General features: G+C 35.4%; 1 long non-coding RNA gene across 1 annotated transcript; it reads left to right on the top strand.

Annotated features, from left to right (window-relative positions):
• Positions 1-37,025: 37,025 nt before the first annotated feature.
• LOC103102362 (uncharacterized) lies at positions 37,026-45,498 on the top strand. The gene is made up of 3 exons (XR_465473.2): positions 37,026-37,116; positions 44,811-44,907; positions 45,437-45,498. It is a non-coding gene; the product is annotated as an uncharacterized LOC103102362 (long non-coding RNA).
• The last annotated feature ends 26,591 nt before the right edge of the window (positions 45,499-72,089 follow it).

The raw sequence follows: 72,089 nt of genomic DNA, 5'->3' as shown, positions 1-72,089 counted from the left end.
GGACAATTCTGAGGGACTTATGAGAAAGAACGCTGTCCACATCTAGAGAAAGAAATGTGGGAGTAGAAATCCAGAAGAACACATCACTTTTTATGCAGGCATATGATTTGGGGTTTTGGCTTTTTGTTACAAAAATGAATAATGTAGAAATGTGATTTGTGATAATACATGTATAACTCAGGGAAATTGCTTGTCAACTCTAGGAGAGGGGAGGGAAGAAGGGAGAGAGACAACAAGAATTATGTAAGCATGGGGGAAAAACAGCTAAAATTATATAATATATACATATACATATATATATATATATATATATAATAGAATTTTGTAGCTAGAGAATAGGTTAATATGTGCTTAGGTTAATATAGGCATAATATGTGCCATGTACTAGAGTTAATAATGAGGGTACTCAAGAAGCAAGCAAAACTATCACTACCCTCAAGGAGCTTACTTTCTAATAGGAGTAAGCAAAACAAGGCAAGCTAGAAAAGGATGTGGTGGTATACATCTGTAGAATGTGAAGAAGATGAATAAGAGGTTTAATGATTTGGTCCTAGGCAAGAGGAGGACAAAGCTCATCTCTGATAGTTTTGGTGCAGTGGTGGAGTCCATAGTTCTGGTGACAGGTAAATGAGGATGATAGTCAAAGTGTAGACAGCATGGTATGGATGGAGAGGATCAGGAAGTTTCCAGAATCTTCTTTGGTATGATTCAGGAGATTCTAACAAGCTTTCTCGTTGACTTTTCTAATTTTTATATCAATTATTATCTGATTATTGTTTAGTATTATTACTTAGGGTACCTACTACACATAGATATTAGGAAAGGCTGTCAAATAAACTGTCATTAAATTGATCATCAAAGCTTCATTAAATCAAGCCACTTTTAAAACATCAATTTATTACAATTTTTAAGTTAGCATGCAAATGTGACTAGAATCATTTCATTAGTATTAAAAAGATAATCCATCCTTGAAGAGCTAATTCACATTTCTCATTTTCCATGAAGGCTTCTTTGAATTCTGCAGATAACATCTCTAACTTCTATTTTGATAATTTGTTAAATAGTATTTTGTCAGTTTTTTCTAGTCTCAGGCTTCAAAAATGTTCTCTCCCCACCAAAAATAAATATATAAAAAGCCAGATCTTCTTTTGCATTACACAAAGGACTCAGAAAGACTTCTTTGGTGGAAACAGCTCTAAACTTTGATTTAAGAAACCAAATCTTGAGCCATCTCTCTTTAACTTTTGGCAAATTACTTCAAATCTGATACTTAATATTCTGATATCTAAATTGATTATAATAACCCTTATTACACTTCAATCACAGAGCAACTATGAAGTTGAAAATAATGAAGGCAAATGAAAATGTTTTCTAACTATACAAATTATGTTTCAAGGTATACAAGTACAATTTATTACAGTCAATCTGTGTGTTGTTGTGGAAATATTTTGCACAATGTCATATATATATAATGGGCTCATATTTCTTGTTTTTCATTGGGCATGGGGAGATCAAGAGAAGAAAAAGGAATTCAGAACAGAAAATTAAAATTAAAAAAATTAATAAACTTTAGTGTTTGTGCATGCACACACGTATGTGGAAGTGAGGCTCAGGAGAGTTCCCTGATCAGTTTTATGAGCTGACAGAGCATAATACTTTGAAGAATAATATAGGTCTCTTCTCATATTGAGTATATTTCCTAAGAGGACAATGAATGACCTCTGATTGGTTTCAGGTGTTAGAGTGTAAAAAGTTAAATTAGTCTCTACTGATAAAAATATTATATTTCATGAGATTTATTAAAGATTATTAGAAATCAAGGATACAAAATAATAAACCATGTGTCTAGGCTCATTAGCCCATTCACAGCCTACTTACTACATGTTGTAATCTCCAAGTAGAGCTGTGTGTAAGCATAAAAGAGAAAGCAGAGGCTCTTGGGAGGCAGAGAGCCCTTTAAATACTAAATTGTGATCTCACCCAGGTGGAGACTCAGGTGAGATTATAGGGAATTCTGGGAAGTACCAAGGACTTCTGGGGATTGAAGTCCAGGATTCAAATCTCCATTTTACAAGAGTTGATCTCTCTGATATCTGGAAAGCTATATTCTCGTGGGAGGAGCCATTCCTTTTCATTAGCCTCCAAAAGTGACTTGGCAGATCTCCTTGTTCCCTTTTTGGTCCCACACTTTCCCTCTGTAAAGGACAGACCCAAGCATAGCACAGCATATCTGTATCCTATTGGAGAAGTCAATACATATGTGATTTCCATCACCTCCCTGCAAGAAATCACTAATGGATTACTTGGGGCCAAAGCTCATGGGATCTGTAAACCTTAAAATTTCTTAGACTTATAAACGTTGGAAATTTCACCATTAGGAAATTTCATACTTGAAAAATTTCCTATTGAGAGTGGGAACTCTATTGGAATGTGAACCCCATTGGCATGGGAGGTTCCTCCTCCTCCCTTCTTAAGATTACTTTAGGACAGAAACCTTTTGCTGAACAATGGAAAGGGCTTTGACCTATGCTTAAGCATAGAACAGGAATTTCTTTGAGTCATGATTGATTTTAGAATTGATACAATGGAGATACTTGGAATGACAGAACCAGGCCTTGGAAATTGCAATCTCCACCCTACTCAGTCCTAACAGGATTTAGGAAGGGCTGCAGCCTAGATTAAAATTTAATTATTCCAATCTCTACCCTACTCAGGGTAACAGGATTTAGGAAGGGCTGTAGCAAAAGATCAAGATTTAATTATTTGAGAATATGACCTTCAACATACATGTGCAAAGCCACAGACCTCTGGGCGGTCCTGGGTTAAGCTAGAGCCACCATTGGCACAGGGAAAATGATGGACAGTGATTGGTAGATGTGAGAACTGAGGGAAGGGAACTTGGATGGTTTCCTTAAAGATAGAGGGGTCTGAGGACTGAGGGTGGTGGTTGGAGAGTTTTGGCTCTGAGTGGTTGGAGAGGTGCTCTGAGAAGCTTGCTCTGAAGGAAGCTGGAGGTGGAGGCCCTGGAGACTGTTTCTTCATTTTGGTCATGTGAGTAATAGGGACTGATCTCCTTTCTTTGCCCCAGCTATCTAAGGGCTTGGGCCTTTTGGCCCAGCCTAAACAGAAGGGGTATTTAAGCCCTATTCCCTTCTCTCCCCTTTCTCTCTCCCTCTCTCTCTCTCTAATTCCTTTCTTCCTCCTGTTTGTAATTAAACTCTATAAAAGGTTGACAGCTGACTTGAGCTTTCATTTAGGAATTACATAGCTGAATTCCTTGGTGACCTTAAATTAATATATATCAGTCTTTTAAAGTGATTTCCTTGTCACAGATCTAATGTGTGTTCTCTTAAGAATTTCTAAATGCACTGTGGTATCATCGAACGTAATGGACTTCTCCATTAGTGGCGGTGTAATGTCCCTGAACAACTTTCAGGGATCCAGGAGAAAAAAAAACACCATTCATAAGCAAAGGATAAACTATGGGAGTGGAAATACCGAGAAAAAGCAACTGCCTGAATACAGAGGTTGAGGGGACATGACAGAGGATAGACTTTAAATGAACACTCTAATGCAAATACTATCAACAAAGCAATGGGTTCAAATCAAGAAAACATCTAATGCCCAGTGGACTTACGCGTCGGCTATGGGGGGTGGGGGGGAGGAAAAGAAAATGATCTATGTCTTTAACGAATAATGCTTGGAAATGATCAAATAAAATATATTTAAAAAAAAAAAAGAATTTCTAAATGCAGGTCAGAAACTTGAAACTTGAGGGTCAGATTTCCCAAACAAAGTAAGAAAAATAGCTAAAACAAAAATAGCACTTCAGAGAATAACAAGCAAACATGTAGGTGTTTCATATGATTTCAGGGAGGAGTTTATGGACAGTCTTATAGAAACTCCAAATTCCTATGTAGAAGAAATCTAGAAAACACTTTAAATTCCCTATGTGGCCTGATTCTAGAACTAAGCTACTGAAAGATCAAGAAAGAGAAAGACTGAAGAGAGCCCAATGGATGTGAAAATTACTATCACTGATAACTTTTGCGAACCATGATGCCAGCAGAATAAACAAAATCAAAATTCAGAGGTGAAATCATAGAGAGGAAATCAAATAGAAATTATAAAAAATAAACAGTAGTTTCTCTTGAAGAATGGTAGAAAGAAATGGGATGATTATTTCAAGAGTTATTAGGCTACAGTGTGTATGTGTGTGTGTGTGTGTGTGTGTGTGTGTGTGTGTGTGTGTGTTTAAGAGTCTAGAGAGGCAAGATCTGCTTTAAGGAAGCATGTAAAGATATTGGATAGATATTGAAGTTGAAAGAAAGGAAAGGAATTATTGTACAATTAATCTGTCAGAGAAGATAAAATGAAATAGGATTAAGGCAGGAATAGGGAATTGAGCCCCAAGGTAAGACTGAACCCATATGAACTCAGCTCTTCCAGGGTCAGTGGATCATGAAGTTACAAATTATTTTTCAATAAACTACCATTATCTCATACAATATGTCTCTTCTCACTCCAAAAACACTCTCCCAGAAAAAACATAATATTCATTGTAGAGGTTTAAGGATAAAAATATTTTATCTATGCTATATCATTTAATTTTGGAATTTTAGAGATGGGAGGGGACTTTACAACATCATCTAGTCAAACCCATGCTCTATGTTTCCATTGGGGGAATTTAGTTTTGGAGAGAAGTGACTTCATCTAGTGTTATCAACAACAAAATCACTAGAATCTAGTGCTCCTTCCTTCCAGTTTAAAGCTCATAGACTGAACATAGATTTCTAGATAAAAGGGATCTTAGAGACCATATAATACACCTCTCTAATTTTATAGGTAGAAAAACTTAGCCCTGGATATATGAAGGTCATATAAGTGTAAATGGAAGAACTAGGACTTGACCATACATGCTCTGATTTTGAGCTTGGCAGTCTTTCTACTTCATAGTATTGTTTCTCAGACTTGTTTTTGATGTTATTGCTATTGTGGTGATGGTGGTAGTGTATCAATAACATTTAGCCAGTTATTGCTGGAGAATCATGAGATTTAGATAGTTAGGACTTTAGAGATTATCTAGTCTCAAACTTTTATGTCAAAACTGGGTAAAATAAAACCCATATGAGTTCATTGATTGATTCACTCAAGTTAGAAGCATAACCAAGTTTTGTTTGAATTAAATATCTAAGAGACCATCAAATCCTGGAAGTTTTCCATAGTAGGAGTCAAAGAGTCATGTGTCTTAATTTTCCATGTAGGCAAGGGAAATTCCTGACCAGCAGAAATAAAAAGCTGTAACCTGTAGGGACTGAAGTGAAACCCTGATCAACTAGAAAATCTTAGGGGAGGGTTGAGACTGGGCTTAAAAAGACAGGTCGTGAACCAGGTGTGCATTTTCTCTGCCATTTTTGGGGGGGCTCGTGAAAGGAGTTCTCTTGCAGCATCTTGGCACTTATCCATGTAAGCCATCTTTGGCCAGAAGCACAGCAGGCAGCTGGCCTGGCAGGGACTTGGCAGGAACTACAGGGAATCTGAGAATTTAGTCTTTTGGACTCTGGTCCCTTCCTGAACTCAAACCCCATCCTTGTCTGGACTTAATTTGACTGGTTCTACCATGTGATTAGCTGGGCCCATGGGAAACCTAGGACCAGATATTTGAAATAGAAATAACTTCTTTTGGGACTTTGAGTTAGATAGCCTGGAAACTTTATTCCTGTTTTTCTTTAGCTTTACTTATAAATACTTAAAATTTAGTATAATGTCTCCAAGATTAATTTTTATTTTTGGCACTTTTGCTCTTTCTTCCTCCAACCACCAATCTAATGATCCTTCCATTATAACTCATCAGTGAATTATGGGATATATTATTCAATATTTGTTCTTATTGTTAGGTATAACTTACAAAGTAGTTTATCAAAAGTTGATCTTAAATACTATGGTTGAGATCCCAGAACCTCAGAAATAGAAGTTGGCTTAGGCATCATCCAAGCCTGTCTCTAAAATAATTATCATGAAATTATCTTCTAGTATCTTTATCAGGGCCTACCTATCATCAAAGGGATTATATTGTCTCTCAAAATACCCTTTTTCACGTTGATATTTTTTCCTATGTGGAAATAAGACTTGTTCTAGAGTCAGAGGACATAGGTTCAAATTCCCCTTCTGTTTCATACTACCCTTTTGACCTTGTATAAGTTGCAATCTTCCTAGGACTTTTCCCCAACTGCCAAAATGAGAAAATTGAATGAAATAGTTTTTTTTTTTCACCTCTACTCCAAAGCTATACTTCTACTGTTTCCAAATTTCACTTTCTGGGGAAAGGTTGAAAAAACTTAATTTGTTTTGCAAGTGACAATCTCTCAGACACTGGATGAGAACAGTCATGCCCCCATCTTGTCTTCTTTTATTGAGCGCATATATCAAACCATTATTTTTATATTTTCTAATCTCCACAGCATCTCAGTTTCCTTCTGAATATCACTGTTATTTCTAAAATGTGTTGCCCAGAACTGAACCCAATATTTTAGATGTGCTTTTGTTTTTATGTATTCTAATATGGGGAAGAGGAGAAACTAATTTTGTTTTCAGTATTAGTGTACCTTCATCCATAGTCTTTCTACTCTCTATTCAAACTTCTTCTCCTATGTGGTGAATATCCATCCTCTTCCCTTTCTCCAGGCCTTTGCTTGAATCTTCCACATCTGGGAATTTCTAGACTAGAAGCATAAATTCCTAGTTAACTGATATCTCTCTACTTGTGCTGTTAGAATTGAGAAAAAAACTAATCAGGTACTATTTTCCTTTTTATATGTTCTATTCTTTGAAATAATGAATTTGTTTTGAAAGTCATAGTCAACTGTGAGTCACATCCCAGGTGGTCACAACCATTCTTTTGAGGTTGAATTAACCTCTTTATATTATATTATATTATATTATATTATATTTTATTATATTATAGTTTCTTATTTTCCTCATTTATTAGTGGTATATTTGTATATTTGAGTATGGGAAGGATCTGGAAGAGTAGATTCTTAATTAATTGCATGTTGATTGAAAAGAAATACGATATAATAAAACAAAACACAATATAGAGACAGAGAACCCAAGTTCAAATTTTCTTTATGCTTAACCTTAGGCAAGTAATGTAAACCTCCCCAAACCTCAATTCATCATCTTGCAGATGATGAAATCGTAATAGTTTCTGAGGTCCTTTCTACAACGAAAGGGAGAATCCTTTAAATGATTAATTTCCAAGATCCTGGATTTTATTGCTCATAATGGGCAACATGACTTTTAAACACAAAGGTCAATTCTGAAGTTGAACCATTGACTATCACTGTCAACTATACTATCTAGACTGTACTGTTCCATGTAGTCCATAGCCTTGAGGAATATGATTTGGAGAACCATTAGCTACAATAGAATCTCTCTAAAAGACACCACATAATGTACATTGATTTATCACATCTAATAAATGTGAAGCCCTATTGTTGAGCTCAAGAAAATATTTGCTTTATGCTGAGCATTGTATGAGGCACTGGGAAAGATGTGAAAATTAGATAAAATAAGGTCCCTAATCTGAAGGAATTTATAGGCTAGTCATTGTACACATTCTTAACAGTGAAGAAAGAAACAATAAGCTAAGCTTTTTTTTTTAAATATATTTTATTTGATCATTTCCAAGCATTATTCGTTAAAGACATAGATCATTTTCTTTTCCTCCCCCCCCAAACCCCATTCCGACGCGTAAATCCACTGGGCATTAGATGTTTTCTTGATTTGAACCCATTGCTTTGTTGATAACATTTGCATTAGAGTGTTCATTTAGAGTCTCTCCTCTGTCATGTCCCCTCAACCGCTGTATTCAGGCAGTTGCTTTTCCTCGGTGCTTCCACTCCCATAGTTTATCCTTTGCTTATGAATGGTGTTTTTTTCTCCTGGATCCCTGCAAGTTGTTCAGGGACATTACACCGCCACTAATGGAGAAGTCCATTACGTTCGATTATACCACAGTGTATTAGTCTCTGTGTACAATGTTCTCCTGGTTCTGCTCCTCTCGCTCTGCATCACTTCCTGGAGGTCGTTCCAGTCTCCATGGAATTCCTCCACTTTATTATTCCTTTTTGCACAATAGTACTCCATCACCAACATATACCACAGTTTGTTCAGCCATTCCCCAATTGATGGGCATCCCCTCGTTTTCCAGTTTTTGGCCACCACAAAGAGCGCAGCTATGAATATTTTTGTACAAGTCTTTTTGTCCATTATCTCTTTGGGGTACAGACCCAGTAGTAATAAGCTAAGCTTTTAACCTTGAGGGAAAAAAGAATCCTTCTACAATTCTTTTGCTATTCTGAACTTTCAATCATATGGATTTTTCAGTAGCAATATCCTTCTGCCTAGACCAGTCCTTAACATCCCTTGAATTGGTACAAACTAAGTGATTTCCAGAAGACATTGTTACTCCAGAACCTCAGTTTCCTTACCTGAAAATGAAAATGATAATATTGTCTGTATCTCCATCAGCATTGTTGAGAGGGTAATAGAATGTAGTAAGCAGAAGTGCTTTACAAATTTAAGTTTTCATCACATTTATTTTTAACAGGATTTATTTCTGCAGAAATAAATTTTTGTTCTTTTGGTGTTGATTTTTTTTTCATTTTGTTTGTTTTGCTCCTGAACCTAATCCACAAGAAAGGCATAGATTGGTGTTCCAGGATTGGGGCTGGTGACTGCCTAGGGTACAGTTACTAAGGACACAGAAGTTGCTATAGGTAGAAAATCAAGCATCATAAGCATAAGCTCATTAGCTTTAATTGTTCTTTTTCAATCTCTTTTCAAAACTTTTTGGAAAAGCTTTTTAATATTCCACTTTTGAATTTCTTTTTTTCTCCTTTCTCTTTTTTAGTTCATTAATTTGAACTGTGATCTTATCCATTTTGGCACTGAGCTACTATCACGTACTGCCTAGGTTAAATATTATTAAGCTAATAAATCCAGTAGAGCCATTTCACTTAGTCCAGATCTTTATTCAAGTGAAAACACGAAGAAGTCAACTTGGCTTCCAGTGAGCAAAACTATTCCTTATGATGACAGAGAGAAGGGCTAACAGAAACATGAAATTCATCTTATTTTTATATTACTTTTAATATAACCCAGAATGATCATTTTGGATGCACAAAGGCCTTACAGTATTGAAGAAAAGATAAGACATTTTCATAGAAACTAGGATCTCTACCTAGTAGGATAAAGATTTTTGTGAAGTTAGAAATTTAAAAAAAATATATTAAAAATTGAATATGAGAGATAAGAATAAAAAAGTCAAGGATGACCTAGATGCAAGGAGTCATCTCAATAGTAATATAGGAGTTCAAAGAAGGGAAAGATTTTTTGGGAAAAAAATGAGTTCTGTTTGGGACATGCTGAAATTGAGATGACAACGGCATATTTAGTTTAGGATATCAAAGAAACAGTATGTCATGCAAAACCAAAAGTCATGAAGAAGGTAATGGATGAATATATAAATCAGGAAATATCTACATAGAGATGATAACTGAGCCCATATGTGCTGATGAGATCACTAAGCCATAAAGTATGGAGGGAGAAGGGAAAGTTGAGAACTGAGCCTTGGGAAATGTTCACAATTAGTAGTCATGACTTGAAGGAATATCAACCAAATAAGACTGCAAAGGAATATTCAGAGGAAGTGAATAGAAAAACCTAAAAGAAAGAGTATCTGGAAAACTAATCAATGTCAAAGTCTACAGAGAGGTCAAAAGAGCTTCTGAAAAAAAAAATCATTACATTTGTTAATCAAGAAATTGTTGGTAACTTCAGAGAGAATTTCAATTGAATGATGACAGTGGAAGCCAAATTATAGAAAAGCAGGAGGAGGAGAAATGGAAACAATGTATGTAGTTTGCATTCTTATTTTTAAATTTTATTTATTTAATTAATTAATTTAGAATATTTTTCCATGGTAACATGATTCATGTTATTTCCCTCCCCTTTTCCCTCCCCCCTCCTGGAGCCAACAAGCAATTCCACTGGGTTTTACATGTATCATTTTTAAAAACTCATTTGCATATTATTAATATTTGTACTAGAGTGATCATTTAAAATCAGCATCCCCAATCATATCCCGATCAAACTACGTGATCAATCATGTTGTTGTTTTTTTTCTGCATTTCTACTTTCCCAGTTATTTCTCTGGATGTGGATAGTGTTTTCTTTTTTATTTTTACTCATAAATCCTTCAGAATTGTGTAGACTGTATTCTTTAAAAATTTTGGCATGAAGTTCGGAGAAATATAGAGAGGTCATAAGTGAAACTAGTTTGATAAAGGGAATTCTTTCATTTGTTTTTAATGATGAGGACAGTTGGACTTCTTTGTAGGCAGCAAGGAATTAATCAACTGTTAGGGAGACATTGAGAATTAAAGAGTAAGGATGATAAATAGGTCAGTTTGCTGAAAGAAAGGATGGGATGGGATCATTAGTATATGTGTAGAGAAGTCTGCCTTAAAAAAGGAGAAGAATCACTTCATCATATTAGATAAAGGTGAAGGGAGAGATAGTGGTGGTCTGTGTTGGAATGATGTGGGATTAGAAAGATGAGAAAAAATGAAGTACTCAGAAAAGGCTTCAGTTTTTGCAGTGACACATGAGGCAAGGTGCTCAGTTTAGGGCAGCATTGGTGAAACTTTTAGAGATCATGTGCCACACCTTCAAGCCTCCTGTAACCGCCCCTCTCCCCCCCCCCCACTACATTACCCCAGAGAGCAGAGGGAGGAAATGTTTGCATTGGTCTTCTGGGCAGAGGTGCAGGGCATGTGAAAATTCTCCCTATGCATTGTGGAGAGGGTAAATGGAGCATGCCATGTCACCCATGCCATCTCTTTGCCAATGCTGTCTTAGGGGGTGGAGAGTGAGAGAACAATGGGGAGATTTAAGAGAGATGAGAAATGAATGAAACACTATGCTGAGTAGGAAAGGGAATTCATTATGGAAATTAAAAAAAATGACTTCCTACATTGAAAACCAATTAAAATAGGTGGAAAAATTAAGAGTACTTGGAGTCAGAAAGACTCATCCCCCAAAGTTTAAATCTGACCTCAGATACATACTAGCTGTATGACCCTGGGCAAGTCACTTAATACTGCTTCCTCATATGTAAAGTGAGAGAAAGAAATGATAAACCACTCCAGTATCTTTGTCAAGAAAGCTCCAAATGGGTTCACAAAGAATCTGACATGACTGACATCACTGAACAACACATTTTTCCATATGCCAGTTTTCTGTACATACTGAGTTTTCAGTCTATTAAACCACAAGTTCAAAATGAAACATTTTTTTTAAACTTCAAACCTATGAACCCCTTCCTCAAACTATACTGAGAAAGTTGATTTTTTGAGCTTTTATTATACCTATTTAATTTTATCTTCTCAGTCTTCTAGCCTGAAAAGATCTTTATCCTTCCCAATCTTTAATGCCCGGTAGAAATTTCCACTCATTACTTCATGAAGACTCCATCAAAATCTATATTACATTTGTTTTTTCCTACATATAAATACTATTTTACTATGACCACCACTAATAGAAGAGTGGAGTGTATGAAGATAAGGAAAAAGAAGGAAGGGATAGAGAGGAAAGAGGGAGGAATCAGGAAGGAAGAAATATTGGGAGAAGCAAAGGAGAAACGAAAGGAGGAAAAAGGCTCTATAGTGGTAAGTGAGGAAAGATTAGAGGAATGGAGGAGGAAAAAAAGGAGGGAAAAAAGGACAGAAGTAAATGAGGAGTGATTAGAGGAAGAGGGAAGAAAGAAGGGAGGATGAAAAGGAAGGAATGGAGGGAGGGAGGAAGAAAGGAAGAAAGGATGAAGAAAAGAATGGAAGAAAGGGGGAGAATCTTTTGCATATATTTACTATATGCAAGTATGCTAACTAGTGGAGATAAATATTAAAAAAAAAAAGCAACATAGGCTTTAGTCTGGGGGGAGCTCACATTCTAATAGATGAGACCATAGATAGAGGAAGTTACAAGTCACATGGAAAGGTCTCACAAAAGAATACTGTAATTTCTTTTTAAAAATTTGATAGTGTCATGCTTTTTAGTAGTGGGAAATTATCTTTTAGTCTTAATTAGTTTGGGAATGATGAGGAAAGAGAGTTGTAGAAGCTACATAAGAAATTGCTGGATCTTGTCTTTAGAAGTATTGATTACCTACATATTTGTGGGGTCTATGTTGTAAGTAAAAGTAGTAGTAGTTTAAGAGAGTTCTATGATAGCTATTCAAGAGACACTGGCTCCAGTGATGTCTGAGAATTGATCTTTTAGAGTGTTGGATATAGAGGGTCAGGAAAACTTGAATCAAATTCTGCTCCTGACAATCACTGGCCATGTGATCCTGGGTAAGTCCTTTAAGTTCTCAGGGGTCTCAAATATCTTTGTAATGATACATGATAAAGAGAATTTTCTGATCCCTCTTGCTAGAGGAGCTAGTATTTTGGAGACTTCCCTGTGTCAGTGAAATCACAGTTAAGGATGATAAAAAATAAATACTAAATAGTTGTGAAAGTAGACTACAGGCTCCTTTGAGGCAAACAACTGTATATCTATATTCCCAAATGCCTATTTCATAAGATTATGCTTGGCAGATGGCAAATCTTTATTGAATGAGAATTGAATTTTGAATTCAATTTAACCAATGAGCTACAGAGAAAGCATTATGGGAGGTCCGAAGGGTGGAACATTAAGGTAAATCTTTTTGGTGAAAGTATGATACTATTCTAAGGAATCTCAAATCTACCTTTCTTTCCTCAAAGCCCAGTCTTATATCTCCAATGGCATTAGATATCTCAAATTAGATATCCAAGAGATTGATTAAACTCAATTCCTCTGAAACAGGATTCATCTTTCTCCCTAAGCCATTTGTACTCCTCTTACTTATTTTGTTCCTGAAAAGGGGAACACCATCTTCCCAGTGCCTCAGACTTCCAACCTAGAAGTCATTTCAGAACCATAACTATCTCCCAAGACCCATGTTCAACCATTGTAAACTTCTATGTTCTATGAATTTCATTTTTGCAATATCTTTTATATATTTCTACCTTCTCTCCTCTGACACTGTCATCACCCTGGTGCAGTTCCTAGTCAACTCATGCTTGGAAATATTTCAAAGTTTGATGATTGGTCTGCTTGGCATAATCCTCTTGCAAATGTAAAACATTCTTTATTCAATCACATAAGTAATTATCCTGAGGTACAGTTCTGATCATGCCAAACTATCCCACACAAATCTAGAATTTCTAGGGGCTTTCTATTGTTTCCAGGCATTCAAACTCTACCCCTCCTATCTTTCCAGTCTTTTTTATACATTACTACTAACAAGGACTCTTCAATCCATTGACATTGGCCAGGATCCTGGTTGTTCCATGAAAAATTACACTCCATTTCCCCAACCTGAGTATTTTCTCAGACTATCTTCCATGACAGGAAGACTCTCCCTTCTCCATTCTACCTGGCTTACTTTAAGGCTCATCTACAATCCTTCAGTGTACTTCAATGAGAAGCCTTCCCCAAACTCACTTAAATCTAGTGCCTTCCTTCCATTAATTATTTTCTCTTTACTTTGTATATAGCTTACTTTGTATATGTTTATGTGCTCTTTCTCCTATTAGATTGTAAACTTCTTGAAGGCAGGGACTGCTGTCTATTTCATTTTTGTATCTCTAGAGTTTAGCACAGTGCCAGAAACATAATAAGCACTTAATAAATGTTTACTTATAAATTAATAAAAGTTGGGATGCATTTGCTGAGTTTTGATGGCTGCACAGGAAACAGAGAAGCAGTGATGTAGAGATGGAGAGCAGGAGACACTTCTGCAATAAGGGAAAGAGCAAAAGCAAAATCTTTTAGATGCTTTCCTCTTCCTGTCTGCCACATCATTAGTGTTGTCTCTGTTTTCAAGGTAGCCTAGCAAAACTGATTTCTCTAGTCAACCAGTGTGTACTTTCTTACCCTTTGATTGCAATTAATGAGATTAATTGTTTATCTCCTTCCCCATTATGCTCCAATGAAGCCCATACTAGTGCATGTCCTCGGAATATACATATTCACTGTTCTTGTTATCCTATTGTTAGAGCCATGTTATTATACTGCTTTATTAATGCCTATACATGTGGTTCAATTAAGATTTACAAATTAGGTTTAATTAAGGTTTAGAAGCAGTGAGGTGAACTCACAGTTGTAATGATGTTGCTGATTCTGTTTTTTTTCTTTTTTACATAGCACTTCTTCTGATTAGGAAAAGCACGTATGTGCTGAAGTTGGAGAAGTATCTTCCACATGCTTGGGTCCTTTTGCTGACCTTATTGGCCTTCAACAAATCAAATGTCATTCTTTGGATTTCTAATATTGAACAGTTCTTGTTAAGGTAGGTACACTCCCTTGGGGGAAAAAAAAAGATATAGCCATGATTCTATATGCAAAGAGAACTAGCCAATGAACAAAATCCTGTTAATCATATAATAAATATTTAGTGTATGACAAAGAGAAAAAACTTAGGATCAGAAGATGCAAGGTCAAAATCAAAGTTTTTGTTTATGTTTTGCTTTAACTTGAGGGGTAAGGGAGGTAAATAGATAATTTCATTTTAACAAAGGCATTAAATTCTACCTTATAATATATTTTAAAAAAAACAAATAGGAAGAAAGGCAGGAAGTTTAAAAATAAATACAAATGAATGCAAAACTTTGCTTTGGAAAAAAAAGTTTTTCAATTCCAAAGTCATCTTCTGATTTCATCAAAGATTTCTGACACAATCCATCCAAAATGTCTCCTTTCTCATACCTCTTACTCATGAGGCTTCTGATTTCTCAAACTCCTGCATATATGCTAATCACTCAGCTTGTGGGTACTTACAAGTAGTATTTACTAAGGAACTATGGGAAAAAAATACCATCCTAAACCCCAGTGAAAGTGAAGGAAAATCCCTATAAATCTGCTTCTCAGGGTTTCAGGAAGGATAAAATCCAAGCATGCATATAAATGTGCTTTTGAATTACAATAACTATACAAAGTAAAAAGTTTGGCATAATAACCCTCTTTAAGTAGCAGAGTTAGACTTATATGTAGGCAGAATAGGGATCAGTAAGTGTTACCTGATTTCTTTTTCAGAAATAGATATTTACTAGACACTATTATCATAGTCTTACAGGGAATCAAGATATGGATTCTGGAAAACTGCAAATTCTGACAAGTCCTTCTCAGGTGAACAGTTTTAAATACAAGTCTATAGTTTGTAAATGAGATGATTTTCTTTTGGAGGAGGGGAAAGAGAAAATAAATCAGTGATTCATAAAACAGTACAAAAGTGTGAGGGGGATGTAAACTGAAAGTATAGGTACCAAAAACACCATTGTAATCAGTCATTTCTTTGTTCAAAAATCAAGTTTAAAATAAGAAAAGACATTATATAAAGTGCTATAATTGTTTTTAAAAATTGTTTCAGGAATTTTTAACATAAATAATTTTCCAGATATTCTTTAAAATTATTTTCCCAATAATCTTCATAGCATTCATTGTATCCATTTTACAAATGAGGAAACTGAGGCCGAGAGAGGTAACATTAGTTGTTCATATTTATAGAAGTAGTAAATGACAGAGATAGAAATGAAACTCATTTCTTCTTTCTTTCTGTCTTCAATACATCAGACCACTTATCATTTCTACCCCCAACATCTAGCATGGAAAGTGGGAAGGCCCACTTGGCAAAAAAGAACAAGAAATATCCTTACCAGCTGTTTTTTTCACAGAATTCATGTTTTAGAAATTTATATCTTTTGCTAAAGGTATGTCAGTTTTTAAAAATATATTCCATCTGAAGGATACCCTTTGAACTAATATAGCATCCATATAGATTCCTAGAACATTTTTGAATGACAACATATCATATTTATGAAGTGCTTTATGTTTTGCAAAATGATTTATATGCAAAATATTATTTGTGTTTCACAACAACCAATGTGAAAAAGATGCTTCTAATATCCCCATTTTATGGAAGGACAAAAAAAATCCCAGATAAGCTATGACTAATTCAGTGTCACATAGCTAGTAAATGTTTAAAAGGGGCAAAAAGAAACAGATTATTCTCATCACAGCACTCTCATCTGAGCTTAAGTGTGATGACAGCTAAAAGCATCTCCTACAATGAAAACATGACAAAATTAAAGAATCTTTGAGTCAGTAGAGAAAAATTAGCACAGTGCCTGGCACATAGTAGATTTTTTATTGCAGTAGTTGACTGACTTTAGAAATCATTAATCTAAAATCCTTATTTAAAAGATGAAGAATTTAAGATCCAGAGAAGTAGAATTTCTTTCCTTCAGTTATAAAGAGAATGAATGACAAAACTCAAGCTAGAATTTGGATCCAATGACTCCTAAAACAGAATTCTTTTAACTAGGAGAGTTTAGCAGGAAGTCTTTCTAACATTAAAGAGATAACACACTAAAATATTTACAAAAAACATTACCACAGATATGGTGGACACATCAATATTGACTAAATAAATTTCCCACCTCTCCCCCCAAAAGCCTGCTTAATTTAACTGAAAGAAAGGATAAGAAGGAAGGAAGGAAGGAAGGAAGGAAGGAAGGAAGGAAGGAAGGAAGGAAGGAAGGGAGGAAGGGAGGAAGGGAGGAAGGGAGGAAGGGAGGAAGGGAGGGAGGGAGGAAGGAAGGGAGGGAGGGAGGAAGGGAGGGAGGGAGAAGGGAGGGAGGGAGGGAGGGAGGCAGGGAGAAAGGGAGGGAGGGAGGGAGGGAGGGAGAAAGGGAGGGAGGGAGGAAGGAAGGAAGGAAGGAAGGAAGGAAGGAAGGAAGGAAGGAAGGAAGGAAGAAAGAAAGAAAGAAAGAAAGAAAGAAAGAAAGAAAGAAAGAAAGAAAGAAAGAAAGAAAGAAAGAAAGAAAGAAAGAAAGAAAGAAAGAAAGAAAGAAAGAAAGAAAGAAAGAAAGAAAGAAAGAAAGAAAGAAAGAAAGAAAGAAAGAAAGAAAGAAAGAAAGAAAGAAAGAAAGAAAGAAAGAAAGAAGAAAGAAAGAAAGGAAGGAAGGAAGGAAGGAAGGAAGGAAGGAAGGAAGGAAGGAAGGAAGGAAGGAAGGAAACATTTATTAAAAGGCTACTTTATGCCTGAAATTGTACCAAATACTTTACAAAAATCTCATTTGATCCTTATAAGAACACTGAGAGGTAGGGGCTATCATTATCTCCAAATTATACTTAGGTATGTTCAGTGACTTGTCTAAAGTCATAGAACTAAGTAAATATTTGTAGACTGATTTGAGCTCCAGTCTTTTTGACTCCAGGCTTTTAAATCTATCCATGGAATGGGCTGATTAATGCCTTGTCCAACTGCATCAACAGCTATGTGAGCTTGAATGGATTGCATCTACTTCCTAAACCTTAGTTTCCTTATCTGTGAATGGAAGGGAAGGGTAATAATAACAATTTAATCCCCATCTTTTCCATAGATTATTGTAAGAATCAAATGATGTAATGGACTGAGAAACTCTGTGAGAGCTGTAAGATGCTATGCACATGGAAGATATCACTATTATTATCTTCATCATCATCTTTGCCATTATCCTTGATGAAGGCAGGAGTAAATTGCTAATTAAATCAATAAAATGCATATGCAAATGCATTGCTTGGATGTCTCAAGGAGAGGCTTTATGTCCTCCCAAAAAGAGCTATTACAACCCTAGTGCATCCTTTTTTATTAGAACAGCTATAACTGTTCTATGTAATATTAATAATAATAATAAAAATGTAAGCCACTATTATATCATTTTCTGGGTGGGGGTGCAGGAAGTAAATGGTAAATGCTAGTAATATTGTATACAGAAGAATTTCACAATTAATCCATTTTCCTGAAAGTACTCTCTGCTTTCTGGACTCCAAGCAGTATATCTTTCTGTTCCCTCCAATTGTAATGCCCTGCCCCAAGACTGTTACATGGATTTTTCCATACAAAAATGTTATTCATCCTTCAAAGCCTAGATTAAATGTCACATAGTCCATGAGACTTTCTTTGATCCTACATAACCCCACCATCTATAAGTGATCTATCTCTCCACTGATAATATTCTGCATTTGTATTCTCTATATTTCTTTTGAAAGTTACGATTTGCATTACATTTATTTGACTTGTCTAAAACAATCCCCATCCATTAGATGGCATGTCCACCCAAGATCATTTTTGTACCCCACTAACCAGAGATCTAATATCACATAGTGAGTCCTTGATAATGTGAATGCATGTGTCAGAGGAGGGCATGGAGAGCTGAATGGGTCCTAGAATCTCTGTGCTTAGAACTTCTCAAATCACAAGCACAGGCTACAATATCCTCCACAAAAGATCATTTAGTTTCTGCTTAAACAAATCCAGTGAAGGAGAGGTGGTTACTTTACTGAAGCACCCCATTCACTTTTGGATAAATTTAATATTAGATTGAAGAAAATTATGCCTTTCTGAAATCTTCATCCATAGGTCTCATTTCTCCTCTTCCACAGGATTTAATTACTTGATTTATCTCAGTAAAACTAGATTTGGAGCTTCTTATTCAGATGCTACTATTAGATTCATGTTATTCCAATATATATGGCATAGTGTGCCATCTTCTTTTCAAGACAGAAGAAATTTAATATGCTTTCTACATGTCAACCACTATTAAGTGTTTGAAACAGTGTTTGAGCCAACTTATGTTATAATGCGTTCTTTTTTTCATTTTTCTCTTATCATAAATATTTCATTTTGGTGTTGTCTTCTGCAGTGCCCCATTCATTGTCTCTGTGTGTGTGTGTGTGTGTGTGTGTGTGTGTGTGTGTGATGCATTAAAAGAATGAATTCAAGATAAGCACTCCAGATGCTCTGAGCTTCTCTCAATCAAATTTATCCTCATTGCTCTCATCCTTGTCCACTAATGTTTGTCACTGAATCTGGTCAATAATGCTAAGATAATTTCATATTACATGTAACATACTTCATTTCAAGGACTCAATCTATTTGGATCACATTCACATTGAACGTAGTAAACTTTTTAAAAGCCATTTTCCATGTATTTGGAATTTTCAACTTAGAGAAAAGCTCAAAGGTCATTTAAACTAAACTATTTGGAAAGAAATTCATCCCATAACATCCAAAGAAAAGTAGCCTCCTTTTCATGATTGTTTTGTCTTGGAAAATTCACAACCTACTGGAACAATACCTTTGATTGTTGTGTTCATCTCTAATTTTCTTTGCATATGTAAATAATGTGTATATGTAGATGAGGTGGGATTTTTTTGGCCCACTAGAGAAGGATTGCTGGATGTTTTGGTATCTCAACAAACACAACACTCTTATTTTATCATTACTGACTTGTTTCCATTATTTATGTGGGTTCAAATGATGCTATGATATCTATATTTCAGATATCAACTTTGGGGACATCATAGCTCTAATTGAGCTTGAACCTCAGCCAGTACTGAGGGAAAAAAAAAAAACTCTCCTTTTTGGGTTAGATTCCTTTCTCCAAATCTCAAACCTCCTACCTATGGATATGAATTAAAATCATCCAAAATGACCATTCACTTTATTGAAAGGTTCAAATAACACTGGAATTCCTGTAGTTAAAGGAAGAGATTTCCTGTTGTAAGCCAAAATAGCTTCAGAATAGGAATGGAAGTTAAAAACTACTGACCCACCTTTAGTCCCTGAGAAAATAGTAAGTTAAGTAGTTAGAGGGAAAAGGGAAACTGAGTAGTGTTCTTAGTAAGCTAGGGGAAGGTGGCTGCTGGGATCTGCATTCTGGTTTCACCAATACCATCTGATTCAATCTCTTTTCACTTTCTTGAACATTTGACAATAATATGATATAATCTGTTCTAAATAATTTCCCTCTTTTCCCTCATGAGGGAAGTAGTCAATATCCTAATTTCCAGCTGGATCCACAGGAAAAACATGGCTCAAAGTCATCACTCTTTTGGATCACTTCCCATTTCTCCAGTTCTTCAGCACATTCAAGAGATTTTCTTCAAAGGTCAAAAGCTCCAGACACTTGGGGCACTTTAGATAGCTCAGTGGATATAATTCAAGCCTGGAGTTGGAAAGAGGGCCAAAATCTGGCCATAGCTACTTCCTAACTGAGTGACCTTGGGCAAGTCACTTAAACTCAACTGCCTAGCCCTTACCACTTTTCTGTCTTGAACCAATACTTGTATAAATTCTAATGCAGAAGTTAAAGGGTTTAAAAATAAACTCCCCAAACTTGAAACATTGAATAATACTCAAGAGGTAGTATTTTCAAGCTTCTGCATGATCATTTAAGAGACTATTTTCTTCTTTATAATATTCCTCCATTTTTCCTGACAAAATGCAAACTCCTTGATGGTAGGAGACTGTTTAATTCAAGACTTTTTATCTCCTGGTTCTAAAACAGTTACTTCCATGTAGGAGAGCCAAAGACAACTGATTATCAACTTGAATAGAACTATTCCAGTTTGGAAAGTGTATTTTTCTGATCATAAAATGGAAATGGAACCAAATACATTTAAATGTTTTAATTTAATTGGACCCATTCCCCACCCCCCATGCAATAGCAAGGAACAGTTTTCCACTAAACTTTAGATCTCAAATGTGGAATGGACTGACCACTCCATTCATGTCAATAATATTATGCATGTGGTTTCACTTTCAAGCAATAACATTAGATTCATATCAACCAAAAATAAATGGTAGAGTATCACATCCTCTCACCATCCTACTTTTCCTTCTATGGATACTCTCCATTTTGCCAAAAGTTGACCCCTGGGGGCAGCTGGGTGGCTCAGTGGATTGAGAGTCAGGCCTAGAGACGGGAGGTCCCATGTTCAAATCTGGCCTCAAACACTTCCCAGCTGTGTGACCCTGGGCAAGTCACTTGACCCCCATTGCCTAGCCCTTACCACTCTTTTGCCTTGGAGCCGATACACAGTATCGACTCCAAGACAGAAGGTAAGGGTTTAAAAAAAAAGTTGACCCCTAATAACAATTCAGTTGTAACTAGGGAAGAGAACAATATATAACCAGTTACTTTGTTCCTCAACAATACGTCTCCCCAAAGGTCATATCCTATGTTTTGTGTGATAATACATGTATAAGCTAGAATGAATTACTTGGCAGCTCTGGAAGGGGGAAGAGAAGAAGGGAGTGAGGCAATTTGGATCATATGACTTTGGAAAACTTATGTGGAAATTTGTTATTAAAAAACTCATATCAGGGGGAAGCTGGGTGGCTCAGTGGATTGAGAGCCAGACCCAGAGATGGGAGGTCCTGAGTTCAAATCTGTCCCCAGACACTTCCTAGCTGTGTGACCCTGGGCAAGTCACTTAACCCCCATTGCCTAGCCCTTACCACTAGTCTGTCTTGGAACCAACACCCAGTACTGATTCCAAGTCAAGGTAAGGGTTTAAAAAATTATAAAAAACCTCTTATCAGATCACTTTATATTTTATGACCACCATATCATACTAGCACATTTTGCCTCCGTTTTTGTCTCTATTCCCAGTTCTGATATTGACTCTCTCCCCCTCTGGTGAATAGTATACATGACAATATGGTATAGAGCTAGCCTCCTTTTCCTAGGCCACAGAGCTTTCCTTGCCTTCAAATTTTAGACCACTTGAATGTAGTGTAGGACAAAAAATCAATAAGCAATTCAGCTCCATAATATCTATATCTTCAATTAATCTGGACCTCTTTGCCCTTATTTGTTAATATAAACCCCCCTCCCTTTGTCTAGTCCAATGGGCTAAAAGACTAATCACTTTTGTTTCAATTCAACATATGTCAAGTACATGTTATGTGCCAGGTCTTATAATAGGTGATATTCTCTCCCCACCTCCACACCAAAAAAGAGTGCCTACCCTCAAGATTTTTCCACTGTCCTCAAGGGACACACTATCCACACAACTGAATTAATACAAAATAGATAAACAAAAATAAACCAAAAGTGGATTTTTCTTCATTTTCTTTTCAACTGGGGAGAGTGAGGGTAGAGACAGCAAAGGATTTCCTGTATGATTACTTACTTACTTAATTAATTTATATATATATATATATATATATATATATATATATATATATATATATATATATATCCTTAGACCCAAATATTTATTTACTCAAGAGTAAGGTCATGGCATGGTTTACCAAAGAGGACAGCAGTCTGGCCCTTTGCTGCACATCATTTCTCATCCCCACTCTCAGTCCAAGCAATTACTTTGCACCATCTCCTGCATTATCACCATTCCAATTCTTCTTTCCAAACAATCTACAAATGTAGTGTTGTACATTCTGTCAGAGAGCGGCATTCGGATATTAAAGATTCTACATTTAATCAATCAATACATTCAGTTCAATACAACAAACACAGAATTTCTTAGATATCTGCTGTGTGCAAAGTACTGTCACAGGCCCAAGGCAAGATAAAAGCTTATATAAAACAGAGTGGCTGCCCTTAAAGAACAAATAATCTCGTAAGTAGCTAACACTCAATCATAGAAGAGTACACATTTTTTTAATCCATGAGGAGAGGGTGAGGGATGTGTAAAACGAGGTACTGCATGGGAGTTAAGAGGTCATCATCAACCAGAGAATGCTGTGGAGGCTGTCTGGGGTATGTATCACTTTATGCTTAGACTCAAAGAGTAATCCAGAATCCAGAAAGTCACAGAGGAAAGGAGGATAAGGATTCAACAAACGCATATTGAATAATTACTTTTAAAAAACAATTTGGGGTAATAATTATGTGAATATGGGGCAGCTAGGTGGTCTGGTGGACAGAGAGCTGTGCAGGAAGAAAGACTCATCTTCCTGAGTTCAAATTGACCCTCAGATACTTATTAGGTATGTGACTTTGGGCAAGTCACTTTATCTTGTTTACCTCAGTTTCACCTTCTGTAAAATGAGCTGGAGAAGGAAATATCTTTGCCAAGAAAACTTATAATGGGATCACAAAGTCAGATGTGACTGAAAAATGACTCAATGAAAAGGGCAAATATAGTATCATCCTAGCTCTCACAGGTTCTTATAGACCCACCGAGGAGATAAAATATAGTCATATATAATTCTGATACAATGAATGAATTAATAACAGCAAAGTATGAATAAAAATATTGAGATGTTTTAGAAGGAGGTATCTTCTGGGAAGGTGAGAGAGAGCAGGCACATTTATTAAGGGAATTAATTAAGGGAATATTAGCATTTATTAAGGGAATACTTTGTGCCAGGGATGAGACAGTTATAACAGGTTGGATAGGGAGCTAAATCTAAGGATAACTACACTTAATTCATGCTTCTGACACACACTGGCTTTGAGACCCAAGGCAATTTAATGCTTCAGGCAACTCAATGTCGCGAAGTTATGGAGAATGTGTCATTTTTAATGATTAGAGGGAGGTTCTTTCTCTAGAAGTTGTGTATATCAGCAGAATCATAGGTCCAGTCCTTGTACTTTCCCCTATGTGCCAGGTACTGTATGAAGGATGAGAAGAGAAGGATTTCAACAAGAGGGGATAGGAAATCATTGGGACAGGTTCATTTGAGCTATATTATCTATAGCTGGAAAAATCTTCAAAGATTGTTTTGTACAATTTATTCATCTGAAAGAAACTACTTGACTTAGACTGAAGAAACAGAGGCAGAGCGAGGGTAAATAAGGGTCTAACTCATTGTGATCATACAGTGGCATAGTCTGAAACTGAACTCAGAAACTGCCTCCAAAACTAGTGCATTCACTATTATAATGTCATAGGAGTGGTATGAGCATGAGCACAGATAGGATAAAATTTAGAAAGATACCAATGTGGCTGGACTTACTGAGTTTCTATTTCCTCTCCACCATGCTCTATATGGAAAATGTCAATAGAGAAAATTTAGTTTCTAACCTCAAAGGTAATGGAATCTATTACAGCATGTGAGAAGGAGTAAGAACCTATCGAGTCGATTCAGCAAGCACTCATTTGTGTCTGATGTATGCTGGGCACTATGGTAGATGGTAATGGTATGATAGATACAAAGACAATAATTTTCCCTCAAAGAACGTAAATTCTACTGGGAGAGAGGAGGATATATTATACGCCCAGATAAGTAAACAAGTAAATATAAAGTAAGAGAAATTGAGAGTGGGGAGAAAGACAGAGACAGAGAGAGGGAAAATGAGGGGAGGACAGAGAAAGAGAAAGGGTGAGAGGAACAGGGACAGAGACAGAGAAGAGAATGAAAGGAATAGGAAGGAGAGGGACAGGGGCAGGGAAAAGGACAGGGACAGGAAGACAGGGAAGAAGAGGGAGAATGAAAAGAGAAGGAGAGAGAGAAAAGGAGAGAAAGACTGAGAGAGAGGAGGGAGAGAGAATTGCATTTTTTCTCTGCACACAAATTACAAGTTCCTTCTCTGATGTCCTTATTTCTATCTTTTAAAAATAATGCCTTATCTCTCCTACTATGAGGAAACAAATCAATGCATCATCAATAATTAAGGAAGAAATATCAGTTTCACAACTGTCTTCTTGGCAAATTGAGAGATTGAGAAACAGCTCCCAAACAGAGTACTTTGAACAATGGTCATGAATAATTAACCACTTACAGGCATACACCACAAAGTATAAATAAAACTCCTGCTAATGGGGTTCTCCTTTGTGTGTTATTTAGATATTGAATCATTGGTGCACTTCAGAGACAAATGAATATTTATACCCAATGATATATACACATCATATTATTTGTATGGCCACCAGGAAAGCACTTAACCTCTAAGTCCTCCAGCTAGATATGGAAGATTATAAGTTATAGAAAAGTTGTTGGTCATTATCTGTGGAAGGAATTACTTACACTGATGAAATCCCAGGACTGAAGTAAGCAGAAGTTGGAGAGAGTCTGAAGGCAGTCAGGTAAATGACATGCATTTATTAATCCCTTACTATATATAAGGCACTGTGCTAAGAGATATGGATAGAAATGCATGCAAAAGAAAAATCTGTCCCTGTTCTCAAAGGGTCTAATAGGAGTCAGCCATATGAAAGAGGGAGATGAAAAGGGGGAGGGCTGAAGAATGAACCCACCTGGGGGCATGGTGGCCAAACTCAGAGTCAGAAACATTTTGAGATGGGAATGAAGCATAGCCAGTTTGAGTTTGTCCCTAAAAGATAAGAAATATCCATTCCTTGATAAGGAATACCCCATTGGAAGAAGTGGGCTGGCATGATGATATAATGTCCCCCAGTGAAAAGAGGTCAGGACCTGAAATAATTTTCCTAGAGATAAACTTAAGGAAGGAGAGAATTGGAGGATTAGGTCTCTTCCTCTTCTAATTATCCTTGTCCTAGAAGGGCGTTCTCATTTTGTGTGCTTGTCTGTCTGCATTATGTCTTACAGAGACTGCACCAGAAAAGGGAGAGAAAATTGATGACGTTTTAGCATCAGGCTCAACCTAGTACTGATTATCTGAATAATGATATAAATTAAGCTGGCTCCACCTTCTGGTCCCTACCCCAAGGAAACATCACCACCATCACTTTGAGGATTAGTGCCATGCTACATTATTGAGAGTTCACAATTTGCCTCAATGTACATACTAACTACGGTTCTATGACAAGTGTGGCAAGAACACTGGCAGAGAGAAACTTGGGTTGGAATTTTGTTGAGTGATATCAATGAGAAAGAATGGTCATACTAACAAATCTTATTCACGGGGATATGAGAAGAGTGTCAAGAATACTAGAATTAGAGTGCAAGGGAGATCATGATTTGAATTCTACCGTAAATGTATAAGACTCTAGGGAAATCATCACCTCTCTGAACTTCAGTCTTCTCTGTAAAATTGGGGATAACAGTACTTGAACTTGCTGCTGCATAGGGTGATGAGGAAGAATTTGGTTTATAAACTTTGGAGTACCATGGAAAGTAACTGGTAAGTGATGAATTTGTCAAAGGCATTTGATATATTTGACTATGATATTTAGAGTAGCACAATCCCTGAAGAATCTAATTTTCAGACTATCCAAAAATGTGTTTGGAATAAGTAGATCTCAATATTCTCAGAACTGTATCATCAAGAAAGGGGGGGGGGTGACTGTTTCTGTAGCAAAATTGAAGGATGATAGCACAATTCTTCATGGATACTCATGAAATACTAAAAGAAAGCTTCTGGAATGTTAGGTTGATACTCTACTATGGAATTTTGAAAAGACATGGGCAAGAAGAAGTCGTGAATGATTTCCCATCTTCTCCATTAAAAACTGAATTAACATTAACAAACAGAAAAATAACTTCATCTTGCTCTTGGTCATTCTTCTACACTATGACAAATGGATGTAGGGAGTAAGCAGTTTGGCTAAACTCAGAGAAGTTGAACTATTAATTGCTGTGCATAAAGTGTCATTACTTTGAAGAAATAATATTGGATAATTAAAAGCATTTCAAAAATAAGAGAAGCCTCTTTGTTTCCCCTTTAGTAGTAGGATATGTTTCTTAGCCTCAAATTTTAAAGAAAATTTTCAGTTCCATTTCGTTTAGCTTGTGGATTTGAAAAAGTGCCATGCTGACAGGACGTCACCATTCTTAGGCTCATCTGTCTTAGAAGAATTGTATACATGTGTTTGCATATATATTTGTACTAAATTTATTTTCCTTTTTACAAATTTCCAATAAATATTTAAAAAGCAAAAATATTGTGAAATTTTTAAAAACATAATAGACTTCTCTGATTTCCCAAAATAAACAAACAAAAACCAAAGTTATAAATGCATAGACATATTGAAGAATTATGCTGATCTTTTCTATCAAACCATAAACTTGGTAAACTCAGGGAATATATCTCATCGCTCCCTGTATATCCACAATGTCCACCACAATGTTCAATGCTAGTAAGTACTTATTAAATGTTTGTTATATTGAAGGTTTCCTCAGTATTTCTTTTCATACTGCCTATGGAGACTAGGTCAACTCCAGTTGGTTTTCAGAAAGCCAATACACTTTAAAATCTAAGATTTCACTGGATTAATGTAATTGCCAATTCCGTGAAAACTTTCTTGGCTTTACATTTAAGAAGATGAAACAATGAACTTTTATTGTAACATATAATCATGAAGATTAATTTAATTAGTTAATATTTCAAAGCATTTCTAATATTTAATTAGTCAGAGAAGGCTCCACAGCTTTCCAACCCTGACTGTAATTAATGAATAAAAAATGAAAATTAATGTATTTCCATTACCTATTATGACATCATAGGCATTAATATTCTGCTTATTGCTTTTTTGCTGAAATAGGTCAATATCAATTAAAAGGAATCCTTTTAAAAGGAAAGTTTAAAGCATCCTTTGTGTTTTGGGAAGTTTAATTTCTGTATTTCTATATTAATAATGAGGTAATCTAGGGTGGCTTAAAAGAAAAAAGATGGAGTTAGAGGCTTGGTACCTAACAAAATAAAAAATAAAGTCAAAAGAACAACAAAACAGAAAGCAAAATGGAATTTCATTGATTAGAGAATAGCTTAATAAATTTTGCTATAAATATTATTGTGTCATAATAGCTATGGATGATTCAGAGAATCCTGGAAAAATATTTATTAAGTGGCTCACCTGTGCTGGGAACTAGGATATAAATTAGTGAAAGAAAGACAGCCCTTGCCTTCAGAAAGTTTATTGTCTATCGGGTGAAAGCAACATGCAAAAAATGGTGAAAAATTGAGGCTAATATCATAGAGGACCAAGCTTAGGGGATGCTAGTAGATCTGAAAACAAGAATGGTTTGTGGATCTAAAGTGTTGTGAGTGGAGTTTTTTGCTCTACTTTTCAGTCTTCCACTCAGAGAAGCAGAAACAGTGGGGGTACTCTGGAAGCACAAGTAGTCAGGATGAATCATTCTCCATGATGGTCAGTTTACTGGTGATGAGATTATCTGGTAATGAGTTTATCCTGAACAGGGTTTGAGGATGGTAAAATATATGGTGGCAAATGAAAACTGAAGCTGAAGCAGAGTTAGGATAGCTGTATACACAATGACAACACCAATGTGAACAAAGCCAGTACTAGAAAGCATTTAAACTGAGATATATTCAATGGCTTATCTTGGTCCTAGAAAGTGGATCATAAAACAATTTCCTTCTAGAGAGAGGTTGGAAATATGGGTTTGGGGTTGTACCATCCAATAGCATATTTAATTGCTGTTTTGCTCTGTTTAACTCTGTCTTTTCATTACAAAGGTTGTCTCTATGACAGAAAGCTCCAAATTGTTTAATAAAAATGTAGAACATACAATTCCTATAAATTATATCAATAAAATATAAGAAAAATAAAAAATCCTATCCAGTATAATTGAATAATTGAAAAAAAGATCCTTAATAATCCTAATTCCCTCAACTCTTCCCCTACATCTGCCTATCTCCATCATAATGGCTAAAATGACATCTTGTGAGGGTCATGGTTTGTTTTGAAGATTTCTCAGACTATTTCAAAGATACAAATATCTCCTATATTACAATCTTAACCTTAGGATTATAGAATATCTGAGCAGTAATTGATTCATAGGTTTATCCTCATCATTTAGATGTTGAATATAGAATCACAATGGAGAATTGAATCCAGCTCTTTTGTGCCCCCAATTCCAATGTTTTTACATGAGATTACTTTTGAGTGGGAATGATCATATTATATAGAGGTAAAATATTCAAAATCTTTCAAGAAGCACCTATTACATTACATCCATTTCTTTTTATAAGCCATTATCTTCCGTCTTTGAATCAATATTATGAATTGGTACTAAGGCAGAAGAATGGTAAGTGCTAGGCAATGAGGGTTAAGTGACTTGCCCAGGGTCACACAGCTAGGAAAGTTCTGAGCCCAGATTTGAACCTAGGACCTTGTACCTCTAGTCCTTGATCTCAATCCACTCAGCTGTTCCCTATTACATTCCAATGAATCTTAATATTCTGGTACTTCCATTTCAGTGACTGGATAATAGACTTCTATATTTCCTACATGTTATCAGATTCAAGAACAAAAGTATTGGCTGAGTGGTACAATGGCTAGGACATGAGACCTTTATCTAGGAAGACCTGAGGTCAAATACAGCCTCAGACATTAGCTATGTGACCTTGAACAAGGTACTTTAATTTCTGCTTGCCTTGCCTTCCTAGTTAGTAAAATTAGGCTGATAATAAGAACACAGGGATATTGTGAGGATCAAATTTTATATTTGTCAAATTACTTAACATGGTGTCTGACACATAGCAAGTATTACATAAATGTTAGATATTATTATTACTATTGTTAAAACCATAGAAGTAAAAGCTTTAAAGGACTGTAAAAATTATTGATCCAATTGCCTCATTATCCAGATGGACAAAAATAAGGGAAGAGGTGGGGAATGACATGGCCAAAGTTACGTAGCAAGGGAGTAGAATAATTATCACTATAAGTCTGTTTCCTAATTCTTTGGGCTAGTTAATTTATAATATTTTAGTGTTGTCAGTTAATATAGGAAGATTAAAAAATAACCTAAAATCCTTTCTAATCTCTCTGAGCTTCAGTTTTTCATCTAAAAGATGTGGATAAATGGAACACCTGTTTTATCCATCTCACAATTTTTTGATGGGCCAGTGAGCTTACATTGGGGATAATTATAGAATAGAATATTAAAAAGCTATGTTGGTTGTATCTAGAAAGAGAAGCTATGATTACAAAGCTATATAGTATTTTTCATCCTAGCATGAACCTGTGATGGCAGAATATAATTTCCTTTTTTGGAAGAATGACTAAACTTGTAAATGAACAGAATGTTGCAAATATAGCTTTATAGAGGATTTTAAAGGCTTTTGAAAGGTGGATTTCCAACTTTTATAGTAATTGTTCAAAATATAATAATAATGTGAATTCATGTGGTTGAAAGGGTAGACATAACAAAACATTCTTAATAAATGATTCAATGGCAATTTGGCCAGAGGTCTATAATGGAATAACTTAGAGATTGGTAGGTGGCATGATGCTATTTAATGTTTTTATCATAAATTCAGATGAAGGCATAGACAGTATAGATAGTACTGTCTTCAAATTTATAGATGATGTAAAGTCAGGAGGGATAGCTAGAATACTAGATAAGAGATACATTCAAAGGGTCTCATCATATTATTCTCTTAAAGTGGATTTAGCAATGCCAGTCAAGCAATCAATAGACAAGAATTTAGCTCTTACTGATACTGTGTGAAACACCAATGATAAAATCAATGAGGATAAAGATGGGAAAATGTAATTATTTTCATAAGTTGAGTATTGGAGAGATATGGACTTATTTTTAGTAATATATGTGAGTTTTTGTAGACTATAATCTCTGTAAGAGTCAACAATATGATCTGACAGTCAAACACTAAAGTGATCCTGAGCAGCCTTATACACAAAGACCCCCACACACACTTTTAAATTCTGTGATTCTCTGGTTCTTGGATGGATAACATAAAATGACTTACATGAAAGTATTTCACAGGAATTAAACACTAAGTAAATACAATGGATTGTAAATATCAGAAAGCTATTAGGGTCATCACCATCATTGTCCAAGTCCTGTAGGAATTATTCTCACAATAAGCGTTTAGAAGAGGGAAAGAGTTAGTGAGGGCAGCTATGTAGTACAGTACTTAGAGTGATGATCCTGGAGTCTGAGTTCAAATCTTGTCTCAGATATTGCTAGCTGTATGTCACTTAGCCTTGTTTGCTGCAGTTCCTTCATTGATAAAATGAGCTCAAGAAGGAAGTGGTAAGCCATTCTAATAAACCTCAGTTGGGGCATGAAGAGTTGGGTATGAGTGAAAAACAACTGGAAAAGAGAGTTAGTGAAGGCCTTTGTCATGAAGCAGAAATAGCATGGGACTTGAAGTTAGAAGACTTTTTCAAATTTCAGCAGCCAGATAATTTCTGAGTGTCTTAGGGCAAGTCAATGCTCTACTCTGAACCACAATTTAATTATTTATTAAGTGGTAGATTGGACTAGATGATTTCTAAGGTCCCTTCTATATCTAATGTTCTATAATTTTAGTTCTGCATTACAGGGGTAAGATAGTATAAGAAGAGAAATGACAACGTTGTCACATAGTCTTTTTGACACAAGTTCATTGGGAGACTGGTAGAAAGTCTTTCCAAATGAATGTTGAATCTCACTTAAATTGTTTTTAGCCTCTGAGCCAAGCAAGCTTGGTTAGAATCTGAGCTATCTACCCCATCCATTTCTAATTTTGTTATATGGTGATTACATGGGCCGTGTAAGGAAAATGAGGCAAAGAATTCCTGCCATGTAATTATATTTTAAAAGCCAAGTAATAGCAGCTACTTTTATTAGCAATAACAATTATCAGACCTCTTAACATTGCCTCGGATAAAGAAATTCTGTGTAATGATTTGATGGTGACAGTTTTACATCCATGTCATATTAACATGAATAATTGATCTTATGTCAAGGGGAAATGATGTATACTTTCTTTATTAAAAAGCAATATACTGAAGGAATAGAAACACAAAACTGGGGGAAAAGTGAAAAATAAATCTTTTCGTGTTGTAGGGAATATTCTTCCACAGTTGCACACTGCTGGGCTAAATAAGTACTTCTTTACTAGTAGATTGTAAACCTTAAGACTAAGAAACATACAGTAACCTTATAATCTTTGATCTGGAAAGGAATTAAATCTTTTTATTTTAATTTGAATTCATTATAGATCTTCTCATTTAATACCTTAGGAAGCCGAGACACAAATTGGGAAAATACATTGGTTGAAACTACATATGAAGGTTCCATCTTCAGATAGCTCTGAACATTAGAAAGTTCTTCCTAATATTAAGCTAAAATTCTGCTCCTTAGTACATCCACTCTTTGTTTTGGTTCTGTGTTATGAACTAAGTGAAAAAAGTCTATTCCTTCTTCCACTTGGCAAGCATTCAAACAAAAGGACACCTATTTTGTATTCCAATTCTTCTCTTTTCTATGTATTTCTCATAGGACCTGGCTTCTAATTCCTTCATCAGCCTTCTCCTTTTCTTCCTTTTCCCACTACTCTTCTGGATTTTTTCTGATTGATCAAAGTCATTTTTAGGTGAAACATTTAAAATGAATGAAACACAAATTCCAGAAATGGTCATGCATGAGAAGCATATATCAAAAGTGCAAGTAAGATGAAGCAGCAATGATTTTGAATATATGGGTATAAATAAAAACATTTAATACATCCTACTATTTTTGTTTCATCTATGTATTAATGCCTTTGTCCATATCTTTTGACATTATCAGACAAACACATCATCCATTGATTCATTTGTGCCTTATCTGCCCTGTTTGTTTGCAGGGTACCTCTCCTGTATGACTCCAGCTATGACTTTCAGGGAGGAAGTGGGTTAGCTTCCTACACTATGTTCATAGCTATTTCTCATGTGGGAAATATTGTCAGGATTGGAGTGCTTTTTAAGGCTAGAGTTTATTTTAAAGATCAAGGAAAAAAGAAGTTCAATTCAACAAAGATATATCAAATATTGCTTATGTTAAAGATATTATGCTAGTTGGGGGATACAAAAAATGAAATAGAAAGACCTAGTCCTTCAACATGGATCTCAGAGTCTAATGTTTTATCATTTTTTATTATTAATACATTATTAGTTATAATAATTAGTCTATAATTTCTTAGAATATTAATATCATTATAAGTTCTTTATTAATGAACAACTCATCATTATGGGTTTATTATATTATTTTCATATTGTTTACTATATGGGGAAGTAAGAAGATAGATATACGGTGTAAAGAACAAAGAAAATGCAATATAAAATGTGATGGTCACTCAGGAGTCACATTTTCCAACTCTTCAGATTCAAATCCATCCCCAGATACTTGCCAGCTGTGGGACTATAGGCACATCACTTAATATCTGTTTATCTCAGTTTCCTCATCTTTAAAAATGTGGTTAATAATAGCACCTACTTCCCAAGATTGTTGTGAGGTAAAAGTGAGAAAATATCTGTAAAGTGCCTTACAAACCATATAGCACTATATAAATTATATATTATTAATAATATCCATTATTGTTATCATTGTTTTCAATATTACTAACTACTCATATCTCTCCTTTTATTATCTAAATATATAAACCCATGCTTCTAGAATCCAACCCAGCATAAAATCTAATAATGCAACTTCATTATTTCCTTAATTATTAGACTGAAAAGTGCCGTAACAATCTTTCTAAAACTATATTCTCAACACTGACCACTCCTTTTTTCTCTCTTGCCAAAATACATATGAATTTAGTTTTTCTTTAATTATTCTATGTTACATTCATCCTTATCTTTGAGTCTTAGTAATTTTAAGGTGGAATATTTGTTCTAAAGATGGATAGAGTTATCTAGTAGATGAGACAACACAGGAAGCTACTCTAGTGTAGAGGAAAATGCTCCAATTCAACTTAATTTAATGCTAAGCTTACAAATCAGACATTTTCATAAACTTGCTTAGGCATGTAATTTCTCCACCTCATTAAGCTTTCAAACAATTCCATACAGAATGGCTCCAGTTCCTGAACTTGGAGGAATAAGCATTTAAGGTATTTTGAAACAGCTGAATTGGCTAGACAATTTACTTTTTTGAAGGAATATTCCTACTAGTGATCTGTTACAATCCTCTTCACTGTTTATACATTCCTCCTTTCTTTACATCCTTTCTTTCTGTCTCCAATGCTTTGTTTTCCCCAATTTGTCCATTTTATTCTGCTTCTCTTTTTGTTGCTCCCTACTCTATTTTTCTTCCCTCTGTCAATTTCCCTTAATACTTTTTCTCCTTTTTTCTCTTGATATCTCAATTTTTTTTATTTTTCTCTCTCCATTTGCCTCTCATTCTTCCCCCTTTCCATATGCCCTTATCTTTTGAACCTTTTTTTTCTTTCACATTTGTTTCTTCTCTCTTGTCTCTATCCTGATCTGTGTTTTTCTTACCTTATCTCTTTCTCTTGTTTTACTCTCAAGTATCTCTTTCATTTTTTCTGTATGTTTTGTCCTGTCTTTTCTTCTGTGGTTCTCTCCTCTCTTTGTCCCCCTTATACACCCACATATATACACATATAAGCTATAAGATAAATTTGTAATTCTTACCTTAGGCAAATCATATAATTTTTTCTTGTTTGCCCTGACCTTGATGTTCCCTTTAAGGAATATAAAAAGGGCTGTTCCACTTTCATTCACTCATATCTCTGCTGAAGAATGTCACTTCTTTCTGTTCTGTCATATTTCAAACTCTATGAATATCATTCTCAGAAGGCTATACTATTTCTTTTTGCCTTAATATGTAACTAAAATTGGGTCCTTTACCAAAAACAGGTCACTATTTGATGAATTAATAAAAATTCAAAAATTGTGTAGAATAGGAGGCAGTTAAATGGTTCAGTGAATAAAACACAGGATTGGTGTTAGAAAGAAGTGAGTTCAAACTTTGCCTTGGATACTACCTGGGTGACCCTGGGCAAATCACATAAATTCTTTGTGCCTTGGTTTCCTCATCTTTAAAAGGAAAGTATGAATGGTATAATGAGTTAACATAGGGAACACTTGGCAAACCTTAAAATTATTTACATATTCTAGCTATAATATACTTAAGAAAAAGTTTACAAAATTTCTATGTAATGTATTATTTGCTCATCATTGTCCTAAATTCTCCCCCATATTTATTGTTTTTAATGTATATTTATATATTCAGGAAGAAAATAGTAAACTTTATGTTTATATGTACACATACATTATACATACATATATATATATATTCTCCATTACCATTGTAGTCATGCTTTCCTCTTCACTTGTGACTACTTTCCTTTTATCTCCTCTTCTTTTAAGAAACATCTATTGAATGTGCATGATGCTTTGATCTTCACAATTAAATTCTCTTATCAGGTTATTTCTAATTGAGTTTCTATAATAAACCTGAAATTCTCATGAGAATTATATTATAATGGGTCGCATGTGACTATACAGTGGACCAGGCTCTCTCCTTATACCCTTACCATTGTGATACAGTTTCAATAGGGAATAGCAATGGAAACCAGTTAAACCCTGATAATTTTCATAAATTATCTCCATCTTAGAGAAATGATAAAGAAGTATATCTCCCTCCTCTTAGCAGGGATAGAGACTATTGATATTGGAAATGGAGGTCATAGAGTAGAGTAGAATGTAGGAAAGGGTTTTTCAGCCAGCCAAGCCATCTCTGAATCTCTGAAGAACAAGAAGGAAAAATGTTTGACAACTAGCCAATTCATAGATGAAATAAGCTAACATTCAGCAGACTATTGATATTGACTGAATATGATATATACTATCAATATTAGTTAATGTTTCATATGATTGAATTATACTTCTTTGTACAAAGTAAAAGTGGCATTAATAGTAACTGTAGGAAAATAGCTAGTGTAAAGCAAAACTATAACCTGGCACTGGCCAAGTACAGAGCTCTTACTATCCTACACATGGTACTATCCTGCACAACCCCAATGTGAATTTTGGAGAATAGGTAGATATTCTGTAGTAGACTTCTGTCTAATTACATAGGGTGAAGAGGGGTCTCTGATTGGCTGTGTAGCCAGAACCAGGAGCACATTCAAAGAGAGATAGATTAAAAAAATCTTCTTGCCTCTCTTTTCTACTTTTCTTGCTAACAAGACTCTGGTCAGACAAAAGAGACAAAGCTACACAAAGAGAGGTTTGAGCTTTATCCATTCATGACCTACATATATATGTCCTGGTATTTTTTTCTTTCATTTTAAGTGAAGGATATTGGAAATGGAGGTCATAGAGTAGAGTAGAATGTAGGAAAGGGTTTTTCAGCCAGTCAAGCCATCTCTGAATCTCTGAAGAACAAGAAGGAAAAATGTTTGACAACTAGCCAATTCTTAGATGAAATAAGCTAACATTCAGCAGTGATGCCAAATTTGGAGTCAGACTAATGTTATACAAAAACTGTTAAATTCTGATGCCACTCACCTCAAGGACCAAGTTGTTTATAGAGAAAATGCTTTCAAAGTGGGAGAAATGTAAATTCCATAGCATTGGAGATGTTTAAATGGAAAAAAATGTGTGGAAAGGGGATATTTATGCTTCTGTTCTTTCTATATCTTAGAAGTAAATATATCTTGTGAAAGCTAATTGTTGATAATTGTTAAAATGGAACATGGTGCTAATTACTAGCTCTTAATAATGAAGAGATGTACATACACTATAATGAATATTTAAATGAATATCGTTACCAAAACAAAACACAAATCATGGTTTGGGGGAGGGGGCAGGGGAAAAATAGCTTTATTGTAGGAAAGTGAGACTAAAATACTTGCTACAGAACAGTAATTTATTTTTTAAAACACATCACATGAAACAAAAGAGCAATTTTGGGAGTTTCCTTCACTACCACTTATTTGATAATTATCTCCTTGAGAAACAAGGTTTTGTTTTATTTATCTTTGTATCCATGCCAGTTCTTGAGAGAACCTTTCAAGAGCCACCCATTAATGCTAGCTTAATTAATGAATGAACTTGGAAAAACTACTTAACCCTTGGGAAACTAATCAGTCAGTCACTTAGCATTTATTAGACTCCTAATATGTACTAGTGTTTAAACTATGATGGGGATTAAAAGAAAGCCAAAAAACAGTCCCTTTTATCAAGAAGCTGATAATCTAATTGGGAGATAACATCCAAACTATTTTGTACAAATTATTTACAAGATAAATTAGAGATAATTCCCTCCACAGAGGGAAAATAGTAGAATTAGGAGGAATCAAAAACAATTTCTCATAAAAGGTGAGGTTTTATTTTGTACTTGAAGTAGACCAGAAAAGTCATGAGGCAGTGTTGACCAAGATCAGGATGAGTAATGTATTGGAGGGGAACAGTGAGGGATGATAGGGGAATCAGAAAGATGTTACACCAAGAAACAGTTTTGGAAGGAAGGGAACTGATTTCAAAGAACACCCTTACTTCCTGTTCTCCTCACTAAGAGACCTAATGGAGTTTGCCTCACTGATGGTGAGTCAGTTCCTCCCACTAATTACAAAAGTCTTGAGAACAGCTTATTTGGTTGAAAAGGATCAATTTATTTTCTTGGTGGAAGGAAATAAGAGGGAAACTGGGAGAGAGGGAAAGAGGTCTTCCCTAATTCTAATTTCTATCACTTATTGAAGGCTTTGATGTCTCTTCAAAAAAGGAATAAAATTAACTTCCCCTGAAGGAAACAGCAATAATCCTACTGAAGTCTTTTCTGGGCAAGACTCTCTTGTCTTCAGTTCAAGTTAGGTGGAGAAAACTAACAACCAAGACTTTCTTCAGCTTTCCTCCTTTCTAAAGAGGTTAGCCAGAGAGAAGTGAAGTGGTGTGTGTGTGATCAGACCACTCTCAGGCAGAAGTGATTGGCCAGAATGCAGCTTGGGGCTAACTGCCTCCTTCCTCAACCTTCCATAGAATTTTCTCTCCTCCCTCAATGGGTCTGGATCTGGATTCTATGTGTTTTCTTGAGCTCTTCTTTCTTTGCATTTCATTTCTTCTGTCTGTGCCCATTTCACTTAAGCACCATAACCAGTAAAAATGGATGAAGTATGAGTTAAAATATTATGTGTGAAGTACACTAAGGTGTCTGGCATCACTGGACTGAAGAATATGTGATAGAGAGAGAATGTAAGAAGCCTGCAAAGGTAGGAGGGAGATAAATTATTACGGATTTGGAATATTCAAAAGGGATTTATATTTAATCCTCTACATTATAAAGAACCTCTAGAATTTACTATAGAAGTGGTGAGATGGTCAGACCTCTACTTTCAAAAGATCAATATTAGAGGACAATGAGAGATGGACTATAGTGGGAGAGATTGGAGGCCAGAGCAACAACCAGAAGGCTATTATAATAATGTAGGCAGTAGATGATAAAATTCGACAATGTGGCAGAAGAAAAAAAGGGGGGAATACATGAAAGACATCCCAAGGTAAAATCAATAGGATTCAGTCACAGATTCTGAATGAAGTTAGTAGGATGAGAGTTCTTCCTTACATAATATTAGGAAAGTTGGGAAGAGGGGAGATCTTGGGAACATAAAAGGAATGTGATTTTAGAAAGATTGTTTTTAATATATCTATGTGATATCTAGTTGGAGATATCTGAAAGGTAGTTGGAGATGTGAGTATGGACATTATAAGGAAATTTGGGACTGGACAAGTCATACATAGCTATTATATTTAATTCCATAGATGCTGATGAAAGAAATGAGAACAATCATTTATTAGGCACCTTACAGAGAAATATACAAATGTTATTTCATTTGATGAGATGACCCAGTGAAATGATATAGAGGGAGAAGAGAAATACTATAATCTAGCCTTGAGTTACAAACTGTCTTTAAAGGGCATTAACTGAATGAAGTATAAGCAAAGCAGACTGAGAAGAAGCATTAATAATTTAAGAGAATCAGGAGAGATTAGTGTCAGAAAAGCCTAAAAAGTAAAGAATTTCAGAAAAGTGACTGACAGTCCTAAAGACTTCAGAGAGGTCAGGAAAGATGAAGATTAAGAAAAAGTTATTAGATTTGGCAATTAAAAGATTCCTGGTAAATTGGGAGAGAATAATTTTGGTTGGCTGATGAGTTTGGAAGCCAGACCATAAATACTTAAGAAGAAAATGAGAGAAAAGAAATGGAGGCTCCAATAATAGGTGATTTTTCAAGCTCTGTAGTGATATGATGGAAGAAACATATGATATAGTTATTAGTGGGATTAGCTAGCTCATGAGGGATTTTGTTTGTTTGTTTGTTTTTGAGAATGGGTACACATGAACCAATCTGTAAGGAGTAGGGCAGTAGCCAATAGATAGAAATAGAAAAAAAAGTTGAGAATTGGTATGCCAAAGGAGACAATCTGCTGGAGAAGATGACATGGAATGAAATCAATTTTCAATGCAGAGGAGTAGGCATTGGCAAGTGGAGGGAACACATTTTCATGTAATACAGGGGTGAAAAAGATAACAAAAGAAGATAAGTGACAGATGTGAAATGTAAAAAGAAGAGGGAACTTATGTTAAATGGCCTCAAACTTTACAGTGAAAGAGTTTTCAGCTGAGGTGAGAGGAAGAATTAAAAATATTTCAGTCATTTCAGTTATATCTGACTCTTCATGACCTCTTTGGTGTTTTCTTTGCAAAGAAAATGGAATAATTTGGATTTCCTTCTCAAACTCCCTTGAAAGATGAGGAACTGAGGCAAATAGGACTGATTGACTTGACCAAATTCACAGAACTAGTAAGTTCCTGAGCTATCTGCTGCACTTTCTGCTATCCTAGATGTGTATGAAATTTGAAAGCACAGGAGGTTTAAGGAGAGATGAAAAGATATGGAAAAACTATTGTGATGACTGAGATAGTGCATCAGTAAAGGAGGTGTAAAAAGATTGCCTTTTCATGATCTGGACTCTCACAGTTCAGTGAAGATTATGTAATGTAAATTTGCAGTGAATTCATACAGGATGGTTTTGTGATTTTCTCCTTTTGTACAACACCTCATGAGTACAATCAAAGAAAGGAAATGATAGGGGTAATTCAAGGCTCTAGCTTTGTAGGGCAAGATAAGCAATAGAGGCCATGGTAAAGTTGAATGGTTCACCAAAGAGCCAAGATCAGAAAAGGACAGTATAGCCAGTGCATGAATAATAGCCTGGACAAAAGAAACCTACAGTTCAATGGAGGCCATGAATAATGGCAAGATCAAGAGTTTGACTACATATGTAGCTAAAGTGAGGAGGAAAAAGAAGTAGAAGAAAAAAGAAGGAGGTTTGGGGAAATAAATTAAAGAATTGCAAGAAAAGGGTTTTATTTTTTTTTTAAACTCTTACCTTCTGTCTTAGAATCAATCTATATATTTATTCCAAAACAGAAGAGTGATCAGAGATAGGAAAAGGGTAATAAATGACTTGCCCAGGGTCACACATCAGGACCTCCTAATGTAGGCCTGGCTTTTAATTTATGGGACTATCTACCTGTCCCCCATATTTAGGGTTTTTGGGGGAATCATCAATATGCCTGTTCAAATTCTCTAGTCTGAAGGCTAGAATTCATGAAAAGAAAAATACTGTGAGTCACTAAACTACTTGAAATAAAAAGGAAATTGTTTTAGAAACTGATATACAATTAGATTTAGAATTTTTATTGGGGGGGTAGATATGGTTTAATGAACCTCCAAGAAGGGGAAATTTCTGAATGATGTTGTTAGTGGGAAAATTTGGAGGCATCAGTGGGAGAAAGTAATATTCCAGATCCACCACTCAACCAGTGACTCATAGGTGATAAATAAAAGTGTATACAATACTAGAAAGAGAAACCAAGAGGGAACCAAATCTCAGTGAGAACTAGAAGATGGAAGGAATGGGAAAGGATCAGACTTAAGATGAAAGTAATGCTATTGAAATGTTGATAAAAGTGGATGGAAGTAATAAGCAAGGACTCCAGAGAATACAGTGGAATGGATGTGTAGCTTAAGAGTGATTCACTGGTTAGAAGGAAAAGGAATAATAAAGATGGCAGTGGGTAACAGAATAAGATTTGAATATTGACAACTGAGGGTATAGAATAATTGAGATAGGGGGAGTGAGAGTGTGAGAGTTTGCTAATTATAATAGAAGAATTAGTGGAGGTGAGTTCTAAATATCCCTAGAGATTTGACCTCAGCACAAAATCCTGTAAGGGCACTAAGCAAGAGGATCAGTGGAAGGAGCAGAAGGAATGACATTACTCCTTTTTTTTTCCTGAATACAGGACAGAAGAGGCTAGGACTCCAGTTGAAGGAATACAGTGCAATGGTATTTCTCTAACAAAATAAACAGGAAAATGGGAAAGAATAGGATGGACTAAGAGATAGTCTGAGGAAGCTGGAAACACGATCTTCCTCTTCTTTTGCCATCAAAAAGAGATCAAGAAATATAGAGGCTTCTCTTTCTGTACATTCTAGGCAGGAATGGTCCCCTGCAAGCAGGAAAAGTCTCATGCAATTAGCCTTTCATATTTGTGAAAATCAAAGTATATGATGGATTTAAAAGTGTTTTGAAATAGTCAAGTTTCTATACAAACCTAAATTTATTTGTAAGTATAAATCTTATAGTTAAAATATTTCAAAAACACTCCATAAATTCTTCATATTAATGACACATGCATATAAATCTGCTTATCTGGATGTTCTAGGGAAAACGCATATACACACACAAACAAACCTAATGCAATAAATTGTCTCTTTCTCTTATTCCTAAGAGAGATACTATCCATGATATTCCATGTTTGAATTTGAGATGATGAAAAGATGGAAAAGAAGAGGAATTACAGGCCCCTCTGAATCTATTACCATATATGTACAAGTAGAGGGGAAACCAGAAGTCATCTAATACAATCCTCTTTTTTCCTTGAGAGAACTGAGACCAAGGATGTTGAGTGCCTTACCCAAAGCCACATAATATAGACAAATGTCATGTCTCTCTCTCTCTCTCTCTCTCTCTCTCTCTCTCTCTCTCTCTCTCTCTCTCTCTCTCTCTCTCTCTCTCTCTCTCTCCCCCTCCATTTTTAAATGACATTTGACCAATAAATTCTGGTATACTGGGAACTGTAGTCTTAAAGGTCCAGATCCTTCACTAAAAAGGTCCCTCACTTATCTATACAATATACCCAGTTAACATACCAGAAATGGAGTCCTAGACCCCCTTATCAAAAAAAACTACTTTCCCCCTCTTGGCCTTGGTGGAGATGATTCAGTAGCTGGTACTGATCTTGTCTAACCACTTTGGCTGAGAGTTGAGGAAAGAGGGTAACTGATCTGACCTCATTATAGGTCCTTTATAGATCCCCATATATGAATTAAAATCTGTTGCTACTTTCCACCTATAGATGACATCTAATTGGCATCTCTTCCCTGGCTGTTTCTATTCATGAGTACAGACTAAAGAAGCTTACTTGATTTTCCTGCTTCTGAAGTTCTTGTTTCTTCATCAGCATTATAATAATGACCTTCAATACAGCTAACCTTTGGCTGGGTTGCACTATGATTATGTACATCTATCTTGGATCTCCAGACAATATGGGTTAGGACAACCAGTGAATTTATTTTATTTTTTATAATTTCAATTTAAAAGCACTGATTTTTCTCCCCTTTCTGGAAAAAGAAAAAAGAAATATCTATGACAAAAAATCAGCATAAGGAAAAAAAATTCCTTTTATTTGTTCACAGAAATATATGTCTCATTTTGCATCTTGAGTTCTATATTTTTTTCCAGGAAGAGTACTATGAATGACCATACATTCCTGGAATCATGGGTGTTCACTTCATTGATCAGAGTTCTTAAGCATTTGAAAGATGTTCTTTAGAAATTTGTTGTTATTTTATAAACAATTCTTGTTTCCAAGGTTGCTCTCAAATTGCCTTTTTCATAATTGCTCTTGACCCAATGATATTCAATTACCTTCTTAAACTATAATTGGTTTAGCCATTTCTCAAATGATGAGTAAAGCTTTAGTTTACAATTTTGGTACACCAAAAGAGTTGCTATAATTATTTTTGTATATATAGGCTCTTTTCCTATCCTCACCCTTTTATCACATAGTGATTTCCTAATGGCATCACTAAGTATGAAAGGGTATGAACATTTGAACAAAATTTAGGGTATAACTCAAAATTGCTTTCCTGAATGGCCAAATTTTGGTTCTTTTAATTTCTTGTGGACACCAGGTACAACACTTAATTTGTTCTTCTCTTATGCCTCCCTCTGTTATGATATGACCAGCCCACTTTCTTTTCTGATCATAAGTCATCATATAATCATGTGATTAACTCTGCTAAGTCATTACTACATATCTTTTAGTTGAAATTTTGTTTTTGTTTTTGTTTTTCATTAACTTTTAATTGCTTCCAATTTTTATTCTTCTGTGATTGAGATTGGGTGGATCACTTTGGTCAATTTATGGGAGACCATGGAAGTAGGTTTCTCTGGACTGACTATGATCTGCTTTAGGAGAATGTGGAGAAATATAGGTGGTATACTCTTGAGCTATAGAGGTAAATACTAAAACATGTCATACTTTGGTTTTATATAAATCAAATTTAGGGATGGGTTGAAATGCATTTACTGAAGAGAATATTCAATTTAGTACTATCTGTTTCTAGAAGAATAAAAGAATTTAAATTTCTAAATATCTTCAATTGCAATTCTATGTTCACACCAATGAATATTAATATTTTCAGGGAGGTTCTGGATTGTGAAGTTGCCCCAAAGGAATGAATTCCTCACTTTGAAAACCAGTTTTCTTGTAACATGTGCAAACAGATTTGAACTACCAAAAGATCAAAAACAGTGAGAGAGGAAAATTGGGATAAAAGAGACTCAGCATATGGAGACCAATGAATTAGTTGTTAGAATCATGAATTCAGAAGTTCCTATTTATTTTTAGAAAAGAGATATAAACCCCTTTATAATTCCTTTTGTTAACTATATTAGTCTTAAGGAGGACTTACTGTGCAAATGGAACTTAGAGATTACTTTGTCAAATTCTAACATTTCATGAATAGAGGACTAAATCCCAAAGAGTGAGAGAATTTGTCAAAATCAAAAAGTCATAATAGATTTGGGATTTGAAACATGTTCATTGTTCTTTCCATCACATTATTTATTGCAGGTGAGGCTTGACTAATGTGAAGAGCAAAATCCAATCTTCACACCAAGTTAAATAGTTCAGGTTTGAAATTAGATCTGAATGAGGTACTCATGAAACATTAAACTATTAAGAAAATAAGTTCTACTTAGCCATTGAGGAAATGGATATCCAACAAAGATATAGCTTGATTTAGTTGGGTGTTATTTCCTTGCCAACTTCCCATTGACCTTGTTGGTCTATTGCTTTGAAGCCTAAGGTAAGATCTGCTGAATTCTCATACTCTAGCTTTTGATACTTAGGCTACCATGAAGTTGTATCAATGATCCTTTAAGTCAGTATGCCCTAAACTATTTAATATTCCATGAGTGTTTCAATGTCTTTATAGAAAACCTGGACTAGACTATATAGCAGATGTTATTTCTACCACACCATAATACAAAGGTTCTGGATAGTCCCTAAAGAGAGAATTCAGGTTTCTTCTTCTCTAATTCTTTAAGTCTTTATACCCACATCCTCATCTTGTCCCTCAAATTATGCCAAAGCTAAAGTTTTGATTGTGTATATATTTTCCACTAAAAGTTTATTCATTCCCTCTGAGCAACATAATACTTAAAACATGAGACTCAAGAGAGCCCATTAATGGATAAGTTAAACATAAAGGACTAAATTATAGCTATTATTATGCTCCAAAAGTACATATTTCCTCTTGTTTCCCATGATGTAGGAAGCCCTGCTTCCAATTTTTCCCAGCAACCACAGTTGTTCATCCAATCTCTCCAGAGCCAGTGAGGCTGGTCCTCCTCCTTTCTTTTTCTTTTTTCAGCTTGCTAAGAAATCCACAGTCAAGGGATCCAGAGAAGTTTTCTGAATTATGACAGCAATGTATATAACAATTCTAAGAGAGAGAAGAAAAGATAGCTCCTTGTGAGAAAAGAGGAGACCTGAAGCTCAGCCAGGCTGACTTCATCATTTCAGATAAAATCATGGAATCATAGCTATAAATAAAAAAAATGAATCTTGAGAGTCATTTTGTTCAATTTTGTCATTTTTATAGGTCAAAAATTCAAGGACTTAGGTGAAGAAATTCATTCTGGGTCTCAGAGTTAACATATATATGAAGTGGGAATCAAAATCAATTTTTTCACTTTCAGGTAAGTACATTTTCTACAATATCACTTTGTATAGACCGGGTTAATTGGGATAGGGGTAATAGTGCTGGAGAAAAGTCCCCCTGAGCAAAAATGGGAAATATTTCCTTGTTATTCCAACATCTATATTTATGTTCCTTTTTATCTTTTTTCCCCCTAAGTAGTGTTCTTATCTTCCCCTTTAAGACTCTATATTCCTTATGTATGTTTTATTCTCCCCATTCTAATGCCACTTTCAAGAAAGAATTTATTATTATTCTAGACAGGTTTCTAGTGATTGTAATATTTAAAGGAATTGTAGGGTGATTGAAGAGGGACAGGGAATAAAGAAGGTGATACCATGAGAAGATCTATAAAAAACTCCCCAAAAAGAAAATAGCATCATGTAGAATAAGGTGTCCTGGACAGATTGGGACTCAGAACAAGTGCTTTCAAGTCCTGTATCTGACAACTTGCTAAATGACTTAGAGTGGGTCATTTAACCTCTCATTCTTTACAGATTACGAATAATAATACTTGTACTCTCTCTTAGGTTCCTTATGAGAAAAGTGCCTTTCCAACAATGAAGTAATATAAAAAAGCAGTTATTAAGAATTACAGTGTTCCTGGTTATTGGTGTTTCCTACTACATTTTTTATGAGTATTCATTTGAAATCTCATCCTTTGGAGAAATCTTTTCAGTGTACCAAGAAAAAAGATAATAATTTTTTGGAACTTGGAGTCTAAAGACAGATTTTGGAGTCTCTAGATTCTATCACTTTGTAAGTATGCAACAATTAGGTAAAAGTTAATAAACTGTTAGACCAGGAGTTGGCAAGACCTGAGTTCCAATCCTTCCTAAGACACTTATGAGCTCAATGACCCCGAATAAACAATTTAACATCTCTCTGCCTCAGCTTTGCCATCTGTAAAATAAGGATAATGATATTAACAACATGCCAGGATTGCTATGAGGATAAAATGAGATAATTTTAGAAAGTGTTCTAGAAACCTTAAAGTGCTATATAAATGCTAGCTGCCAAAATGAGGATAATATAATTTCATTGCTCTGAACCTCAGTTTCCTCATGTGTAAAATATGGAAAATCACATTCATGCCAACTACCTCTGGGGTTACTATGAGGCAAATGGAAAGTGATTTCATTTTCCAAGCATGAAAAAGGCTGCTTGTCATCATTAGCTGCAGAAACACTAGATTGAATCCCAGCCTGAGTGTCACCAACTTAGATTGGATGAAAAGGTTCTTCAGAGGACACCAAGCAATCTATGAATAAGTCTCCATGAATCATAGCCCAGGCAGCCACCAGGGAATCTATTCAATTGCCTTTTATCCCAATAAGCCTCAGATTCTGACAGTTATTTGTACATTGGTTATGCCAAGGGGAAAAAGGTCTATTTGTGACCTTTTTTCCCATACTCACTCTTGGATTCCAGTCCCAGCTCTCTCTTTATGTTTGGATAAGGTGGGGAAAAAGAGCAGGGTAGAAAGTAATGAAATTTTCTCTCATCCAAATGAAAACATTCTGACTGAACTCTGAAATATCCTCATGCCTGGCCAGGGATGTTTTGTATCACAACTTCCAGGTCTAGTTTCTCAATCCCTAATCACACAATTAGGCTTAGTCTACATAGGACAGCTACTTTATTCCCTCAGAGATCTTTCATCTTAGGTAAAGTGGACCTTCCCCTCCTGGGATCCTTAAAGGATTTCTATAGGTGGCTGCTTTGTCTTCAGCTGCCAATATAGTCACTATCTCAGCTTTTCTGAGAAAATTAAGACATTGGTGGAGATTCAAAACCCTCTGACCTCTCTAAAATTTGCAATGAGCTGCTCTGGCTAATGACAAGGATTTTGGAGACCAAGACTAATGACAAAGTTAAGACTAAGGCTTTTTTCTTCTCACCCAAGTAATTTCTTACAGAGGATTGACTAGAAGCTTCCACTGCTAAACTGTCAAATGTGTGAATTCCTGAGGTCTATATTGATTTTATAAAAAATTTCCCCAGCAATGATCTGTTTCTTCAAACAATCCAAACACATTTCATGAGTCGTATCACTTTACTATATCCAATGTCTTTCAAGGACTTTTGAACTGGTGAAAATCTGTATCAATTTAACATGAAATATTTTATTTATGGACTAATGTCTAGGTCTTTTTAATACTTATTTCATTCTTTCATTTGACCTTGTTTTCAATGGACAAATGTCTTAAGGCATACCATCTTATCATGTTTAATGGATAATCAGTTGACTCTATTGTCCCACACACAGGTACACTTTCAAATTTTTTTCAAAATAACAAAATTTTTAAAGTACTTGCCATATTTATAGTACAGTAATGGGTCTTTGGTAAGGAATATTTCCTGGTCTCGAGGAACTTAAAACATGTTGAAGACAAAATATGTGCATTTATAAATTATATGTCAGGTTGAGTATAATAGAAGTAAGGGGAGAGAATTAAACAATGAACATTGAGAAGATTTCAGCAGGGAGAAATCCTTCAAGGAGAAAGTGGCTCCCAGGATATGTTTTGATACTACACTTGATCTTTACCAAATGGTGGAAAAGTGATTCAGAATATGTTTGAAAAGGAAGAAAACATTTAAAGAACTAAATACATTCAGTGAGACACAGTGAACAGAGTGTGAAGCAATTGACAATGGTGGATAGAGTGCTACAGCTATAGTCAAAAAGATCTGTGTTTGAATCCTATATTAGCAACTATCATTGTGCCCCAAATCATTGAATTTCTTTGTTCTTCAATTTTCTTTTTTTCAGATATAAAATGAAGTAGTTTGACTCAATGCATGGAGTTCTTCTAGCTCTAAATTAATGATTCAATGATTTCTTTCCAGGTAGAAGGAAATCTGATGTAGGTAAATATGTTGAGATAAGAGAGAAAATAATGAAATAATAGATCAAAAAGTAATACAGTTTGGATCATAAAATAATTGAAAATCATGATGATCATTTACTCAACATTTGGTAAGCTCCTACCGTTAAGCTACCAGACAATGTGTAGGCACTAGATATGGTTGGATGTACTTCAAACATGAAGATCAAAATAATATCACTGGTGATTTTAACTCCCCCATAAAGTGAGGCAGAGTTGCACAGTGGGGACCCTCACTCTCCCTTTCAAGACATTGAAGTCCACTGGCAAGACAAAAGTCAAGATAACTGGTGATATCTTGGGGTGCAAAGGATGAGCCTGGCTTTGTCTATGTCTAACCAAATTCTAAAAGCTTCAGAGAATCAGCTTCTGCCACCTTGAAGGCAGTTGGAACAAATTGTTTTCATCTACTCCTTTGGAGGAGGGAGTCTTCACATGCCTGGGATAGATAGTCTGACAAGTGTGAGGCCTGTTGGTTACCCTCAACCTGGTTTAGCCTATTTATCAAGGTGCTCAACTGGGATGTGGTTACTGCATATGCTACAGAGGAACCACAGGTGAGAGCTGACACACATGGACACCAAAAGAGGAAATTAGCCCTAAAAAGTTCTCAGCAAATCCTCATACCAGAGGTACCAGTCTTCCCTGAGTACCACAATCACCCATGGACCCTAGAGATATGCATACAAAGAATAAAGGGATACCTATTCCATAGTGCTTACAATTTAAGGAGGACATTAAATTTGAGGAGTTGTTTTCTTTATTATTTTTCTAAAGTCTATGAAGAGTCAAGAAATGTTTTTGAACAGTTTTATTCCTCCTTTTTCAGTATGTGTGCTGAATTGTTTTTCTTTTTTTTGTCACTTATTTATATTGGTCATTGTTGTAAGAGCATATTTATACATAACTAAAACCCTAAATAAAATCATAAATGCATTGATGTAAAAGATGATTTCAACAGTTCTTTCTCTGGTGGTGGATAGCTTCCCCCATCAAGGCTTTCATGATTGTCCCAGGTCATTGCATTTCTTAGAGTTAGGCAAATTTTCACAGATAATCATTGTACAATATTGTTGTTATCTTGGACAGACAATATTCTTCCAGTTCTGCTTATATCACTTTGCAGCAGTTCCTGCAGATCTTTCCAGCTTTTTATGAAATCATCTTGTGTATCTTTTCTTATAGCACAGTAATATTCCATCACCAACATATATCACAATTTGTTCAGTCATTCCCCAATTGATGGACATCTCTGCAATTTCCAATTCTTTGCCACTACAAAAAGAGCAGCTTTAAATATTTTTGTACAGATAGGTCCTTTCCCCTTTTTTATTATCTCTTTAGGTGACAGTCCCAGTAGTGGTATTACTGAATCAAAGGGTATGCACAGTTTTATAGTCCTTTGGGAATAGTTACAAATTGTCCTCCAGAATGATTGGATTAGTTAATTAATTCCACCAACAATACATTAGTGTCCCAATTTTGCCACATTGCCTTCAACTTTTAACACTTTCCTTTATAGTCACATTGGCCAATCCTGTAAGTGTGAAGTGGTAGGTCAGAATTATTTCAATTTGCATTTCTCTAATCAAGAGGGACTCAGAACATTTTTCTTATATGATCATTGATGGTTTTGATTTCTTCTTTTTTTTCCTTTTAAACATTATTTTATTTGGTCATTTTCAAACATTATTCATTGGGAAAAAAAAGATCATTTTCTCTTCCTCCCCCCTCCCACCACCCCTCCCATAGCTGACACACGATTCGACTGGGTATCACATGTATCCTTGATTTGAACCCATTTCCATGTTGTTGATATTTGCATTAGGGTATTCATTTACAGTCTCTCCTCAATCATATCCCCTCAACCACTGTAGTCATGCAATTGCTTTTCCTCGGTGTTTTTACTCCCACAGTTTGTCCTCTGCTTGTAGATAGTATTTTTTTCTTCTAGATCCCAGCAGAATGTTCAGGGACATTGTATTGACACTAATGGAGAAGTACATTATGTTTGATTATATCACAATGTATAAGTCTCTGTGTACAATGTTTTCCTGGTTCTGTTCCTTTCACTCTGCATCACTTCCTGGAGGTTGTTCCAGTCTCCATGGAATTCCTCCACTTTATTTTTCCTTTGAGCACAATAGTATTCTATCACCAACATACACAACAATTGGTTCAGCCATTCCCCAATTGAAGGGCATCCCCTCATTTTCCAATTTTTGCCACCACAAAGAGCACAGCTATGAAAATTCTTGTTCAAGACATTTTCCTTATTATCTCTTTGAGGTACAAACCCAGCAGTGCTCTGGCTGGATCAAAGGAAAGAGAGTCTTTTATGGCCCTTTGGGCATAGTTCCAAATTGCCATCCAGAATGGCTGGATCAATTCATAACTCCACCAGCAATGAATCAATGTCCCCACTTTGCCATATCCCCTCGAACATTCATTACTTTCGTTTGCTGTCATGTTAGCCAATCCGCTAGGTGTGAGGTGATACTTCAGAGTTATTTTGATTTGTGTCTCTCTGATTATCAGATATTTAGGACACTTTTTCATGTGCTTATTAATAGTTTTGATTTCTTTGGCTGAGAACTGCCTGTTCATGTCCCTTGCCCATTTATCAATTGGAGAATGGCTTGATTTTTTGTATAATTGCTTTAGTTCTTTAAAAATTTGAGTAATTAGACCTTTGTCAGAAGTTTTTTGTTATGAAGATTGTTTCCCAATTTGTTGCTTCCCTTCTAATTTTGGTTACATTGGTTGTGTTTGTACAAAAACTTTTTAATTTGATGTAATCACAATTATTTATTTTACATTTTGTGACCCTTTCTATGTCTTGCTTGGTTTTAAAGTCTTTCCCTTCTCAAAGGTCTGACATGTATATTATTCTGTGTTCACCTAATTTATTTATAGTTTCCTTCTTTATATTCAGGTCATTCACCCATTCTGAGTGTATCTTGGTGTAAGGTGTGAGGTGTTGATCCAGACCTAATCTCTCCCACACAGTCTTCTAGTTTTCCCAGCAGTTTTTGTCAAATAGTGGATTTTTGTCCCAAAAGCTGGGGTCTTTGTGTTTGTCATAGACTCGCTTGCTGAGGTCATTTACCCCAAGTCTATTGCACTGATCCTCCTTTCTGTCTCTTAGCCAGTACCAAATTGTTTTGATGACCACTGCTTTATAGTATAGTTTGAGATCTGAGACTGCAAGGCCCACTTCCTTTGTATTTTTTTTTCATTATTTCCCTGGATATCCTTGATCCTTTGTAATTCCAAATGAACTTTGTTATTTTTTTCTAATTCATTAAAAAAATTTGGAAATTCAATGGTTATGGCACTAAATAGATAGATCAGTTTGGGTAGGATGTTCATTTTTATTATATTGGCTCGTCCTACCCATGAGCAGTTAATGTTTTTCAAATTGTTCAAGTCTAGTTTTAATTGTATGGAGAGTGTTTTGTAGTTGTGTTCATATAGTTCCTGTGTTTGTCTCAGGAGATAGATTCCTAGATATTTTCTTTTGTCTAAGGTGATTTTGAATGGCATTTCACTTTCTAATTCTTGCTGCTGAGATGTGTTGGAAATATATAGGAATGCTGATGATTTATGTGGGTCTATTTTGTATCCTGCAACTTTGCTAAAGTTGTTGATTATTTCGATTACTTTTTTGTTGATTCTCTAGGATTCTTTAAGTAGACCATCATATCATCTGCAAAGAGTGATAATTTGGTCTCCTCATTGCCTATTTTAATGCCTTCAATTTCTTTTTCTTATCTAATTGCTACTGCTAGTGTTTCTTCATCTGAAAATTAATTGTTCATATTCTTTGACCATTTGTCAATATGGAAACAGCTTGTATTCTTATAAATTTGACTTAGTTCTCTATAAATTTGAGAAATTAGACTTTTAAGAAATTTGTTATATGGTGTTCCCTTCTTTTCTTGGATTTATTAGTATTGTTCATACAAAATATTTTTCATTTAATTGATTCAAAATTATTCATTTTACATCTTAAAATATACTCTATCTTTTGTTTGGTCTTAATCTTTGTGAGGCTCTCAAGGGGATCTTTGTTGGAATCCTACATTTTGACTGACAGACACTGAGGTGACAGTTTGAACAGCAAAGGGTTGTGGGAGAGAACCTTTGGCTGAGGAAGATTTTGGTGGGTTCCAGGTCTTCTAACTCAGGACTGGAAGCTAAAGGTTCAGCTCCTGAGTGGATGAGAGATCCCTCCCCCCACCCCAAGCAGCCAAGAGAAGAAGACCTTGATTTCCTCCCTTTAATCCCAAAGCTGTTTCCAACAAAGACATCTTTCTGCTGTTTTCCTTCACCTGCCATCAAGAATCACTGACTCAGAGGAAGTCTTTGGCTTGGACTCTCAAATATAGAGCCAGTCTCCTGGCTCCTCTTGGTCCCCCCTTGCCTTCTGTAAACTGTTTTCTGATTTAGCTTTTAGGATAACAACTAGCAGAGAGTCAGAAAGAGCAGTTTGTGAAATGGGGATGAGGCATTTTTGGCAACTGGTGTCAGTCTCTTAAACATCTACTGTGTGTACAACCTGACAAAGCAATGTTTTTCCTTTTTCCTTCAACCCATTTCCCTATACCTCATTTAAAACCTTAGGATTCAAGTCTGATTTTAGGTTTGGATTTCCTCAATAAATGGAAGGGAGATTGGGTGATTGGAGGAAAGACTCAAAGTTTGAGTCCTGTCTCTTTCTGGGACAAAACCAGACTAAGCCTGCCATACAACTCCATTTAGGAAGGCAAACAGAAGCCTTCCTCAGAAATTCCTGGCAGTGGAAGTGTCATCTTTTCCCCTCAGCTTGTGCTCTCAGTGCTCAAGAAATACAGTCTGTTAACATATCCCTTGAGAAAGGAGAGAGAAAGACTCCTTTCTTTCTCTCTAGAGGTAACCTCTAACTCCTGTTTCATTTCATCTAGGGAAGGAGAGATCTTGCCATTTTCCCTCCATCAGTGGGATTCACCTCAACCTCCATATCTTCCCTCACCACTTGGTTTATTCAATTATTTCTCTCATGATTACATCCTTCCAGAGAGACAATCATCCAACCCTCTCCATAAAAAAGAAATGAAACTTCCCTTTCTTTTTAAAATCTTCCTTTCTCCAAGATCTGCCAGGCAAAATATTCTGTGTTCCCCTAATTTAGTTAGGCTATCACTCTTTATATCTAAATCATATATCCATTTTGACCTTATCTTTGTATAGGGTATGAGATATTGGTTTACCTAGCTTCTGTTATACTGTTTTCCAATAGTTTTTGTTTTAAATAGTGAATTCTTATTCCAAAAGCTGGAATCTTGGTGTTTATCAGACAATAGACTCCTGAGGTCATTCACCAATGCATATTGTGTATCTAATCTGCTCCATTGATCTACCATTTTATTGCTTAGCCAGATCCAGATTGTTTTGATGATTGCTGCTTTTTAGTGCATTTTGGATCTGATATTATTAGGCCACATTCTTTCACATTTTTTTCCTATTAGTTCCCCTGATATTCTTGACGTTTTTTATTTCAGATCAATTTTTTAAAATAATTTTTCTAGTCTTATTAAATAATTATTAGATTGTTTGATTGATATGGCACTAAATATACAGATTAATTTAGGTAGAATTGTCATTCTCATTGTATTAGCATAGGCTACCTATGAATAATTAATATTTTCCAGTTTTTTTAGATCTGACTTTATTTGTGCAAAAAGAGTTAAAAAATTGTGTTAATGCAATTCCTGTGTTTGCCTTGGAAAGTAAAGTCCCAGGTATTTTATATTGTTTAGAATTATTTTAAGTGGAATTTCTCTTTCTAACTCTTGCTGCTGGAATTTGTTGGTAATACATAGAAATGCTGATGATTTCTGCAGATTTATTTTTCCTTTAACTTTACTATAGTTATTATTTCAATTAGCTTTTTAGTTGATTCTCTAGTATTTTCTAAGTATGCCATTATATCATCTACAAAGAGTGATAGTTTAATTGCCTCAATACCTGCTTTAATTTCTTCAATTTCTTTTTCTTTCCTCATTGCTAAAGATAGCATTTTCAATACTATATTAAATAATAGTGTTGATAATATGCTTCTTTGTTTTACTCTTGATCTTATTGGGAAAGCTTCTAACTCATCCCTATTTCAGATGATACTTCCAGAAGGTTTTAGGTAGATACTACTTATTGTTTTAAGGAATGACCCATTTATAACTATACTTTCTAGTGTTTTTAATAGGAAATTGGTGGTGTATTTTGTTGAAGGCTTTTTTCTGCATCTATTGAAATAATCACATGAATTCTATTAGTTTAGTGATTGATATGGTCATTTATGCTGATAGTTTTTCTGATATAAAACTGCCCTGCATTCCAATTCTGAATACCACCTGGTCATAGTGAATGATCCTTGTGATATATTGCTATAGTCTCCTTCATAGTAACTTATTAAAACTTTTTGCATCTATATTAATTAATGAAAAGAAGATATATACCTTTCTATTGTTATTCAATTCTCTCCAGAAATCTATTAGTTCAAACTTTTCTAATATTTCATTCACTTCCTTTACTGCTTTCTTGTTTATTTTTTCCCCTTTGGCTTGATTTATCTAGATCTAAAAAAGGGAAAGTTGAGATCCCACACTAGTAATATTCTACTGTTTTATTTCTTCCTAAAGTTCATTTAATTTTTCCTTTAAAAATTTAAAGGCTATACCATTTGTTGCCTATATATTTAGTATTGATATTACTTCATTGTTTGGAAATCTACTTTTTAAGTGACCATTTTTCCCTGAAAGAAATATACTCAATTTTGCTGGATAGGTGATTCTGGGTTGTAAACTTAAATCTTTTCCCTTTTGCAATATCATATTCAATGTTTTCTGATATTTTAGTGTGGAGGCTGCTAAGTCCTGTATAATCCTGACTGTAGCGCCATAGGATTTGAATTTTTTTCTTTCTAATTATTTGCAGTATTTTCTCCTTGGTTTGGAGACTCTTGAATTTAGCTATAATATTCCTGAGAATTGACATTTGGGAATTGCTTTCTGAAGGTGATCATTGAAAGCTTTTAATTTCTATTTTACTCTCTTGTTCAAGAATATCAGGGAAGTTTTCTTTGATAATTTATTGTATTATGATATCTAGAATTTTTTTTAAATCATGATTTCCATGTCATCTAATAATTCTTAAATTTTCTCTCCTGGATCTAGTTTCCACATCAGTTGGTTTTTTTTGGGGGGGGGGTAATGAGATATTTCATGTTTCTTCTGTTATTTTTGTGCTGGTTGTTCTTTTGAATTGATTTTATTGTTTCTTGATTTCTCATAAAGTCATTAACTTCTAGTTGCCAATTTCTAATTTTTAAAGCATGATTTTCTTCTCTGGGCTTTTGAGCCCCTTATTCATTTGACCCATTTTTTCTTGTATTGCTTTCATTTTTCTTCCCCAGATTTCCTATTCAACTCTTAACTGATTTTTGAAATCTTATTTGAGCTCTTTCAGAATGAAACCAATTCCTTTTTTCTTTGAAATATGTTTTCTTTGCTTTCAATGTCTCCTTCTGTGATCATGTCTTGCTCTTTGTCTCCAATTTTTTTTTTCTGTGATTATATATTTCTTTTTGATGTTTACTAATTTTCCCAGCTTTTTTCTTACCTTTCACTTGTATTTTAAAGGTAGGCTCTCTTCTCAAGGAGGATAGAGCCCTTTCTTTTTTTTAAATTCAATTACCTTTATTTCTTTTTTTTTAATTTTATGATATTTTATTTGATCAATTCCAAGAATTATTCATTAAAGACAAAGATCATTTTCTTTTCCTCCCCCCCAACCCCAATAGCCGATGCGTGATTCCACTGGGTATCACATGTGTTCTTGATTCGAACCCATTGCCATGTTGTTAGTATTTGCATTAGAGTGTTCATTTAGAGTCTCTCCTCTGTCATGTCCCCTCAACCACTGTAGTCAAGCAGTTGCTTTTCCTTGGTGTTTCTACTCCCACAGTTTGTCCTCTGCTTATGGATAGCCAGGAATTGCTGGTGTTTCTGTATTACTGCCCTCCTCAGTTCCCTCCCGATGCTTTCCGCTGCCCCACTTCCATGCTCTGAGCCTGGCTTGGCCATTTCCATGAGGTGTTTGTTTCAATGCCTTAGTTGGCCAGAAGAACCTGCACTCTGGGGGGGGGGGGGAGGACCACAGATTCCTGGAGCTCAGAGGGCTCCTGATAGGATTAACTTTCACTGGGTTGAACTGAGTATGCCCTGAGGCAGGGACCCTCTGTGAGACTCAGATGGAAGGATCTAGCCAGGGGGTTTCAGGTTCCCCCCGTCTCTCTCTGTTTCCCTGCTGTCTGTATTGGGTGCCTCCTCGACTGAGTCATGTTGTTTCCAGGAGGTGGCCTTCAGAATAGCTGGCCCTGAGGCTCTGAGGTTCCCTCTGCTGCCTCAGACTCAGAGCTCTGGGTTGGGGGGCATGGGTCCTGGGACCTTCCCTCTGCCTATCCCTTAGATCTGAGTGATCTCGGGTTCTGGCTTTTGGGGGTGAGCATACCTTTTGATCCAGGTCCAGGAGGAGGATTCCCGGGGTCTATGCTGTTGTTCGTTTTGAATTTCTGTGCCCTAGGAGCATATAGCTTGAAATAGGTAAGGAAGGGTTTCTGGAGATCCAAACTCCAGCTTTCTCTAAGCCACCATCTTGACTGGAAGTCTGATAGAGCCCTTCCTTAAGCTTCAGTTCTTCTTTGATGCTATCCTTAGTCTTACTTCCAGTTTATGCAAGTTTCTATTCTTCCATGGAGGTATGATGGCCTATGGTCTGGGAGCTCTGATTCTGTTATTCCCTGAGTCTACTGATGTCTCAAAATCTAGCCTCAGATTTGGACAGGATTTTTTTGGTCTCACTCTGACCATGACCAGGTTAGTTACACTGTCAACTGCTTTGCCCTGGGCTCTAGCTTGAACTTTGGTGATGGCTAGCTAGGTCTAGATCTCATAGGTCAGTACCCTGGGGACTATCTTCTTTGGGGAAGGGGTGGGGTGGGATACTAGCTCTGGGCTTACATTAACTTGGAATAACACAAAACCTGTCTTAAGCAGAGAATCATGTCCTTACTACAGGCTTGAGTTGAGGTTCCTGGTCTTACTCTGGGCTTATACAGATCAGGTCTATAGTACAGACTGCCTGTACTGTAAATGAAGACTATACTGCAGACTTGCTTGGAATATTACTTGCATGTGTTTTGGGTTGCACTATTTTCTCAGGCAGGGTCTCAGAGTCTGGATGTCAGCTTGGACCCAGGTTCAGAATCTGGATCAGTAGGTGTGGAGTAGTGGGACTTTCTCTTACTCCTTGGTGCAGCCTCCTACTTGCTGTGTTCCCCTCTCACCCCAATTAACCAGACACTCTGACTAACTTTCAAGTTGTTCTCTGCATGAAAGTTGCGTTATTCTACCTCCTTGTTGGTTCTTTGACTCTCGTATTCATTTTGTGCCATTATTTTAAGATTTGTTGGAAAGGAGTCTCATGGTGGTTTCAAGCTTTCCCTGCTTCTATTCCATCATCTTGACTCTGCCAATCTCCCCCTTTTAAAAATATCATTATAAATTATGGATAGGAGAATGGGGTATGGATGGCTAGCAAATAGGGCCAAATGGAGACAGGGACATCAACTGTGATTCAAATGCAATTGTCTATATTGGTCCGTGATGACATCAATTAGGCTTGTGACTAAATTAGTAAACTGGGGTCAAATGTGAACAGAAAGCACGTAATTGATATGTAAGAGAAAAAAGTAGAAATAACACTGATTTTATGTGTTTCTCATATGCAAGGCATGTAATATACCCAACATGGAGTATATGGGTAGATAATAGAGGAGAAATCCCTTAACCATTCAGGGATATTATCTAGAACCCTAAAGATGAACATAGTTTTCCTAGCCAGAAAAATGGAATCAGTTTGATGATACAAACACACAGACACACACACAGACACATATTATATATATATATATATATATATATATAGCCTATATACATATGTGTGTCTTTGTATGTGTGTATGAAATGACTGAGAAGGCTTTGAGTCTTTGTTATGGGAATGGGGGTGGAAATTGATTCAAGGTACTCATGTTCAGAAGTGAAGGACATTAATATAACAGAATGGGAAGCTATAGAACAGAAATATCCTCCCTTCCTTGAAAGGGGGAAGAGTTATTTTTAAAAAGAGAAAGATAGACTACCTGAGTCAAACTGTAACAGAAAAGAAATTGGATTTTTAATAATCAAAAAGAAAGTGAGAGCTGCTTGATTAAAACCCTCCCAGTTGTTGGATTTAGGGGGCCGAGCTTTCCAAACTTTCATCATCTTTTGAAATCAGTGAGCATATTGCTATGTCCCAGCATTCCTTATCCAGCGAGACTCTCTAGAAGGGTATTACTCATAATGCAGCTCACAGATACCAGCAAATTATTTGCCCCAACAAATGAAAATCCAATGCAGGGTCCAATAAGTGTAACTCATAAATGTTTAATCCACACAGAAGAAACAAATTTTATTTGATTTAAGAAGAAAACTCTTTTGCCCAGCACAGCAATCTCCAGGCAAGAACAATAAGATTCGTTGTTAGTAAGTTTGCATTTTCATAAATTCGTTGAGCAATTGGCAAAGCATTATTGCCATATATAAGTTATTGAGCAGGAATTATCCCACTCTTGTCCCCCTAGTGAATTTGGACCAGGAGAATTGTATTTCCCCTCAGCCATGGGAAAGATCCATGGATTCTAGGATTCTAGAACTGGAAGATGAGACATAACCTACCTACACTACTATCTTTTTGAAAATATTTCACATTTAGTGGTGTCAATCAGATTATTTTTAAATTCCTTCAGTGGCAAGAAATTCACTATTTCCTTAATATACCCTCATATTACTAAAGAACAGAACTTAGAAAGAAAACAGATGCTTTTTATCCCTGTTCTGGGTAGGGTAAGAGAGATATGTCAAAAAAAAAAAAGAGAGAGAGATATCATGGGTAAGTAGAGAAAAATGTAAACCAAGGATCATTTTATGCATGTGAATTATTTAGAGTATAGCCATGGATAAAAGAAATGCCTCCAAAAGGTGATAAATTATAAAACTTTTGAGTTAAGAGGCTACCTAGTCTAAGCTTTATCTAAAAGAAACAGCAAAGTCATATAATAGCCATTCTAGCTGGAAAGGACACTCAATTTAAATCCAATCATAAAATATTAATTAAGAGACCTGAATTTTGATCTTCTGTCTTCTGACTCCAAATATAGTATCTTTTTTCTATTCTATTGTTCATCTTTATTTTTTTTTTAAGTTTTAATCTATACTTCTTAGCACAGAAGTTTAATACAGCAGACACTTTAAAATACTAGTTGATTGATTCAAGGGAAGGCAATGATTTGCTAATAAACATTTTACAATCAGTTTTCTGTGGGGAAGAGATATACACATGATACACTTTTAAGCTTAACCTGCATATTTAATATTTTCTCCAGCACTCTCAAGTCTAGATAAAAAATTGAACCACACATTAAGTCCTTATTTGTTTGGCTATATCCTGGGGTATAAAAACTAACACTGAAAATTTAACAACCAGCTCAAGCCATTTTGAGCTAGTTCTAGTATACCTACAAGCTGGGAGTTTAAGCTATGAAAATGATCTTATTTTTAGCTGCCTACTTGAATAACCTTAGGTAAGTCACTAAGTTCTAAATAGAATGGGAAGATCATAGATTTAAGACTAGAAGGGATTCTGGAGTTCATAAAGTTCAACCCCTTCTTTTAACATATTTTGCATAGATAGTCTTCTTTATACATAGTTTTCATGCAATCTTTCCCATTACATTGGAAGTTGCTTGATAACAAGAGCTGTTTTGTCTGTATTTGTTTCCCTAGAAGTTAGCACAGTGCATGTGGTAGAATCTTAATAAATGGCAGTTTACTAACCAAAGCACAGGGAAGTTCAGTGGTCTATCAAGGTCCCATAGTTAATAAGTATTGGAGGTGGGATTTGAACACTCATCTTCCTAACTTCAAGTCAAGGACTGTCCACTGGATGTCCCTCTGACTTGCACTGGCAGGTTGGAAACTCAGGGATCTAAGTACCCAATCCAAGGTTCTATTTGACTCTGCACTGCTCAAACTGTATCTCATGATACCTGCTGGTGCATTTACATTTAGTAGTTAACCAGGAGTCATAATTATCTCAAAGTAGAAATTTGCTACAATAGCCATAAACATCCCTCTTGCCACAGCACTGACGTAGGGTACACTTCCACATCTCCATAACATCAATGGGGACAGTAGACATCCACAGAGAGTATACTAATAGATAGGCACAGAGATAGGGAACATGCATGTCCTGGGTAACTCATACTTCTGCCACTGCAGGGCACTAAGGTCTTTTCTCTCCTTTGGTGCCCTCATATAGTTCAGCCTGAGTTAGCCATCTTTTTTAGACAGGTTGGTCAGTTGAGCTCCCTTGGCATATCCCTATCTGCATGTATCTCATAGAGGATAGGACTGGCTCTCTTGTGGAGTCATTATCTAAAGACAAACTAAGGAAGGTCCAAAATTCCCAAGTCTTTGACAATTAACTATTGACAACTGCAAACAAGAAAATGAAGGACGATAGCTTTATGGAGGAGAGGTACTCACAAAACAAGGGAAAATGATGGAATCAGATCAGCTCCTCTGAAGTCCAGGAAATGCACTTGTGCTCTGGAGGGAATGGAGCTCCCTCACGTCCATAACACTGACCTTCATTGGGCTTCTGTAACATTCTTCTCTGGGTCTAACAGTATTAAGCAACGGGGAAAGGGAACTTTGGGACAGGTACTAATTCCTGCTGGTGGGGCTATGAAAACTCCTAGATAATTGATGGTATTCGTTTTCTAAGCTACAGGGAAAAGGACTTGGGACCTTCACTACTATTCTAACTCTGACAGGATAACTCAGCTTTGGCTTGACTTTTTCTTTTAGTTGATCAAAGAAGTTATTTTACTCCTTATGGTCACAGAGGCCAAACTGTTCAAAGCTGTCTTCTGCTTTGATGGTGGGTCTAGGTTTCTCTTGGGTGCTTTCTACCAGCAATATGGATCTGCTAAGATATGTCATGGCCAATCAACCTCATTCTCCTCTGTCTCACTAGGCAAAAAAAAATTTTTTCTCATATACTGTGATCTCTTCTGCTTCTATAGATCTCATAAAGAAGTGTTTCCTAGCTTGTCTTGACATTGAATGGCCATGACTAATCCTTAATCATCCAATGACTAGTTGCTCTGGAACACAATAATTTTTTTATCTTGGAATTTTAAACCTCATAAAGGGGTCAAAGAGTTGAGACACTTCTTTTTTATTTCTCTTTAAGACCTCAACACTTAGCAGTCTCCATTACCTATCACTTATCCTCTGTGATGTCAATTGAGTTTAGGGGAAATCAACTCATCAGAGGAATTTTAATCAATCTCCCCACCCCAAACTTTACAGCAAAATATACATATATTAATCCTCATCTAGAACATTTTGTGTGGAACCTCACCTAACTACTCCAACCCAGATCACCTCTCTTATAAGACCACCTTTAGTTCCTATTGCCCACATCATGCAATTTAATACCTAATGTCTAGTCACATTGCTTATTTCATGTGAGAGCATTCTACAAAGCAATCATAGCCTACATTTGGATTCAACATAGGGCAAAATAAATTATTTGATATAAAATTGAGTAGTCCATAAATATGTGCTGTTTGAGTCTTAGCTGACTTTTTTCTGGTCTGTCTCTATTGTTGTGATTTGCTTGAGAGAGCAAATCAAATTACTAGCTAAAGTATGAAGAATTTAACTGAGACACCAAACCTTAGCTCAGCTGATTAACTAGTTAGTTATTGGAGAATTTCTGTTCAGCTTAATTGCCATATATATGTATATACATACATATATATATGAGGAGCTCCAGTATTAATAATTAATCTGACAATTCCAGCTATAACATCTGTGTTTATTGTCCAGTTTATTATTTTACTTGATGTAGATCTCCTTTTGTAATCTGTTATTTTTTTCTGATGTGTAAATTTAACTTCCCTTAGTGCCCTTTGTAAATTTCCATGGTCACTCTCTTGCCTATATAACTAAGACCTATATAAGATTGCTGAATCTGCTACTTGGGTGTTTTGCTTTTTTTATATACCATAGGCATATAAAAATGATTATTTTTCAATGTTCCTGCATGTTGATAATTTTGATTGGCAATGGTACTTATCAATGAATCATTGGAAAAATGTTGTCACCTAAATAAATATGAATTCCATTTGAATGAATATGAATGAATATCACTTTAATAAATAGAAGTGAATGTCACTTGTCCCCTCTACTGACTAATTGCCTTCCTTATGATCCTTGTCATTATGTAAATGCCCTCCCTGCAACCTTACCTCACAATTGATCTGATAGTTTTTCAATTAACTAAATACCCATTTTTACCCTTCTTTTCTAAAGATCATTAGTTTTTAAAAAAACATATTAGTACCATTCTGTATCATTAATGTCTATATTTTAAGGTTTGTTTTTCAGTCTTTAATTCAAACATTTGACTGAAAAGAGATCAAATTTGAGAACTTAGCTTTGCTTTGGAGTCTTTGTGTTTGTATGATGACCATTTGATTACCAAAATTTTATTTAGGGCCTATTGACAGGCCAGAGCTGTGAAAGGCCATATAGGTTCAAAGAAAAAAAATTCCTGAAAGTTTATGTTTCACTGGATGAGTAAGGAAGGGTGTGACAAGTAAATAAATAAGAATATGTACAAAGTGTTAAGGAAATTTAAAAATTTCCCTTCTATCCTTTCTATATTTTTTGATTGGTTAATAAACCTCACTTGACCAAAAGCTGTTCAATGTGATATAAAATTTTACTTAGGATCTTAAGTGTTCCTTAGGTAACATACCAGAGGAACAATTGCAATTGTCCCTCACCCCTTGGCATCATGGAATTCCTCATTCAACCTATTTGTGAACCCTTTAAATGCAGTTTATTATTTAACTTGACTCAGGTTACCTATTGAGCATTTGATGGGGTTAATTTCCTTAAGAGATATGTGAACTTATGACTGTTTAGCTAAGTTTGTTCAACTATTATGACATTGAAGGAAATAAAGGATATTGGATCTGTCTTCTCTAATTTTCTATTCAAAAAACAATAAGTAAGATTGAAGTGTGAAAATGAATTATTTCTCTGTCTCTCTGATATATTTTTTCCCATAAGAAAGCTTGTTATAATCATGATAATTGTTCAGGTTTTCTCTGAGAACTGCTTGAGCATAATAATAAAACCTTGGATTTTCCCTCTGAAATTTCTATGTTGGGGTAAATGTATATTTGATAGCAGTTTAATGATTGTCCATCATTTGTTTAAAAAGGATCGATGGCATCACAAGATGATGTTTTGACGCATAAGGAAATGGGACTTAACTGAAAGAGAGTTCCACAAATTCATCCATTTTACTCTCATGGCCCAGGATGTAGTGGATGACCTGTGCATCTTTGATGTCTGATCATCCTCTAAGCCCTCTACAGTGCCTGTTTCAGCCCCTTTCATGGCCTTTAGAACACTCATTCTCATCTGCACCTTCTGCTATGGGAAGTCTTCATATGCTTGGGGATAGAAATCCCTGTAACTCAGTGACAAATCTGAGTAGAAAAAATTGCTACTTGCCCTCAACATGGTTTTATTGGCATGTGGCCATGGTACAGCTTCTTGGAGCCATAGACGAAAGTGGGTGAAAGGTAGACCCCAAAGGTGAATGAACAGCCCTGAAAAGGGCTCTGCAAGCCTTCACACAAGAGGTGCTAGTCCTCCCTGAACAAACATTCCATACACCTTAACAATGGTTACCCACTATATGAACTCATAGAAGAGAGATTTTTTTCTAAAAACATTATTTTTCAGGCAGAAATTTCTAGCAACTTTATATCTGTGTAGCAAATTCCACAAGAATAAACTCCTTCACCCACTAATTATCTGGTATTTTTACATATAGTGAGTAGCCTGAGAATATGAGAATTTGAGGAATTTTCCCACACCTTCTCAGATAGTATGTGGCAGGAGTAGGACTCAGAACCCATTTTCTTGGCTCTATATTAGGTTCTCTACTTGCCATGCTACTCTGCTTTTCAGACAATTCCCATATGCCCTTGAATAATGCAAATAATCAGATTCTAACTTTAGTTATACTCATGACCAATCCTGATATAAAGAAATCCTGGACACTGTTTGGAAACAGACTTTCACTACTAGTGATCTCTAATTAGACTATTAGATCAGCTGTGGAGTAAGTAGTCAGAAAGGTCTTAGAAAAAGGCAGAAGTGGGAGACACATGAGGCCATTTGACCCCTGTCAGACCTTGTTTTCTACCTAGGAATATTGTCACAATTCTCTGTTATTTTGCCTTGATATTCTTGTTCTTTGGGGGGTCTTTAAAAATCTCTTTAGCAATGCAAATATAATTCTTAGTTTCTAAATCTTCCCCTGAAAATTTAATCTTCAACTAACACATTCTTCTTTAAAGATATTTAACATCTTAGTTATTAACTAAGACATTACCTATCAATTGAGTTATTAAATACTTCCTTGTAAACTGAAACCTTTGTTGAAAATTTATTAAAAATCAAATCCTGAAGGAATTAGAAAAGGGGATATACATATCAGTGAGGAAGAGACTACAAAATAGTAGGCCAGGAATGAAGGAGTGGAAATGTTACCAAGAGAAACTTAGTGATGGTTCAGTCCTACATATAATTCACTATATCATCATAGGAAAGTCAGTCTGTTCTATTCTTTGAGATACAAAAAATTCAGACTCTTAATGAATACATGGTGGAAAGACTGTTCACTGAAGTATGGGATATATTACATGGAAATATTTAATTATCCTCAAATACTTTGCCTGAGTGGGAATGGCTGCCATTTCTAGCTGTTCTAATAGTTGGGGCGATAATGAGAAGGATGAGGGTGAAAAAAGGAAGGAAGGAAGGAAGGAAGAAAGGAAGGAAGGAAGGAAGGAAGGAAGGAAGGAAGGAAGGAAGGAAGGAAGGGAGGGAGGGAGGGAGGGAGGGAGGGAGGGAGGAAGGAAGGAAGGAAGGAAGGAAGGAAGGAAGGAAGGAAGGAAGGAAGGAAGGAAGGAAGGAAGGAAGGAAGGAAGGAAGGAAGGGAGGGAGGGAGGGAGGGAGGAAGGGAGGAAGGAAGGAAGGAAAGAAAGAAAGAAGGAAGAAAGGAAAGAAGGAAAGAAGAGGGAAAATAATATTAATGATAGAAATCCAGCCAAAAATCATGTATCACAATGTAGAAGAATAGAGAAAAAGAAAAAGGATAGAATAGAGAAAGAGAAGAAAAGAGAAAGAAGGATGAAAGGAGAGAAACCAAATGAAAAGGAGGAAGGGAAAGAGGGAGAAATGAATTGAAGGAACAAAGGGATGAATGACATGGAAGAAAGGGAAGGTAGAGAGAGACTGGAGAAAAGAGGGAGAAAGGATGGAAGGAAATGATTATTAAGTGACTACAATGTGCCAGACACATTAAAATGTTATCTCACTTTATCTTCACCACATCCTTGGGAGAATCATATTATTGTTATATACATTTTGTAGTTGAAAAAAACTGAGCCAAACAGAGGATAAGTTACTTGTAGCATAACACTGCAAGTGTTTGAGGATAGTTTTGAATTCAGGTCTTCCCTACTTCAGATCCAAGACTCTATCCATTCTGCCACATAGATGACTGGAGGAAAAATAAAGCCTCATCTATATTTTGCTTCCAGTTCCTAAAGAAAACAGAAAGAAATTTGAGCAACACAGTCTGAAAGAAGAAAGGCAACTCTTTGTTTGGAGTTGATTGAAGAAACTACAAAATAAGAGAGTTCAACAAGAGAAAGAAGCAAAACTGAGAGGGGAAGGACTAATATCTAATCATAATTTCCCATATAAAGTCTTGTTTTCTCTTTCATTTCATATGGCTTCTACATTTTAAAGAAACTTCTTTATTACTTAAACATGCACACACACACACACACACACACACACACACACACACACACAGAAAGAGAGAGATAGATAGGTAGAGAGAGATTTGCAGAATTTTGTATAATGCCTTTGAACAAGTATTCATGCTCCAAAAAGACTTTTTTTACAAAGACCCCAGGAGTCACTTTTATATAAGCTCAAGACTCATAGTACTTAGCATTTATATACTGCTTTAAGGCTTTCAAAGTACTTTATAAATATTAAATATTATCTTCATAGGAATACTGGAATACACTATTATTCCAATTTTATAGATGAGGAGGCTATTCATTCAATCATTTGTTCATTCATTTGTTCATTGGTTTATCTGTTTCTTCTTTTGTCTACTCCCTATAATTCAGTGTATCTTTATATATATACATATATATATATATACATATATATATATATTTATCTGAGAGTTCATTCATTCTTTTATTCCATTATATTAATATATTTTTTACTTCACATCAAAGTCAATTTTATAGGGAAACCACCACTTCTAATCCAGAATGAATTCTGTATTCATTTGAATTTCATATGAACACACTATATTTATAGAAGGCAATTAGAAGTTTATTGATTAGTAAGATTAAGATTAATTATTAACATTATTAGAAATGTTAGCTACATTATTTCAAACTTCCATTTGCATAGTATGGCTCTACTTAATTCTTCCTCTATTGCCACCTGGGGCATGGAGGTAACTCTTTGTCCCTGAGGGCAATATAGTTTTCTTTAATACTTACAAACCCCCAAGATAGAAGACAATCAGATTTGTTTTGTTTCTAATCAGTTGACTAATCTTACTTTTGACTCTACAACATCTTATATATCCATTTTCCCCTTAGAGGAAGAAAAAATAGAAGGATGGGGAAAAATCTTAAAGACATCTGTAGACTTGATGGCGGGCAAAACTATAAATTAGCAATGGAGTGAACAATATCAAAGGGCAAAGAACCATTGAAAGGGTATATGGGTACACGGATCTTAATAATAATAATGTTGATGATAACTAGCCATTTGTATTTAAGAATTGCTAAGTGCTGTATATGTACATTAGCACAATAATTTGGATAGGAAAGTTATTTTTATTCCCATTTTACAGATAAGTACATTTTTCCAGAAAGAATAAATAAATATCCATAAAATCAGGTTATGATAATACAAATAAACTTATGTATTTCCTATTTTATGCCAGGCACATTATTGAGCACTTTACAAGTATTATCTCATTTGATCTTTGTAACAACAATGTGAGATAGTTGCCATTATTCCCATTCTACAGATGAGGAAACTGAGGCAAATTTACTCATAATGATAGAAATATTAATTTGTCAAGACTGGAATTGAATGTGGATATTCCCGATTTCAGGCCTATTGATCTATCTATTGTGCCACCTCAGTGCCCTCAATATAAGAAAGCATTCAAAACAATATTTTAACCCAGGGCATCTAAACCCAACCTTGGCATTTTACTCTCTACACTACTTCCTTTCTAGTGTTGGTAGTTGGTAGTTGCATATCTTCCTGGGCATACTTAGTATTAGACTTGCAATTTCTTTAATTTGGTATACTCCTGGGTAAGGAAACTCCATTATTGAATGCTCAATGGCACCATATTTGTTAATTTTAGAATTTGAGAATTGCCCAGAGCACTGAGAAGTTAAGAAACTTGCCCAGGATCACAAAGAGTATTTTTAGAGGCAGAACCTTAACACAGGACTTCCTGGCTTTAAGGTCATCCCTTTAGCCACTATGTATCACTATCTCTTTGCCAGATATATACTTTCATTATAATCCTGGCCTTCTCTTGTAGACAACTACCATCTCATTCATGAAGAAAACCTAGAGCTGACTTTATCATTCCTCTATCCTAAAACAATTATTGTATTTCTATAGGATAAAAGATGGACTTATTAAACTGACATTTAAAGCTCTCCCCTAACCAGGCTCCCACCTATTTTTCCAACTTTATTCACACCACAAAACTTCCTTTGTGTAGTCAAAAGAATGCTGAACTTGAAAATAGAAGACGTAGTTCTGAATTCTTTCTCTGCTACTCACTCCCTGTGTCTGTGACCTTAGGGAAGTCATTTCACTTCTTAGTCTGTTTCCCTTTTTAACACGAAGTGGATTAGATTATTTGCTGCATAAAGTCCAATTCATTTATAAATTGATGTTTCTGTCCTCTCACTGTTTCATCCAAAGTAGAATATCATGCTTTACAGTTTTATGATCTCTTGAACTCCTCCTCTTCCTCACATTCTCTGAGAATACCATATATGCCTAGAATAGAAATCTTCATAATTTCTATTTGTGAAAATGCTTCTAATCTTACAAAAATCATCCCTATCTCCCTTCTCTAAAATAAACTTGATCCCTACACCATTTTAAGGTGAAAAAAGGCACTTTGTCTGGATCATTCTTGTGCTCTTGTCACATTTTCCCTTTTATTGTACTAATATTTGCAGACACTATATAGTCCTGGGATACTGGAGACTGCCATTTTTCATCCTTATATTTCAAGAGCTATGCACACTTCCTGGCACACAGTAGAGAGGAAACAAGTATTTGTTGAATTTATCTAAATTAAATCTTTTGCCTCTTAAAATCATAAAATTTGTGAGGTGGCCCAGGAAAACAGGAAGTAATTGTCTGGTTTCTGGCATCTCCTCTAAGTAAGGACGATTCTCAGGAATATGAGTGTCACACATCAAATTCCCAAGGACAGGTTACTGCTTCAGCAAAAATTACAGTGGTTGATGCCTTACATGAAATACCAACCAAAAAAGGGGAAGGTGCTGACCTATGAAATCCTGCGGTCTTCATCTGTATACACAGATTAAAACAGTCATAGAAAAAATGCAGCCACTGTTGTCCAATAACAAGTTTCTTTTCATCTAATCTCCTAACCCCTTATATTGTATTCACTGATGGGCAAACATACCCTCTACATACTATAAGATAAATGATAAATCAAGTCTACTACAAAATTTTATTCTCTATTTACAAAAAAAAAAAAGTATCATTAAACAAAACCTTGCATGAATACTTTTTAAAGTTTGTTTATTTTTAACATTCTTGAAACAACTGTTTTGAATTCCAAATTTTACCCTCTCACTTCTCCCCCAACCCCTGAGAAGGCAAACAAAATGATATATATTCTACATGTGAAATCATGCAACACACATGTCTATATTAGCCATGTGGGGAAAAAAGCAAAGAAAATATAGAAAGTAAGAAAAGCATACTTCAGTTTGTACTTAGAGTTCCTCACTTCTCTCTTTGGAAGAGCACAACATCTTCCATCACAAGTTAAATCTTTTGCCTCTTAAATAAAACCATAACATTTTCTGATTCCTCTCGCTGTTGAAAGCTGGTATGATTCATAGACCCACCTTTTCACCAGGTCTCAAAAGCCAATATTTGAGCTTCCATTATTGCTACTCCATATTGTCAAGTCCATATCCTAATTAAGTGAATCACAAAAAAATGATTGGAGTGTATATAGTATCAGTGTTATGCTATTAGTAGAAAGGAAGATTTGATTCAAATACTACCATTTAATTTCTCTAAGACTCTATTTCCTCACATGTAAAAGAGACAGATATTTGCATATATTTAAAAATTATGACTTAGTAGAATTATATGTTTCTAAAATGCAATAATGTATCCAGGATGATTTTCAAACACTAAAAATGTTGACACAAAAATTTCCAAAGGAATTCATAGGCTCTCATTTGAAACTTGCAATGATTTTGTGACAAAAGTATTACAGGCATTATTATCTCGATTTCAGGTGAATTTCAGGCAAAATGTGGACTGGTAGGTAATATTATGATTGTCTCTTGGTTATAAAAGGAGTTGTTACTCCTTCATTTTAAAAGAAGGCCAATGACATCAGAGAGTGACATCTTGACTTGCTCATGGATTGCATTTAAGCAAGGCATAGTTGTGCAAAATTGTCAGCCTTGACTTCTTTGCCATGGTCAGAGAAGTCCAGTGGAAAGATTAAAGCCAAGATCACTCATGATGTGTTGGAATACACTGGATGATCGTGAATCATTTACTGAGCAAAACTTTGCCTAATCCATTATGGAAGAAAATGTGTATTCAGTGAAACAGAGGACTTTCAAACATTACTGATGAAAAGACCAGTGCTGAATATAAAATATGACACTTAAATACAAAACCCAAGAGAAACATAAAAAGGCAAACAGGAAAGAGAAATCAAAAGATATTCAATAAGCTTAAACTGCTTACATATCTTCATGGGAAGATGATTCTTATAACTCTAAGAAGTTTCTCATCAATATGTTAGTTATACATAGACAGAGGGCAAGGGTGTGAGTTTAATAAGATAGGATGATATAAAATTAAATTAAATTAAGGCATGAAAATGAAAAATGCATTGGGACAAGGGGGAAAAGAAAATAGAATGGGATAAATTATTGCACATAAAAGATACAATGGAGTTTTTTTTACAGTGGAAGGGAAGATGGAAGAAGTGTTGAGGAGAGTATGTGAAACTTATTTTCAGAAGGAATTGTTAGCTCCATGGGGAAAGAACACATAGAATCATTTGGGTATAAAAGTCGTCTTTACCTTATGGGTATGGAGGAGGGGAAGATGATAAGAGAAAGGGGTGGGGTTGAGAGCAAAGAGAGGATATTGGGGGAGATGGTGGTCAGAAACTACACAGGGAAAATAGGATGGAGACTATTACACAGTAATCATAATGGTGTAATTTGTTTTATGTTTCTCTAGTAAAGATCCCATTTCTCAAATATATCAATAAATGAGTTAAAAATATAAGAACACAAGTCATTCTCTTGTTGATACAGGGTCAAAGCATATGAACAGGCATTCTCAAACAAAATAATTAAAGTTCTAAATAGTCATATAAAAATGTTCTAAATCACAATTAATTAGAGAACTTCACATTAAAATAGCTCTGACATACTACCCCACACGCATCATATTGACTTATGATAGCAAAGGAAAATGACAACACTTGAACTGAAACACTAATGCACTATTGGGGGAGTTATGAAATAATTCAATCATTCTGGAGAGCAATTTGGACCTATGTCCAAAGGACTATAAAATAGCACATACTTCTGAAACCAGAAATATAATTTTTTTTAACTTTTAAAATGTCTTTTTTTTCTCTGAAATTTTTTTTAAATTTTATAGTATTTTATTTGATCATTTCCATGCATTATTCATTGAAGACAAAGATCATTTTCTTTTCCTCCCCCCCACCCCCCGTAGCCGACGCATGATTCCACTGGGTATCACATGTGTTCTTGATTGGAACCCATCCAGCAATATAATTTTAAGGTTTGCATGCCAAAGAGATAAACACACACACACACACACACACCCCACACACAGACACACGCACACACACACAAATATTTAAAGCAGTTCATTTTGTGTGGGCAGAGAATTGGAAAGTGAGGGGATAGACATCAATTGGGGAATAGCTGAATGAGTTATAGTATATGATTATATGGAATAATATTTTACTGCAAGAAATGACAAGAAGGAAGATCACAGAAAACCAGGAAAGACTAATATGAACTGAAGCAAAGTGAAATAAGTAGAATCAGAAAATCATTGTACACAGTAATAGGAATATTGTATGATGAACAACAGTGGATAACTTACTTTCAGCAATAAAATAATCCAAAATAATTCCCAAAATTTTATGATTAAAAATGCCAAATTCTTCCAAAGGAAGAAATTATCCAAAAGCTCTTGAAGAATTTAAATTGGAGCTTATGAGAAAGATGGGTGAATTTTGGTAAAAAAAAGTGAGAAATAGTTCAAAAAGAAAATAACAGTTTAAAAGACAGGAACTACCAATTGGAGGCCAAAATTAAATAGCTAGAAGCCATGAAAAGCAGGATAGACCAAACCAAAAAATAATAACAATAATAAAACGATTATAGAGGAAAATCAAAAGATTATAGAAGAAAACCAGTATTTAGGACCAGAATTGGACAAGTGGAAGCCAATGATCTTGCAAAACAACAAGAATTAATAAAAAAATTCAAAAGACTGACAAAATAGAAGGAAACCTAAACTATCTCACTGACAAGATGATAGACCATGAAAACTGGTCTCGAAGAGACAATTTGAGAATCATTGGTCTAACAGAAAACCCAGAAATAAACAGAAATCTTGACAACATACTACAA

Source organism: Monodelphis domestica, chromosome 3 (genome assembly GCF_027887165.1).
Source record: "Monodelphis domestica isolate mMonDom1 chromosome 3, mMonDom1.pri, whole genome shotgun sequence".
Lineage (NCBI taxonomy): Eukaryota > Metazoa > Chordata > Mammalia > Didelphimorphia > Didelphidae > Monodelphis > Monodelphis domestica.
This window is presented reverse-complemented; position numbering and strand designations above follow the sequence as displayed.